Source organism: Alnus glutinosa, chromosome 8 (assembly GCF_958979055.1).
Source record: "Alnus glutinosa chromosome 8, dhAlnGlut1.1, whole genome shotgun sequence".
Lineage (NCBI taxonomy): Eukaryota > Viridiplantae > Streptophyta > Magnoliopsida > Fagales > Betulaceae > Alnus > Alnus glutinosa.
Genome location: NC_084893.1, coordinates 18,838,552 through 18,910,640, shown reverse-complemented (window position 1 = coordinate 18,910,640; position 72,089 = coordinate 18,838,552). Strand labels below are relative to the sequence as shown.

Here is a 72,089-nt window from a genome sequence, read left to right as displayed (position 1 = left end):
AGTGTTTTTGGTTTCTTTAGGAGTTGTTGCCCCTCTTTGGAGCCAGTGTTTTCATGCTTTTGGATGGGTTAAAAACTATGTCGAGGATTATGATCACATGAAATTAATCAACTGGTAGGTAGTGATGTAGGGATATTGGGAAACTAAACGGCCGAGCTGGATGAAATTAAAACGGTCATGCTTGTCAAAGCAAAGGAAAAATATATCGATCCTACTATATATATAATTATAATATATGAAAATTAATTAAACATGTTAATTAACAAGTAGTCATAAAATAGAAGCTAAACGTTTACCACCTAATCCTCCTCGCTTTGGTTGGATGATGACCAAAGTTTCCATTATCTTCCATCATAATTTAAAATCTAAAAGCTGCCTGCAGTTGATCATGTTTAATATTAATGATGAAAAAAATAATGATGACCTTCTGAATATGTTGTTTACTTTATTTTGTTACTATTTTGTATTGTACGTAGAGAAGAAGATGGACAAGACTTGGATGACAAAGTCTAGGGTACGAGGGAATATATGGGTGTAGATTATTTGTTGACTTTGCAGTTAGTAACTGTAGAATCCCCAATAGAAATATACACTGCCCTTGTAAGTCGTGTCAAAATAACCAGTGTCACCCGCCCGATGTCGTACTTGCCCACTTGACAGGGGGTAAAGGAATAATGACTACATACACTACATGGTTTTGGCACGGTGAGAAGCATGTTCGGGGTCCTGCTGCAAGTTCTTACTCGAATCGCTCAGCCGCAGATGTGGCTAGTGGAAGCACAGAACAGGGTGGCAATATGCACTCAATGTTGCGTGATGCATTCGGCATGCACGAAGTTAGAGAAGAAAATTGTGAGCCCGAGGTCGTGGCTCAGGGAGGTGAAGAAATTGGGTGGAATGGAGAATCAGCTGAAGAGAACGCTCAGAAGTACTATGACATGCTCAAAAAGTCAGAGAAGCCACTTCACGGGAGTACTAAACATAGCAAGCTGAGTGCTACTGTACACTTGTACAACTTGAAATGCGTTGGCGGACTTAGCAACAAGATTTTCTCAGATTTCCTTGAGTTCATCATCTAGTTGCTGCCTGCATGTGATGACACTTTGCCAGCTAATACATATGAGGCGAAAAAGTTTCTTAGTGACATAGGGCTTGGTTATGAGAAGATTCTTGCATGTTGTAATGATTGTATATTATTCTAGAAGAAAAATCAAGTATTAGAATCATGCATCGTCTGTGGAGAATCTAAGTGGAGGGATAAAATTCATTTGGACGAGGATGGTCAACCCATATCGTCGAGAAAGAAACGTCCGGTGAAAGAATTACGGTGGTTTCCACTCATCCCCCGGCTACAGAGGCTTTTTATGTCGGAACAATAGCGCCCCACATGAGATGGCATGTAGAAGGCCGCACTAAAGACGACGTGCTGAGGCATCCGGCTGACGGTGAAGCATGGAAATCATTCAATCTCTTACATCCAGAATTTTCGGCAGACAGCAGGAACATCAGACTTGGTCTAACCTCAGATGGATTTAATCCATTTGGGAACATAAGCACTTTCCATAGCACTTGGCCAGTACTGCTTGTTCCATACAACTTGCCTCCTTGGATGTGCATGAAACAAACATCATTCATATTATCTCTGATTATCCCAGGCCCAAGTTCACCTGGAATGGATATAGATGTCTACCTTCAGCCATTGATTGAGGAGTTACAAGAACTATGGAATGTAGGGGTACGTACATTTGGTGTCTCGAAGAAAACTAATTTTGTGATGCGAGTGCAGTTGATGTGGACAATAAATGACTTCCCAGCGTACGCAAATTTGTCCTGATGGCCTAATAAGGGTGAGTATGCATGTCCTTGCTGTATGTATTCAATACGGTCTAAACGGTTAAAACACGGTAAAAAACATTATTATATGGGACATAGACGATACTTGCCCATGGATCATCCGTGGAGGCGAAACAAAAAAACATTTGACGGAACCCAAGAATTAGAATGTGCCCCCCATGTGCAAAGTGGAGAAGAAATTCTGGGACAATTAGAGGGTATGGTATTTGGGGATGAGAGCGTGGGCATGGCAAACAAGGATAAAAAGAAAAAAAGCAAGAAGCGGAAGAAGGGAGAAACATCGACTGAAAATGTAATTTGGAAGAAGAAAAGTATTTTTTTTAGGTTGTCGTACTAGAAAGATAATTTATTGCGGCACAACATTGATGTTATGCACATAGAGAAAAATGTGATGGACAACATACTTGGCACAATTCTTGACATCCCAGGTAAGACAAATGATGACCTTGCAGCCCGCACAGACTTGATGGAAATGGGTTTGAGACATAAACTTCATCCGTTCACGGCCGATAATGGTAGAACCTATATGCCCATAGCATGCCACACGATGTCCAGAGATGATAAATCACATTTTTTGAAAGTGATTCGAAATGTGAGGGTGCCCGACGGATATGCCTCTAACGTTTCTCGTTGTGTAAAACTTAAAGAATGTACAATATCGGGCTTAAAGAGTCATGACAGCCATATACTGATGCAACAACTTCTCCCTATTGCATTGCGCGGATCACTGCCAAATAACGTAGTTAGACCTCTTGTTGAGATGTCTGCATTCTTCAGGGGGATATGCTCTACAAACTTAACACAAGAGGATATGGACCGACTAGAGGGTGACGTCTGTGTCACTTTGTGCAAGCTAGAACAGATATTCCCCCCCGGTTTTTTTACTAGCATGGTTCATGTGGTCGTGCATCTTGTCCGTGAATGTCGACTTGGGGGACCTTTACAGTATAGGTGGATGTATCCAGCAGAGAGGTAAAATTTGTGCATGCTTAATAATTATTTTAATTTTTACGATATTAGAATACAATTGCTAACTAGCACTACTTGAATGATGTTCCTATGTAGGAGCCTTGGGGGGTTTAAATCTAGTGTACGCAATAAAGTAGCTCCTGAGGGCTGCATTGCGGAAGGCTATATAGCGATCGAGTTGATGACGTTTTGCTCAAGGTATCTAGATAACGTACCAACATTTCACAACAAAATCCAAAGAAATCCAGATGGTTCAAAGGGGGCGGGAACACGAGTCATCCTCGACCGTATCACATTGACACAGATTCATCGATATATTACAAAGAACTCTGACGAGTTCCTTCAGCTCCGAGCATAAGTTGTGTTACATAAATATGTATGTTCAATTATGTTATAGCCTTAGGGTGAATAATAATGCAACTAATTTCCAATTGTAGGATGCACATGGATATGCTTAGGCGATCACATAATAGGGGGCGAACTACGGATGATCAGTTAGAAGCCCAACATCATGAACAATTCTGCGATTGGTACCGTGAATATGTACGAATTATCATCATGTTTAATTATTAAATGTTGAACTTATACATCATATAAACTAACCAAACTAACTTTGTGCATTTTACATTGTACGTAATATACTCGTAGGTCGATCGAATGGACGATCGAGGTAGGAAGGAAATAGGTGACAAATTGGTGATGCATTGTAGAGGGCCGAAAGAGACAACTATAAGATATGATAGATATGTTGTAAATGGCAAACTGTTTCGCACTCGAGCACATGATGCGGGAAAGAGGACTCAGAATAGCGGTGTGTGTGTGCCGACCGTTGATGGCGAAATGTACTACGGGAAGTTAACAGAAATAATTGAGGTCGAGTACTACTATAGGATCAAGTACGTTTTGTTCAAATGTGATTGGGCGGATACCACGAGGGACATAGGGTACAAGGTGAATGAGTATGGGCTAGTGCTTGTCAATTTCAAAAAACTTGTACACACGGGAAAGTTGATCACTGATGAGCCATACGTGCTAACTACACAAGTTGACCAAGTTTTTTACGATGAAGATGAACGGGACCCAGGTTGGGCTTGCGCTGTAAGAACTAAACCTAGGAACGTATACGATGTTGGTGATGAAGGGCATGATGATGCATGTGCTAACTACCACGAGTGCGAGTCGCTCCTATTGACCAGTAATAATGACCATGATCTACGAGATGACTTCGATCACATCCGACCTGACTTAGATCCGATCCCAGTGTATGTGTCAAAAAAAAAAAAAAAAAAAAAACCTATTTGAAATTTTAAAATATTTATTTCTACATTGATGGTGATTGTTAAATATGTGACTCATTTAAATACTATGGTGCATATGGTTGATATATAATGTATAAATACGTGATGTATTTTGCAGGGTACAATGAGTTATAGAATCCCAAGTGTTATGAAGCGGAATAAGGGCCAAGGATCGAGATCTAGCGACCCTACGCACATAGAGAGCGACCATACTCACACAGAGAGCGACCCTACGCATACAGAGGTAGGGTATAGACCAGTATTCGCAGATGATCACTCAGGATACCAGTACAACATCCAAGATAATACATTTGATCATCTACCTCATATGCAGCAGACGGTGAGCCAGTTAGAGGCGTGTTCCCCTGGTCACGTGGCGCGACTATTCGACTACAGCATGTCGGGTTCTCATGATACCGAGACACATCTTTCAGACTATAATGAGACACAAGCTTTGGAGGGCCTGCATGATGCACAGCCCGCGGAGGGCCTACATGATGCACAGTCTGAGGATGAGCTTGCTACAAAAGTGCTAGACGTGAATTAGATCCGGACGATAAGTAAGTACATATTTTTATAAATTTAAAGGATATATACGTATTTATTGTTTTGCATTTTATATTCATTTCGAAATAATTAACATCAATCTATTAATATTATAGGTACTAATCTGGATGGCAGCACTTGTTTTGAAGTTATGACCATTACGGACCCGCACAAGGCATGAGAGATCCTCGCGGGAAAAAGGGTCGTGATGGATTATAATCTAGGCTGGCAACCAGTGGGATTTAGCGCCAATAAATTTAGACGGCAAACCGGGAAGCTAATAAGGAGCGGAAACTATGTGCATTTACGGGACGATTGGGCACATGTACCGGCTCGTACAAAGGAGGATATATGGGAAGCCCTGATGGTAAGTGGACTTTTAAGTACCATCAAACTTCTTTTTTTTTTTTTTTTAATTTTTATTTATCAACTTCCAACTTGTGTAGGTGGACTTTTACATCCCACCAAGTTATGATTTACAAAAAGTAAAACGAGATACATTTCGGGATATGGGTGTAAAGCTCAAGAATTGGAGACACAACACAAAAGTTAAATTAGGCATTCAACGGGGCGATACTCCTGAGACGGTACGAGCAAGAGTAGGGGCAAGAAGACTCTCCAACTACCACCCCGAGGACGTGGATGCGTTGTTGAATAAATGGTGTGACGAAGAGTATCAGGTTAGTCATGAATTATATTACTATTTTGTGTAGTTTCATTAATTTCATTTAGTTGTGTTAGTGTTTACATAATAAGAATGTTAATTGTGTAGGAGTATGCTGACCATATGAAGCAATTACGAGCATTGCAAAATACTCCTCGTTGCACGGGGACCAAAAGCTATGCGAGGTTGTCACACGAAGAAGTATGTGCACCAATTTATTCCATACAAATAAATGTAAACATTTTATATATATAAACATGTGTTATAATGTTTTATTCTTTTGGCAGACTGTCAAGGATGGCACTCCTCCTATGCGAGCACAAGCGTACATAAAAACTCACACGAAGAAGGATAGAAGCTATCCAAATGATATAGTAAAAGAGAGATGTGTATGTTATTCATCTTTCATAAATTGTTTTACTTATATGTGTAATTATTTATTTACGATGCACATTAGTTTGACGCACCAACATTTAATACTACATGCAGGAAAGGATGGTGATGCTAATGCCATCCGACTCTGCCGATTCGTTAAGGGTAACACAAGGAACGATACGTTGGAGACATGACAATGTGTATGCCCAAACGCTTGGCAACAAGCCGGAGTACGCCGACAGAGTTAGGCAGGTTGGGCCAAATATTTGGCCTGTGCGAGGGTCCATACGCTCTTACCATACACCATCACAACCGCATTCACAAACTCAAGGGCATGCCGTCTTTTCGCAAGAAATGTTTGCTTCTGAGATGGAGAGAGCACTCGAGGTTGAGAAGGCACAACACGCTTCTGAGATGGAGAGAGCACTCGAGGCTGAGCGGGCAAGACAAGCTTCTGAGATCGAGAGAGTACTTGAGGGTGAGCGGGCACGACACAAGTTACAAATGGATGAGGTGTTGGCAGCACAATCTCAGATTATGTCCCGTTTTAGCCAAATGGAGTCATTGTGGCGCCAATCAGTATCCGTGCCTGGAGTCTCTCATGATAACATAGTGGCAGACAAAAATTCTGCACATCATATGAATGTGTCATCTGTTGATAGCAGATCAGGTAATAATTAATGGGTTTTTTTTTGGTGGTATGATTATGTCTGTTTAAATTCACACTTTGTTAAATGCTTAGGACTTTATATAATTTGATCATATTGTTTGCTAACATACTATATTTGTTTTATCATTCGCAGATCCTACGGAAAATGCTATGCAGTTACCTGATCATGAAAATCTTGCTGACGATTGATATTGGGTAACATTTAGGTTTATTTTAGTTGGCAAATATGTACTTGCCTTTTTTTGTTCCGGTTTTGTTATCAATCTATGACAAAGATTGATTATATATTTTGTTTATTGAAACCTTTGTTTTGATTGTTATGAATTTATGACATATTTTTATTGAAACTTTTGGAATGACTTTTTGGTATTAATTTAGGACAAAGATTGATAATATGATATATTTTGTTTGTTGTAAGTTTTAGTTTGAGTATTATGAATCTATGTCATATATATATGTTTAGTGAAACTTTTGGAATAATTTTTTTTTGTAGTTGTGATTGTTGAAAAAATTCAAATTGTTGCAATTGTGTTGATTATGGATTGATAGAATTGTTGTAAACCAATACAAAATTTCGGATTACAGGTTTTGGATTGCAAGATTTTTATGTTTTTTTTTTTAAAAAAAAATACCATAATTAGTGGCGTGTCAAACGGACACGCCACAAATTTGTGGCGTGTCAACCAATGACACGCCACAAAGTCAGAAATACTGACTGACTGATTTGTGGCCTTCTAAAAAGGCCACTAATCATATGTCACTAATGTTTAGTGGCCTTTCAGGCACCCTGAAAGGCCACTAAACATTGGTCAGAAATTACTTCAATTTTTGTAGTGTATTTTGTTGCCTAAGAACTTCTCCAACTGTAACTGTGCATACATCAGTTTATCTTCCAAGTCTGTGATTTTCTGAAGTAATGTGTCTCTTTCTGTTTTCATTGTGTTCAGCTTTATCATCTTCTTCTGATTGGACTCTCTCAGCTTCAGGATTTCCATGTACAAGATACAATATTCTTCTTTTAGTTTTTCGTCACCATGTTCAGAGTAGTGAAGATCATCCTGGTCTTCATGTGGAGCCACAGAGGCTAGACAATTCTTAGGAGATTCTTTTTCTTTCTCAGACTCATCGCTGAGAGTTACAATGTAGACCTTCTTCTTAGCCTGCTTAAGATTTGCATATTCAGTCTTCATGTGCCCAAAGCCAAAGCACTCACAACATCTCTGACCTCTAGGATCTTCTTCTGGATCGGCTTCACTGGGAGTTTCACTCAGTCCTTCAATGAACTTATCAGTCTTCATCAATTTATTGATCCTATTGGCGATCATGGCTAACTCATCCTCATTGTCTGAGTCTTCATCTGATGAGACTTTGCTTTTAGTTGCTTTGAAGGCCATCCCCTTTGCTTTCTTAACTGGGGGTAGGGAATACTCATAAGTTTGAAGAGATCACACCAGCTCTTCAATCTTCATAGAATCTAAGTCCTTACTTTCTTCAATGGAAGTCACTTTAATCTTGAAACGCTCTGACAAAGACCTTAGTATCTTTTTGATGAGTTTTGCAACAAAAGCCTTCTTCCCGAGACTCACTATCGAGTTTTTCAATTCATTGATCCTGGTGTAAAACTCACTGAATGTCTCATTCTCTAACATCTTAATTTCTTCAAATCTAGAAATCAACATCTGGAGCTTGGCAGATTTAACAAGTTTGGTGCCCTCATATGTTGTTTCTAAGATTTGTCATGATTCTTTAGCGGATTCATAATTGAAATTCTTTTGAATTCAGATGGGGAAAGTGCTTAACATAGAGCATGTAAGGCTTTCTCATTAGAAAGTCGTGCACTATTTTGAGCAACAGATAGTTTGGTAGTTGTAGCCTCTGGTTTAATCCAACCAGTTTCTACAATATGCCAAACATCAATTGATTTTAAAAATAAGCACATACGAGCTTTCCAATACCCATAATTCATGCCATCAAAGGCAGGAATGCAATGAAGAGATTGGGACATTATAAAAAAGAGAAGTCAAAAAGATCACACTCAAGAAATAAATCTTAAACAGAGTGTACCAAGCTCTGATACTAATTAAAAAATAAATATTTTACTTTTAAATAACAAGTGTGTGTTCATGTGCAACAAAATATCTTAAATGTGGAAAATAAAAGAGACAAGATATTTGTTGACGAAGTGGAAACTTTGTGAAGAGAAAAACCACTTCGGGGCAGCCAAACCCAGGATATCCACTATACAAAATACATGGCCTGATGAGGTTTATTTATTTAGTAGATCATATGTTGGAGCTAATTAATATTTAAGTGCTCCATTTATTTAATTACTAGTAAATAACAAATCAAAACGACACAGCCCTTTGTGTTTTGGTAAGTTTAAGCCTTCCTCTCAAACACAACCGGAAGCACACTCCCGTCCAAGGCCAACAACCGCTTCCCATTCTCGACCAAACCACCGGCAGTCCCGCAGTTGAACTTACAAATAGGACACACATCCGTAGGACACCATGAAATGTTGTAGATGTTATCTCCCTCTTCAGCTTTCACTATCCGGAAGTAATTGCCGACGGGTCGCTGGCTTTGGTCTTCTCCGGTGACAATTAATCTCCTTCCACTCTCAGCGTCTGTCTCGCCCAACTTCCATGCCGTTGACTGCACACAGATTGTGGCCGCCGAGAAAACAACCTTAAAGTCCCTGTTCTCCCTAATCACCGTCTCTCCCTCAAGGAAAGGCGTGAAGATGACAGGAAGGCCTTCCAAGCTCGAAACATTTTCCTGGCCGACGTAGAATGGGCACGACCCGTTTCGATCAATCAAGGTGAAACGACCGCCATTGTCGGTAATAGCAGGGTTGATGTAGTATTCTACACCGGCTTCAAGAGGAGCTCCGGCGCTGTCAACCACCGGAGATGGTAATTGGGCTACGATTGCTGATATGGCGCCGAGGACTAGCCAAACGTAGCTAAGGCTTCCAATCAATCTCATGAAGGACTTCATATTAACGGACTCGATCTTGCAAAACAAATATATTATATGCTTTTTTGTAATGAAGGAAAGGATTTGTGTAATTAATTAGTTTGTGAGTTCATGTTGTGGTGTATTTATAGGATTTGGTGGGGGCAACGTGGAAGAGTGGGTGAATAAAAGTCCATGCATCCTTATCTTATTATTACGCGTTACGTGTATGGATCGATCTTACGGCCGGCCGGGGGTGACTTCATGCATGTCGTGGTATTTATAGGATGAGATCATGATTCATGACACGTGGAACGTGGGGGTGAATAAAAGTCCATGCATCATATCTTATTATAACGAGTTACGTGTATTAATTAATTGTATTAATAGGGTAAAAGCCAAAGCGTGTACGGCCAACAGCACGTACGGTTGGATCTTAATTGGTAGCAAAATTGTGTTTTTTTTTTTTTTTTTTTTTTTTTTTTGAAATCAGTAGCAAAATTGTGTTGGTAGAATTGTACATTAATGATTAATGGGAGAAGTCAACAAAATATCAAAAGTCAAACTTTGCGTAAAACGTGCAGCTGGGCCACTTGTTTTGAAGTTTTGGATGCGTCCCAGGCTATCCATTCACACGTAAACACTTTTCTTTCTTTTTTTTCTTTTATTTTTTTTTATTAATTAAATAAGAAAAGAGTTATAGGAGAGGACTCTTCTCACTCCTGATCCGAAAAGAAGTTGACCGGAGAGAATGATCCTAAATTCAAAAATGACGGCCGGGAGTCGCCGACCACCCCAATTTTTTTTTTTTTTTTTAACAATTTTAGATTTCATATTTAGGTTTACTTTTCTCAATTATATTCAATTCCATTCACATTTTCAAACATCTTTTCCAATTTTGTTTCAAATTTTCTAAACCATCCAAACATAATTTCAAGAAACAAATTTCTTTAGTATTTGTAATTTTGAATGGACAGAAATTTCTTACAAACCGGTTTGTTGGAAATTTAATTCATACAAACCATAACTAAGATTAACATATGGCGTCCCTTAACATGTGATGAGAAGCACTATATGTTGTTTTAATAACATGTGTTTTTCACATGCTTTTTTAATAGTATACTAAAAAAAAAAAAATGTGATTCTTACATGCTTAAAGGACACATGTCATTCTTATATGTGAGTTGTAGAAAATTTTCTACAAACCGATTTGTATAAAAGAAATTTCTGTCAATTTTAAATATAATAAAGACTAGTAGATTATAATACAAAAAAAAAAATCGCATACCCAAACAAGCATTTAAGAAGAGAATGAATTTAAAGTAGAGTGAAAAAGAAAGGAAATGGATGAAAAAGAGATATTAAGGAAAAAAACACATAAGAGTAAGATTTCCACGTTACAATACACATTTTAGAAACTTAAGGAATACTAACCTCAGCTTTGTGTTACTGAGGCCACGTTACTAAGTTCCACTAATGTGAAATACGCATTTTCACGTTACTGACCTTAGGTTAGTATTCACAAATTTTTTTTTTTTGTAGTGTTCCCTTGTTAATTTATGATTGACCATTGTTATGAGGTGAATGGTGAAATCAATCCCCTATTATTTTTAAATATAAACAAAATCAAATCAAACATATTTTAAATTAAGTTATATTTAATCTCGAAAAGCTTGATAGCAACACCTACGTAGTCCTTGAGGTTTAACACCTTCAATATACCCCTATCTTATAAGGATTCGTACTATTGCAAGTGATAAATTTATTATTGATATTTTTGTACACAAAACGACCACATCAATAGATAACCAAAGGAAGCGTGATCCAGCTTCTTAATCGGTTCAACGTCCTCAAACACGATCCCAGTCCCAAACCCGTAACATTTTGATATCAAAGCCAAGTTCGACCATTTCTGACCAGAGGTTGGAACGGTTAGAGAAGGAGGTAGGATCTTTGGGTTCGAGTCAACTTGAGTTACGAAAAGGCCAAGAAAAAATGCTACAGCAAATGAAAGAAATGTTTGATACTATTAAGGCTCGGGTGCCTAATGCTGGAGGTAGCAAGGGTGGTTCAGCAGGGGGAGAAGGCGAAGGAGAATCCTCTCATCATGACAAAGGGAAGGGCCCATTCCGACACAAGTCTGGTCAGTCCACAACACCAAAATTGGCCAAACTGCACTTCCCTAAATTTAATGGGGATGACGACCCAATGAGTTGGATTTGTCAGGTGGAGCAGTTTTTCTGTTTTCAAAACATCCCTGAAGAGGAGCAAGTTCATTTGGCAGCGCATCATTTAGAGGGAGAAGCACAACTCTAGTATTAATTGTATCGAGAGGCCAATGACAACCTGATGTGGGATTCCTTGAAGGAAGGATTGCAAGTTTGTTATGGACCAACTCTTTACGATAATTTTTTTGGCAATCTTACCAAGTTGCAGCAGCAGACGTTGGTTAGGGACTATCAAGCACAATATGAAAGATTGTTGAGTAGGGCTGGAAAACTATCAGAAGCACAGCAAATTGGGGAATTTGTAAGCGAATTGAAGGAGAGCATTCGTACTAGCGTATAAGCATCCAGACCATTGTCGCTCACAGCAGCAGTGGGTCTTGCGAGGTTATTCGAGGCCCAACATACCTTTTAGCAACAGCCCTTCGCTGCCGATACTGGAAGAGCTTGGGATTTTCCGAGCTTTCCGCCAATTCCATCATTGTCCCTATCCAGAACTCGAAATCCTGTCATCAAACACTTGAACTCTGACGAGACTTTTCTGACTGTGATGAGAAGTTCGCTCCAGGGCACAAATGTAAGAGACTTTTCTGATTGACGGGTGCTATGAGGAGGAGGATGAGCCACCAGATGAAGAATACTTGGCTGCAATAGAGGAAGAAATTCCAGAAATTTCTCTCCATACAATGGGGGGAATGCTGAAACCTCACTTTGTCCTTGAGGACAAGGTCTCTTTTAAGGGGAATGGAGTGATACAGTCCCGCATTTGCAGGAGGAGCTAAGTGTTTATTATTTGATTAGTTAGCTTATCAGCAAATAAGAGGAATTGTTATCCTCGTGTAGGTAGAGTTGTTGCAGAAGTCTAGTCTATTCTATCTTATTGTTATTTGTTATTGTTATTTGAATTTGAATTTGAGAAGGTTAATCCTATCTTGTTTTAAGATGGGATGATCTTTATCTCTATGTAAGTGTAAGGCTATAAGGCCCAGCAAGTTTAATGAATAAAAGAAAAAGCAATTATTCAGCAAACTCACGTTTGTTTTAGGAGGCCTAAGGAACCTCGAATAGTCTCTAGAAAATTATTACCATAGGTAACCAAAGGAAGCATGATCCAGCTTCTTTATCGGTTCAACGTCCTCAAACACGATCCCAATCCCAGACCCGTAACAACGTCCCTCCCAGATTCTACCCAAATCCTACTTCTTCGTAAATTCAATTACAAACAGTTGATCTCCTACTTCGTGAAAACTCATTGAATCTGTCAAACCCCAAATTGAAGCCATCGTCCTTTTGAAAGCCTCATTATTAATTAGTTTTTCTACGCACAACCCTCCCACAAGACACAGAGAGAGCCCTTTTTCGCTATTGTCTCTATCGTCTTCACATAGAGCGAAACCCCTTGATGTTCCTCCGTTGTGAGAGAAAGGTTCCCACACAACCTAGCCATCTCTTCTGCCATTAAGAAACTTCCTTACAGAACCCACTACGCAGCCGTTCAAAAACTCCAACCTTCGCCCAAGAACAAAGAAGAGACAAATTTATTTATTTTTAATATTATCATTTTAATATTAGGCTTTATCATTGGGTGTTATTTTATCTTATTGTTAGTCTATTTAAAGACAGGCCAAAATGCTAATTAATAAAATCATCACGGAAAATTATGTTTAACAACTTATGTTGTTGAAGAGGCATAGATTCTCTCTAAGAATGTACGTATCCAAAATAATTATGTTACGCGCTTGAAAATCAACCATGTAACAAAATGGTATCAAAGCTGGTTATATCAAGCTCACATTTAGATCGTTGGAGCAATAAATGAACTATATCAACGCTACCATGGAGCAAATGAATAAAAAAATGGAATCTAATGTTCTTAGCAACCACCACCTGTGCCACTGACCAATTAAGCTTCACAGACTTTGTTTTATCTCGCACCTCGTTTGGACAATTCTTGAAGGTTGTCCTAGTAGGATATCTCTCTAGAGGTTTTTGGTTTAGATTTAATATAAGAGAAGGGAGATGTTACACATTCATTTCTTGCACATCTTTTACCATAATGTCATTCAACATTTATCTAACAATGATAACGTGGCACTCCCAAACTACCATTAATTTTTATTTATTTTTTAATATTTAATAAAGATTAATTGAGAGTGTCGCGTCAACATTATTGAATAGAATTATATTATTTAGCATTACTCTTAATATAATCATAGCCCCCTAGAAATGAGTGGCCTATTAACATTGTCAAAAAATTCTACCAGAGGTTTATGACATTCTGCACATTTTAGCCTTTGTTTTGGTCAAATAAAATTTGGTGATAAAAGGACATCTTGGCTGCCAATTTGATCTTGACCTGAGTCTCTCCTTTCCTTCACATGATTCAACAGCTTTGAGCCGTCGGGATTTTAATTAATGGTAGATTACCAACAGGGTGTATATTTTCAACGGAACAATACACATACCCCTCAAATTATTATGCAATTTGCAATGACTCTTCAAACTATTAAAAATAATTGTAATGTACTTTCTCTAGACCTGAAATTGCAATGTACCCCTTCTGTACCAAAAATGACAAAAATACCCTTTTAAATAATTTAGAAAAAAAAAAAAAAAATGGTGAGTTGGTAACCCATAGATATTGCCACGGTCACAGACCCACCCACGACAACGTGATTTTTTTTTTTTTTTTTTTTTTGGTGAATTTATAAGGATATTTTTGTCTTTTTAATGAGTTTTAGGAGTATTTTGTCTTTTTATGATAAAAAAAAAAAAAGGGGGGTACATTGCAATTTTATAGTAGTTCGAAGAAATATTAATTGTTTAAATTGAAAGTTTTGTACATTTATAAATTACTCGGTAGTTTGCTTTTTCCAAATTTCAAACGGTAGGCATGAAAAGTTGAAGGTTAATTTGTTGTGTTAGACTTAAAATTTCGAAATATGAAATTGTTCGAAATCTTTCATCATAATATATATGTAGATACATTAATAGTTTGCAACAGCCAAGTTTGAAAGAAATTAATTCCCTCTCCGAGTAAATAACAAGGTGTCAGGAAAATTGACTTGACTTGGGACTGATCGACAAGATGAAAAATAAAAAAAATTAAAATAAAAAAAAAACTAATTAATCACAATTATCTCACATTGATTAATAAAGTAAACTCCAATCATACATTATATCTAATATTTCTAATCCCTAAATCACCTAAGTTAATTATAGTAAGTAAGGATGCTGCGTTTGATGACAGGAAAGAGTTTGTTGTTTCTAAAAAAAAATTACAAATGTGCATGGTTCCAATTTTGATGATAATGATCCACGAGAAGAACAAAATCAGTACAATATATATCACAAAGATATGGCTATGTACGTAGATTAATTAGTAGCACAAGTATTTACTTGGGCAGAAAATATTAAAGTTTAGAAGCCTAGCTTCCACTTATTCATGAAGCCGTGACAACAACTCATGAGAGAGGGAGATCTAAAACAGAACAATTTATTTTTTTGATCACATACAATGATACAAAATACATGGCCTGATGAGGTTTATTTATTTAGTAGATCATATATTGGAGCTAATTAATATGTAAGTGCTCCATTTATTTAATTACTAGTAAATAACAAATCAAAACAACACAGCCCTTTTGTGTTTTGATAAGTTTAAGCCTTCCTCTCAAACACAACCGGAAGCACACTCCCGTCCAAGGCCAACAACCTCTTCCCATTCTCGACCAAACCACCGGCAGTCCCGCAGATGAACCTACAAGTGGGACACACATCCGTAGGACACCATGAAATGTTGTAGATGTTATCTCCCTCTTCAGCTTTCACTATCCGGAAGTAATTGCTGGTGGGTCGTTGCTGGTTTTGGCTTTCTCCGGTGACAATTAATCTCCTTCCACTCTCAGCGTCTGTCTCGCCCAACTTCCATGCCGTTGACTGCACACAGATTGTGAACGCCGAGAAAACAACCTTAAAGTCCCTGTTCTCCCTAATCACCGTCTCTCCCTCAAGGAAAGGCGTGAAGATGACAGGAAAGCCTTCCAAGCCGGAAACATTTTCCTGGCCGACGTAGAATGGGCACGACCCGTTTCGATCAATCAAGGTGAAACGACCACCATTGTCGGTAATAGCAGGGTTGATGTAGTATTCTACACCGGCTTCAAGAGGAGCTCCGGCGCTGTCAACCACCGGAGATGGTAATTGGGCTACGACTGCTGATATGGCGCTGAGGACTAGCCAAACGTAGCTAAGGCTTCCAATCAATCTCATGAAGGACTTCATGTTAACGGACTCGATCTTGCAAAACAAATATATTATATGCTTTTTTGTGATGAAGGAAAGGATTTGTGTAATTAATTAGTTTGTGAGTTCATGTCGTGGTATTTATAGGATTTGGTGCGGGCAACGTGGAAGATTGGGTGAATAAAAGTCCATGCATCCTTATCTTACTATTAAGAGTTACGTGTACGTATTTGAAGAAAATGTCAAAGTCAAACTTTTTGTGTAAAACGTTCAGGCGGTCTATTCACACATGCATGGAGCATAGGCTTGAAATATGTATTGGCCGGAGTAGCTCATGACCTTCACACAAGAAATTTGAATGATGGAGCATATTGGATTTCTCAAAATAAACGTAATATCAGGAATTTTAACTGGGGAACTGAAAAAAAAATACAAAATTGGAAAGAAAGAAAATTAATTTTTAAAAGTTTGCGTCATAAAAAAGAAATATTTAAATTTTATAATAATTTTTAAGGTTAAATTCCTAATTGGTACCCGTCGTAAAGATTAAAATCAAAGAGTCGCCTCAGTTTCAAAAAGTTTTACAGGTGGTACATGTCGTTAATGCATGCAAAAACCCACTTGGTGCTTCCGTCCATGTTTTGTCTATTTTTTTATTTTTTATTTTTAACGGCCATCCATGTCATCACCCTTAAAATGTTAATACTTGTACCGAAAATCAGATACGGAATCCAACTTAGATTATCATCCTACGTGAAATTAAATGTTTAAGATGAGTATGATTATTTTTTTTTTTGGTTAAACGATCCTGCTAATATATATATATTAGCGTCGTTTACCCGAATATAAATGGCGTCCATCTGCATGCCTAGGCCCTACATTAATCTCACACAAGCACAGCGTTGTATACTCTAATTAATTAAGCTAGGCACGTCTTCCCAAATTCTGATGATATAATTATAGGTCTCTTTCGTTTTATGTAGCACGCGTGTTTCATATCAGATTATTCAATACATTTTTGTCACTTTCGCTTCTTTAATGCTCTAGCTGTTTTAATATGTAAAGAGAGGTGGGGGGGTTGGGTTCACTGCTCACCAAAACCTCTTTTTTTTTTTCTTTTTTTCTTTTTTCTTTTTTCTTTTTAAAAAAATAAAATTAAGAATCTTTACCTTCACATTATTTAATATTAATACAATATTCTATTTTCAAAAGAAACCCAAAGCGTGTGCGAGCTAGCTTCCATTAGAAAATACGTATAATAAGAGATCGAGGATTGTGTTGTCCTCTAATTCGATCTCTATCATTTAATTGGAAGATAAGAAATAGACCTACTTTCTTTCTTTCTTTCTTTCTTTTTTTTGTTTCTCTAACTATTGCATGGGCATAGCCCCTGCTGGCCTATAAGTGGCTCCGCCACTGCCTTTATCATTAGTTAGAGATGGAGATTCATATTCATAATCTACATGTGTAAGAGCACTAGCAGCAGATTCCCTATAATGGTTCCTTTCCCTATATTTAAGAAAAATTTGATAAAAAACACCAAAAATTGACCCACAACAGCTACCCTAAATTTACACATTTTGGTTGGGTAGCTACAGTGCTACCCAATGTATTGGGTAGCACTGTAGCTTCTCAATACCTTATTTTAATAAAAAAAATTCTATCTCTCTCTCTCCTCTCTCCTCTCTGGCTCTCTCCTTCACGCGTCCCTCACTTCACCCGTCCTCCTTCCTTTCCCAACAAGAACGCCATGGCTGAACCAGCCGAACCAGCCCCACTTCTAGCCCTCTATCAACAACCTCCACGGGCAACTGATTTTGTTGGGGCAACCGCTCGCCAACCTTTTTCTCTTCTAGTGACGGCCTGACCCGCTGGGCCTCCTCGCCAGAGAGGGGTCTTAGAGGTACCCGTACCACAATCGGCGCCGGTCTTCAATTGTGGCTTTCTTCGGATGAAACCCCATTTGGGTTCTTGGTATTCACGTCCTCGGACTCCAATCCCTGTAGCAGAACACGAAATCAACCGGATCAGCTGGTTTTTGTGGCTTTCTTCGGATGAAACCCCAATTGTGAGGACTGGGCTGGTTTTTGTTTTGCTTCTGCTCTGTTTGTGGGTTTTGGGAATTTGTTGGCATTCTTCTGCAAGTGGAACCAGATTTGTTGGTTTTCATTTGGTTTTCATCCAGGATTAGCCGGAGAAGACGAGAACAAGAGAGTCTAGAGAGAGAAGACGAGTGGGAGAAGAAAAGAAATTGATAAAAAAATAAAAGTAGGAAAGAGAAAAAATAATAAAATAAGAGTAAAAAAATAATATTTAATTGGTATAGGGAAAATTAAGGGAATCTATTGTGGGGTGTTTTTTTTTAGGGAAACAAAAAGTGGTTTTGTTCCCTAAATATAAGGAAAATGGTTGGAAAGCTGCTGCTAGTGCTCTAAGTAATACTGGTCTCTAGGACATTTCAATGTGTTAAGATATCTAGAGTTTTAACTAGAGACAATATATATTATAAGTTGTAACCTAGCTTATTCTTTTTTTTGATATAGTGGAATTAGTTATTCGTTTACGAGGAAGTAGGCACACTGCTGAATCACGTAAATTCTTTGGATTCTATTTTCTCTCATTTCTCTCTTTACTTTTTACTATATCGCACAATCTTGACAATCCTAACAATATCCAAATGTTGTACCCGAATACTAGTTAAGACTAGGAAATGTTTGGAGGGGTACTACTGTTTTTATTACAAAGTTATTTATACACTGAGATAGCGCATAGTTCATAATTGATGAAATGATTAAGAGTATATATATGGTTAACAACTCAACCGCTAATTAATTAAGTTGAGAAGCCAGATTTTATGCTTGATTATTTCTTCAATCATGAACTATCAGTACGCGACTTTATAAAAAAAACTATAGTACTCTTATAAGTGATTATTATGCTGCATGTGGTCGATAATTTCTTTTATTTTTTCTTTCTTCCTTATTTCTTCTTTTTTTTTTAAAAAAAAAAAAAAAAAAAAAAAAAGTTCAAGTAATTGTTTTTTAATAATTTCTTTGTCCTACGTGGCAATATGTAAAAACATGGGTATCACTTGTGAATTGTGATACACCGCCACGTAGGATGATAATCTGAGTTGACTTCAATATGTGGTAATCGGGACAAGTATCAACATTTTAAGCGTGGTGATGTGTATAATCATAAAAATAAAAAAATAAAAAAAAAATTCAAAAAAATAAAAAAAATAAAAAAAGACGGAACCTAGACGAAAGTACTAAGTATTAAGTTTTTTTCATTAATGACAGGTACTACATATGATACTTTTTGAAATCGAAGTAGCATTTTAATTTCAGCCCTAACCACAAGTACCTGTGAGGTATTTAACCCTAATTTTTAAATTATGAGTAGTTCCACCACTGCACGTACGCTAATAAAAATCAAATATTTTCCCGTCCTAATAGGGTTAGAAATGTAATTCTTACAATAATTTGGGTGCCTGCATCAAAGTTAGTTGAAATTGAATTGAAAAAAAAGGGGGGGGGGGGGGGGGGGGGGGGGGCGGCGCTTTAATTGAATGAAGCCTTCTTTTGAATGCCATAAAGATGATGAGAAAACATTTAAGAAAAAACTTGGAAATCTGTTCATTCGTAATTTTCTACAGCAAGAAAATGAGGAATAACTTAGATCGGATGAAATGAAATGAAAAAAAAAGATAAATTTAAAAATAATGTGCCTTTATGTATTTGTGGTGTTCAACTAAAACTAAAAACTTTATAAAAGCTATAAACTATATCTATAATAAGTATCTAATTATTGGCTATAATTTATACTTATAGCTTAATTTGTAATTATATATATATGAATCGTATCATATCATATTACTTACACTACAAAAAATTCAAGATTTCTGGACAGTTTCAAACCATCCAGAAATGACAAAAAACCGTCTAGAAAAATAGGTCGCAAATTCGGATTCTGGACGGTTTGGGCCAAACCATCCAGAATTAATAATTTCTTTCTCGATTTATTTCTTTCCAAAATTAAAACTGCAGTTTTAATTCTAAAACGATAATTTCTTTTGGGTTTAGGGTCTCGACTAATTTCTTATATATATATATATATATATATATATATATATATATATATATATATATATATATATATATATATATAATTACAAAATGATAAGGGTATTTTCATCCCCCACGAGATTGCTTCCTCATCCTTACCACCGCCGACAGACGCCATATTCGTTAGACAAGTCAAGGAGTTCGTCCACAAAAAAATCGTCAACGCGGCTTCCACACATTCCATTTCCGTTTCAACATGAAAAACACGCACACACAAAACCCAAATGTTTAATTCAAAAATACACAACACATTCTTTGTCAAAACCCCAAAATTTCTTCCACTTTCATAGCCCAAAACCCAAATGAAAAATCAATTCTATGATATTCATAAACATCATAGAAACACAAACATGCCTTACTGACAAGTCTTGGCCCATTGCCTGCTCGATTACTAAATTTCATCCTGATAAGAAATAACAAGTCCAGTAAATTACATTAGCTAAAATCTTCAAATGAATAAAACAAAAATGGTAAAAGAAGCTGAATCAAGAACTTGTCGAATTCCAGAACAGGGGAGAGAAAACAAAGGAGATAGATTAGAGTGGATTACCCCATTTCAAAGATAGGAGAAGGTCCAATGTAAGAACAAGCACCATTGCCACTCGAAGACAAAGGTAAAGAAATCATGGAAGCTTTAGTAGCAGAGCTGGAATCACAGAGAAGTGGATGGAGCATCCCTGATCCTCATTTCTTTGATGAAACTAGTGTGTTCTTGAAGCTCAATGTTGACTTGAACCACTTTCCCGTCCAGATCCCGTCTTCAGTCACCGGCTAGAGAGAGAAGAAGAAGAATGAGAGAGATAGCTTCTTTTTTTTTTCTGAAGGGAATGAGAGGGATAGCTAGAGAGAGAGAGAGGGTCGATGGTTTTAAACTTACAGAGATGGAAAAAAAAAATTGGACGGTTGTAATTTTGGCTGGGAAAAAAATTGGATGAATGTGTTGAAATCTGGGGGCATCACGTAGATTGATGACATGTGTGGGAAAAAAAAAAATCCAGAGGGTTTCTTTTGAAACCGTCTGGAACTGAAATTTTATGGACAGTTTGGTAAAAACCGTCCATAATAAATTTTTTATAGACGGTTTTAGAAAAACCGTCTACAAATTTTGTTTTCTGGATCTGGACGGTTTTAGAAACCGTCTAGAAAAAAACCATCCATAAATGCCTTTTTTTTTTTCTTTTTTTCTTTTTTTTTTTTTTTTTTTTTTTATATAGTGTTAAGCAAATATTTATGACAAGTATAATCATTTTGAGTCATAATTATCCTAACTCTTAAAAATCTAATGATAATACTTAGACCATGTGATCATATGATCTTGTATTTTGGATCGCGTGATCTAACGATTTCTAAGTATTTAATGATAATACTTATATCACATGATCATATTCATATGATGTAATGATTATATGAACATATGCCACAATTTAATCTTATTATACGATTATATGGTCCTATTATATTATATGAATAATATGATTAAGTATTTGAATTGTCATTAGATCATATGATTAAGTATTAATATTATTCGCTTTTACTATTCAATATACATATAACCAATTAGTTATTACTTCTTAGTATATATTAATCATTGTTATTTGTTACTTAATTCATGTTTATATATATATATAAATATTGACTACTGTTATTTGTTACTTAATAAATAATGGGGTTAAGATTTTGATTTCTTGAGAAAACCCTAGCCGCCGAGCTTTCTCTTTAGTTCTTGGCAAGCCCCCTCCGCCCTTTTTTGGTTTTTGTCTTTGTTTTTGTTTTATGCTTTTCTATCGTTGTTGTTTCGGCCCAGCACTGAGCCGTGGGCTACTGGCTTTCTTCTCTCTCAGTGTGAAACCAAGAGGTGAAGATATTTTTCTATAATCCTTCTGAGGATTTGGAGTTTGAGGGTTTCAATCTACTGGTGGATTGATCTAGGTAAGGTGCCAAGCTCGGTTTTCAAGCCATTTTTGGAAGCTAAATCTATGATTCCCTGTCAATCTCTACATGTCACGCGCCCCCCAGGGTGTTCGTCGTCGTCCTCTACCTCTATCGCAACCATGCATGTTTTCCCTAACTGTCCGTACACCAGAGCGTGGTGTTCACGCGCCAGCAAGTTCTCCTTTCTCACTGACTTGTGATGGCTCTTCATCTCCTCCAGTTTGCGGTTGGTGGATCCTAGAGTTTTTGGTGGTTTTCCTGATGGAGATGGGTCTTCTGGTGAGGCGCGTGGTATACACTCGCTGTCTTCGGCGACTCCTTGTGCTCTTTGCCAGCTGGCCAGTGTTGTTTGTTGGTGTTTTGGTTTTTAGTTGTGTTTTGTTGTTTACCCTAGCAACCTGCCATGGTAAATTTTAGATCTAAACTGTAATAGCTGGTTTTAGATTAAAAATTGCACTCTCTTATGTCTTTTAGTGGAACTCATGTGTAAAGAGTGGTCTTATTATTTGTCCATCTGCTAAGGCAACTACTCCCCAAGTCAGGATTTAGTCTTTGACTCTGTTTTTAGCAGTCATTATACTGCTAATTACTGTGACTGGCCCTTTGGGTCTTATATTATAATGAAGGTTTTTCCTTAAAAAATAAAAAATAAAAAATCATAGGATTAAATACAATTCATTCCTCCAAAGTTGTCACCCATTTTCAATTTGGCTACCAAAGTTTAAAAATTTGCAATGTGTCTGCCCCCCCCCCCCCCCCAAAAGTTTTCAAAATTGTCAATGTTGCCACTCTGTCACCCTCACCCATTAAGCCAGACGAAAATGTGAACACGTGCGTGTCACCTGACTTTTTTTTATGCAATTTTATCCGTTTTACCCTCACTCCAAAACAACTTCGTTTTCCTTTCCTTTTCTTCTCAATTTTACCCTTCACAAACGTCGTCGTTTTCCATGTCTTCCTTGCCGGACCTTCACGCGTAGCCCATCTTTTTCAACTGTGAATTTTGCACAGTTAAAGCCCAAGCTACAGAAATCATATTCACGCGTAACCCATATTCAAATTGATAATTAAAATAGAATCCAGTGCTCAAATTTAACCAAAATCACAAAAAGAAAAAGAGGGAATTTGAATTTCTAGGGTTTGAGAACTGACCTAGTAGCGTGAGAATGCTCAATGTTGTAGTAGCCATCATGGTGGCCCAAGTCCTCCACAAACGCCCCCGACCCGACGAATTTAGGAAGGACGAATTGCTTCTTGACGATCTTGTTCTTCGGTGGGGGCAAGGAATATCGATTGTCGATGATGTTGAGGTCATTCTTGGGGAACAAGTTCAGCTCTCTAATCAGCTTCTCGGCCTGAACCGACGACAGATTGGAGCACGCGAATCATTGCACGACGATGCAATTTGGATCTGGGTGATTCACTACAAGACCTTCACGACCAGGATGCGACTCGGCTTTTGCTATAGGCAATTTTTCCATTTAAGTTTAGAAATTTGGCTTTGGATCTTTAGATTTGTTTTCTTTAAAGTTTTTTACATGAAATTTTGCTCTAGCCTCCCTCTTACTTGCATATGCCCATGCTTTGATTCGAAATCCCTAGCCAGTGATGAATCCCTAATAAGATAAGAGTATTGAACTCCTCCTCCCTTCAGTCCAGTTTGAACCCGTCCCAACAACGAACACCTAATTCATGATCTTGATGTGAAGAAAGTCGATTGGGTCCTCTTAAGATCTAGGAGCTTCAATTTTCTAGAACAAGTGGTTGAGGTTTTGGATTTGGTATGGTTTGGTTTGCAGGTGTTGTCTGGTTGTCGTCGGCGTGGTCTGGTGTCTCCGGTGTGCTCTAGTTTGCTGTGATATAAATAAAACAAAGACGTTTTGGGGAAGATGGGTATACCAATGGGGAAGGGAAAACGACGTTGTTTTGGAGTGAGGGTAAAATTGATAAAATTGCATAAAAAAAGTCATGTGACATTCACGTCTTCACATTTATGTCTGGTTTAACAGGTGAGGGTGACGAAATGAAGACATTGACAATTTTGAAAACTTTAGGGTGGCACATTACAAATTTTTAAACTTTGGTAGCCAAATTAAAAATGGGTGACAACTTTGGGGGTGAATTGTATTTAACCCTAATTAATATACTATATAACTAATATATATGAGGCAAGCCTTAATAAGCGAGTCGATCCTTATACGAGCGGGTTCACGAGCTTTAACCGATTCGAGCCGAGTTTATACGATTTTGTATCGTTTAATAATTAAGCCTAGTTTCGTGTTCACAAATGGCTCATTTAATAATCGATTTGAGTACGATTCGTGTTTAATCGAGCCGATCCTGAGTAAGCTCGCGAGTAGCTCAGTTCGTTTACACCCCTATCCAAGAGTCTTTGATATCTCTAAAAAAGTGTAAATATAATATAATGAGAAACTTTAGTAAGTACAAATAATTTATCAATTGAGTGATGTCGAGCCATTTATATACTAGAATCATGCACATAAATTTCATAGAACATTTCTCAACACTTTAAAAACAAGAATATGAAATATTATAATTTTGTATCATTCAATAACCATAAAAATAAATTGTACACATGAGTAACCATTCCTACTATGATCAATAAAAATAATGCAATGATTCAAAATATATTAAAACATCTCCCAATGTCATACACTCATTGTCAAATGTTTTCATCTCGTTTAACTAGGTTTTGCAGTCCTTGCACTACAAAAATTCCTACAATTAGCCACATGGCTACAGTAACCGTTACTGTAGCCACGTGTGCTCAAAGACCATGTCACTGAATGATTCAGGGACGTGGTCCACGTACCACGTGGCCACGTGCTAATGTGGCCACGTCGCCACATGACGACGTGGGATGCGGGCACGTGGCCACATGGCCATGTGTCAAAGAGCCACGTGCCCGCATCCCACATTGCCACGTGTCATGAAGCCACGTGGCTATGTGACCACGTTGCCAAATGGCCACATGTCTTCTATCCATGTGACTAAATGTTATAATTTTTTAAAAATTACAATTTTTTTAGTAACATGGGAGAAAATGTCACGTGGCAAACCAACGACATGCCATAATCCAACACGTGGCATTTTTGGCAACCGATCTATTGCATGCAGCACGTCGCTAATATATTAAATATATAATACATTTGTTTATTGATGCATAGTTATTTAAATAATATATTTGACGTATTAAATAATATAAAGAATGAGATACTTCCCAATGTCTATTTTTTTTTTATCAGAAATTAGTTACCAAATGATGTGTACTTTACATATGAAATAAATAATTTAAAAAATAAATACAACTTTTAATTAATACTACATACATATTTTGGTATATTCTATGGTTTGAACCCTAACCCTAGTTTCGTATTTATATAGCATATATACGTATGGCTAGGGTTTACATTTGTGTACTATATATATACACACATTAAAAATATATACTTGTTTTAATTAATATTATATACATAATTAATAGTATATATACTATTAATTATTAAAGCATTAACCCTAGTTTAGTGCTATATATAGTAATATAAGTAGGGTTAGGGTTGTGTACTACACATATAAAGTATATACTTTAAAAAATATAACAATTTCCTATATATTAATACTATATACATAAACCGCAGTTGTGCTTGTCTGGTACACATAAAAAAGTGAATGCACAAGTTCTTGAGGATCATTTGCCCATCTTATCGTATAGGTTGGATTGGCTTCCACCATAAGCTGCTGCAAAATGCTGATGGTCATCCTCACCAATCTCAGCTTGTAATGCATCACACGAACGGAGGTGATGTGTTGGCCTTGTGGTCCCGATCATTCCAACGTGAGCACAAAGATAAAAATTTGCATGCCTCTATCAGCAGATCCAGTTCAGTGTTCAAAACTTGGTTGAATTGTGACTCACTGACTCCATCCATGAATAATGATCCGATCAGGGTCGATGTTTCCTAATCCGAGCTAAACTCTTATAGAAGTTAATCAAAAGCTCCCTAATTAATAAGAGCCTTCATCTCCTGTTTCAAACACACGTTTAAATAACGAATCTATCATTTCAACCCTTGGAGAATGTGTCCGAACAAATGCCCTATACTTATATTTCAATGGCCACTGCCTTGAGCTGACCACCGCAGTAATTGGTGGTGTAGAATGACTGTCCCGGAGAGTCATGTGGCATCCATCCCAAGTGTGCTACTATGAATTTGGGAAATTTATGAATTTTGGTATTATTGGAAAAAAAAATTATATGTATACCGATTTGCCAACATTTTAGGGTTTCCAAAAATATACATTCCATTATATGAAAAGATTAAACAAATTTGACAAATTTTGAAGAAGATTATAGATTTTTTTAGGGTACTATGAATCTATATAAATTGTGGTATTTTTGAAAAAATAAAAATAAAAACAAAATTTTCACCATCCACCATTTACAATAATATTCGTAATCAACAATTTAAAACAAACATTAAATTTAAACAAGAGTGATGACCACGTTTTTAGTTTTATTTTTAACTTTAACTGTTGATGTGAGGAGATTATAGATTTTTACGGGTGCTATGGATATATACGAGTTTTGGTGTTTTTGAAAAAAAAAAATTTACAAAATTTAAAACGCATTAAATTTACAATAATATTCGTAATCAATAATTTAAAACAAACATTAAAATTAAACGACGACCATGTTCTTACTTTTATTTTTAAGTTTAATTGTTGATCTGAGAAGATTATAAATTTTTTAAGGTGCTATAAATATAGATGAATTTTGGTATCCTCGGAAAAAAAATAAACAAAATTTCCTACATTTTATATTTGAAATAATATACGGAATCAACAGTTTAAAACAAACATTAAATTAGGGTTTAGAGTTTAAAACAAATTAAAACAAACATTACATTTAAACAAGAGTGACACACACGTTTATATTTTTATTTTTTACTTTAAATGTTGATGTAAGGAGATCATAGATTTTTAAGAGTGCTATAGGCATATATGACTTTTGGTGTGTTTGAAAAAAAAAATATACAAAATTTGTCAACATATTAAATTTACAATAATATTCGTAATCAATAATTTAAAACAAACATTAAAGTTAAACAAGTGCAACAATCATGTACAGGAGAATATGACACAGAGTATACCGAACGACCCTACTGCTATGCAGAGCGTGATAGAAGGCACGATGCATTGGGCATCGAATGACGCATACGAACAGACGCTTGGAAAACCTGAATACGCGGGAAGGGTTCAGCAAGTTGGGCCGAACGTTTTGCCTGTATGGGGGACATCATATTCATACTGCACTCCTTCACAGCTACGACCATCCTGGTGCACATCGCAGAGTTGCTTCGTACACGAGGATAGGATTGCCACGATGGAGATCTTGTTATGGGTGTAGACCGATAGAAATGAGGCCTCAGAGCAGCGTATGAGGCAATTCGAGTCCATTCTTGCCTCCATGGGAGCACTACATACGAGCCTTGTTGCTGAGCAGTCTCTAGCTCCAAACGGAGGTAGTACATTGTCTGTACGTAGTGCATCTGCAGGTATGATTACAATTGTGTAAACTCTCTATTTGCTCAATGCTATGGACTTGATATGCATATAGATTAATTTTTTAATGTTATTATTACTTGCAGGTAATGAGAAGACAGTTGGGCCGCTGTCACCCTAGGGTCCAGTGTCACCCCTTGGACGACAGTATTTGCAGTCGCCGCTGGGCCAGCACTCTCCTGTTCGGACACCTTCGCCCACTACACCGTCCCTTGTGCATGAGGCACCCGTTGGCCAGTTGTCGGTTGGTACGGGAAATTGTAATATCCAAAATCGACGAGTGTGAAGAATTGTACAATTTTGGTAGTGCTGTTTTGTTAATAATTATAACAATAACATTTATTTATAAATAATTTATTGTTGTTTTGATTTTGAATTATTGCAATATTGTTTAAATTGTATTTATTGTAAATATTTAAAATATTGTAATAATATTTTGGGGATATTGAAAAAAAAATGTATTTAATGATTTTTTTGTAATATAAAATGACTTGGCAAATTTTAGCCACGTGGCTAATTTTGACCATGTGGCTTCTGCCACATGTTTGACTGTGGCTATGTGGCTGACTGGCGACATAATCCAAAACCACGTAGCCGAAGTTGGCCACATGGATGGGAAGCCACGTGGCTGCATGCCGACGTGGCTTCTAACCACGTCATTGCCACGTTAGTGATGTGGTTAATCCACATCGCCCACATGTTGCGACATGGCTAGGAAGCCACGTGGCACAGTGGCGACATGAACAGCGTGGTCATGTCGCGAAATGTACATTTCGCAACATCTTGATCTCCCACGCCGTGTCCATGTCACTTGTGACACATGGATGACCCCCATTCACGTGACTAACTGCAAGTTTCAAAAATTTTGTTTTTTTTTTTTTGGTAGTGTTGTATTGGGACTGAAACCTCTTATTGGGCAAGAAAAAATGACCTTCTTTAGAGTCCTCTAGCCATGGGTTTGCCTGTATAATTTATGTAAAGGACTTACCCATGACCGATTGCCATGTTGCTTCCCCTTTAAAGCATATATGGTTGCACAATCCCAAAATTTGGGATCCAACTCTCGATATCCTTAAACAATGACTAGCTTTGGTACCAATCTCATAAATCTCAATATGCCACAGGGAGACTCAAATAACAATCAAGATGCTCACATGCAATCAAACTTAATCATTCATAAAATTATACACAAGGTGTCAATTCTCATTTTCTAAAAACTTAGTGTCACATTTTATCATAAAATCATCATCTGTCAAATTAGTAATTAAGTCAATGCCTTTCCAGATCAAACCATGCAATTCGCCATAAAATTCAAATACAAATTTCATAATGGCTCCACTATATCAAATATCAGAGTATGTATCATCGTTATCAAAATATAACTCAACTCACTATTTACATAATTTATTTAAGATTTCACATTTCATTTGAAAATCAATAATAATAAGGCATATGCACTTGTATATACACCAAAGTACATTTTTATTTAAAATTCATATTTTATTTTAAAAATATTTTCATTTGGGCGTATTATTTTTTTTATAAAATATTAATTAATTAGTTCTACTTTCCTTAAGCTCTTTTCCTTAAGCTCTTGCTCCACTACCATGGGGATTTGCCACGCCTAAGTCTGTGTCACCTGTTACTAAATGCAAAATAATTAAATCTCAATACCTGAAATAACAAAATATATATTCTTTAAACAATAAAATTTTTAAAAGTTCATTTTATCTATTAAAAAAAAAAAAAAATTCTTAAAGTCAATTTTTCACTTTTCACTTTTCTCTTTTCTCTATATCTTTTTCTCTCAAATCTTAACCTTTGTTTTTTCCTTAATTTCTCTTTTTCATCCTACGCATCCGTATAGGACCATTTTCTTTCTTTTTCACTTTACATTAAACTCATTCTCTTCTTAAATGTTCTTTCGGGCGTGCCATTTTTTTTTTTTTTTTTTTTTTTTTTTAATTATAATCTACTAGTCTTTATTATATTTAAAATTGACAGAAATTTCTTTTATATAAATTAGTTTGTAAAAAATTTTCTACAATTTACATATAAGAGTAACATGTGTCTTTTAAGCATGTAAGAATCACATTTTTTTTTTAGTAATACTATTAAAAAAGCATGTGAGAAGCACTTGCTATTAAAACAACATACAGTGCTTCTCATCACATGTTAAGGGATGCCACATGTTAATCTTAGTTATGGTTTGTATGAATTAAATTTTCAACAAATCGGTTTGTAGGAAATTTCTGTCAATTCAAAATTACAAATACCAAAGAAATTTATTTCTTGAAATTATGTTTGGATGGTTTAGAAAATTTGAAACAAAATTAGAAAAGATGTTTGAAAATGTGAATGGAATTGAATATAATTGAGAAAAGTATACCTTAAAATGAAATCTAAAATTGTTAAAAAAAACAATAAAAAATAAAAATTGGGGTGGTAGGCGACTCCCGGCCGTCATTTTTGAATTTAGGATCATTCTCTCCAGTCATCTTCTTTTCGGATCAGGAGTGAGAAGAGTCCTCTCATATAACTCTTTTCTTATTTAATTAATAAAAAAAAAAAAGAAAGAAAGAAAGAAAGAAAAGTGTTTACGTGTGAATGGATAGCCTGGGACGCATCCAAAACTTCAAAACAAGTGGCCCAGCTGCACGTTTTACGCAAAGTTTGACTTTTGATATTTTGTTGACTTCTCCCATTAATCATTAATGTACAATTCTACCAACACAATTTTGCTACTGATTTCAAAAAAAAAAAAAAAAAAACACAATTTTGCTACCAATTAAGATCCAACCGTACGTGCTGTTGGCCGTACACGCTTTGGCCTTTACCCTATTAATACAATTAATTAATACACGTAACTCGTTATAATAAGATATGATGCATGGACTTTTATTCACCCCCACCTTCTACGTGTCATGATCTCATCCTATAAATACCACGACATGCATGAAGTCACCCCCGGGCGGCCGTAAGATCGATCCATACACGTAACTCATAATAATAAGATAAGGATGCATGGACTTTTATTCACCCAATCTTCCACGTTGCCCGCACCAAATCCTATAAATACCACAACATGAACTCACAAACTAATTAATTACACAAATCCTTTCCTTCATTACAAAAAAGCATATAATATATTTGTTTTGCAAGATCGAGTCCGTTAATATGAAGTCCTTCATGAGATTGATTGGAAGCCTTAGCTACGTTTGGCTAGTCCTCGGTGCCATATCAGCAGTCGTAGCCCAATTACCATCTCCTGTGGTTGACAGTGCCGGAGCTCCTCTTGAAGCCGGTGTAGAATACTACATCAAGCCTGCTATTACCGATAATGGCGGTCGTTTCACCTTGATTGATCGAAACGGGTCGTGCCCACTCTACGTCGGCCAGGAAAATGTTTCCGGCTTGGAAGGCCTTCCTGTCATCTTCACGCCTTTCCTTGAGGGAGAGACGGTGATTAGGGAGAACAGGGACTTTAAGGTTGTTTTCTCGGCGGCCACAATCTGTGTGCAGTCAACGGCATGGAAGTTGGGCGAGACAGACGCTGAGAGTGGAAGGAGATTAATTGTCACCGGAGAAGACCAAAACCAGCAACGACCCACCGGCAATTACTTCCGGATAGTAAAAGCTGAAGAGGGAGATAACATCTACAACATTTCATGGTGTCCTACGGATGTGTGTCCTATTTGTAAGTTCAACTGCGGGACTGCCGGTGGTTTGGTCGAGAATGGGAAGAGGTTGTTGGCCTTGGACGGGAGTGTGCTTCCGGTTGTGTTTGAGAGGAAGGCTTAAACTTACCAAAACACAAAGGGCTGTGTCGTTTTTGTTAATTATTTACTAGTAATTAATTAAATAAATGGAGCACTTAAATATTAATTAGCTCCTATATATGATCTACTAAATAAATAAAGCTCAGGTACTCGTGTTTAATTTGTAAGTCCCTTGTAAAGTTCGAACGTACGTTGTGACTATTTTTCAGGCCGGCAAATAAAAGAAATTGTTATGTTTTAGATCTCTCTCTCTCTCTCATGAGTTGTTTTATGTACTTGTGAGTCTGTGACAGCATCACAAATTCATCAAACAATGATTTTTTTTTTTTTTCTTTCTAAAATCTCAAAAAAAAAAAAAAAAAAAAAAAAAAATTATGGGATCGACTTGGGTCAGAAATGACTCGTATCATAAGCTATGCTCTTCATCGACATCCATTAGTAAGAACCCACTGGGGACAAGATTTCCCTTGATATTTTCCTTGATCATAGGTGACGCAGCACAAAGCAACAACAACAAAAAATAAAAATACATTTCATGTACGTTGAATGTAATCTTACTGGCCAACAATGAGTTTTGGTAGAATCTCAAAATCAGAAAGAAAAATAAATCAGAACAAGAAAAGAAAAATCTCATTTTGAACAAAAGTATCTTACTTAAGCAAATAGTACTTTAGAAAATATAACTCTTCATGCATGGATGTATTGAATAAAAGGAGTACATGGCTTTATATAATAAGAAATGTGCGCTACTTTGTATTCTTTGAATATACTTAGTTGACGTGGGTGCTTAATTAATCTACCATTGAAATGATTAAGCACTGGTTAAGTAGATTTTATAAGTGGTCTCTCACAATCACTTATTCGAATTCTCTCAAATTCGAGCACATAATTTAAGAGGATTCTAATCCCAAACTATCACCTCATTGCCGATGCCTTCCGGAACTACCAAGTATGCTAATGTCCCCTCTAATGACAAAAATACCCTTCATTAAATTATAAAGTATTTAAAATTATATTAAAAAACTAAAAAAACCAGTTAATTATATTTTTCCCATTTTCTTTAATTTATTTTTAATCTTTTTTTTTTTTTTTTTTTTTTTTTTTTTTCAATTTTAAATTATTTTCGTTTTTTTTCTTAAACTATTTTTAAGCATTTTCATTTTTTTTTTAATTTATAATGACATTTTTATCTTATTAAAAATAATTTCGGATAATTTTTGTCTTTTTTCTTGGTTTCGAGGGGAGAATTGACATATTTTTTTGGTAGTTTAAGGGAGACATTAATATAATTGGTTGTTTATGGAGATATCGACAATTGAGTAGTAGTTTAAGAAAAATATTATTAATCTATGTTTATATATGCCACGTCATAAAGAAATCCTGTGACAGTTTTTTTTCTTTAATGATTAGTAATTAGTTTTAATTCCATTTAACAACTAAAACCAATGTTTACACAGAAACAGCATAAAAGCCGGCAAATGCTTTGATTGGATGATAACAATGTGTGGCCAATCAAGAGTTTTTGGAACTGTAGTCGCACGTTGTGATTGGGACACGTGTTTGTTGTGTTTTTTATTATTTAAACATGTGTGCAAAACCCAAGTTTCAGTTACAACTGAATGAGCCTTATCCACTGTCAAATAATACTCCTACTTTCACTCGATCGGTTGAACTATTTAAGAAACCACTCGATCGATCACTCTCACTCTCTCTCTTCAGGCGATCATGCATTCTCTGATCAACTCGCTGTTCAAGTTCTCGGATGGAAGCCGTCCCAAGAATCCTTACGAACGGCTCGGCAAGGCCGAGAAGGCGAAAGCTGTTCGAGTTCCGAAGGGCCACGTGCCGGTGTATGTGGGCAAAGAGGAAAAGTTGTACGAAGTTCCGGTGAAATATCTTTCGCTCCGATCGTTCCAAGAACTGTTGGCCCAGTCACAGCCGGCGAACGAACTTGATATTAAGAATGATGGCCCAATTGTGCTTACGTGCAATACTGACGTCTTCGATCGGTTACTTATGGAGGCCAAGGCGTACTGTGAAAGTTGATGATCATTTGCTTTTTCATTTTATTCCTTTCTTCTTTGTTTGATTATGTTGTTTATATAATTAAGGGGGGTTTCAACACTGATGTAAATTATTGAATCACGTACAGTTCGAAGAATTGTTGGTTGATAAATATATATCTATTTGTTCACATTGGGTTGAAGAAGATTATTCAATCAAACCCCACTCTTCTTTGCTTTTCTTTCTCGTTTTTTTTTTTTTTTTTTTTTTTTTTTTTTTTTTTTTTCATTTTTTTAGGTTTGAAAAAATTAAACCCTCTAATTCTATTTTGGAAATTTTAACAGGATTTAACGGACGGTTGAAATTGAAAAAAATTGAAGGATGAATACTCTAAATTGACACTTTTTAAAATTTTGGTATTTTTTTTTCTTCAAAAGTAATAAAAGATCAGGTGTTATAAGTTAAGTTCTCTCTAATTTTATTTAACTTTTATTTTTTAAATTGAAAAAAGATTACACTTTTTAATTACGTACCAACACGTGTTTGTAAAAGAGCTATAGATGTAGTATTATTCTATAAAGAATAATAAATGCTAGACCTAATATGAGTTGGATCAATGCATACCAGTCGACACCTTGTATTATTTATAAGCACATCGATCGGTTGGTAATCTACGATTGTTTATAGCACAAGTTCTTTATTTTATATCCCCATACACCTCCCTTACACTCAATTCCTACGTGACGTGCTTTTTTCATTTTAAATCTGTCACTAAATGTTGGTTGATAAAAAAAAAAGATGAAAAAAAATGAGATTTGATATGCACGCAAAATTAAGAACCAAAAAAAAAAATTCATTATATAACTTATCTACGTACATAATTCGATATCATGCATAGTACTGCAAAAAAGTCCAGCCATAAATTTGTTACACGTGTTTGATGGTGCAACAAACCATCAGAGGATTGAGAGAGAAAGGAGATGATTGGCAATGTGGGAAATATTAATACACATCATATCATATCATATATATATATATATATAAAAGTCGAGTTCTTTCTTAGAATGACATAGAATAGTGACACGTGGCATGAACCCATATATAAAAGCCGAGTATTAACTTAGAATTAACATAGAATTACGACACGTAGCGTAAACTCATACTTTTTAAACATTCAACCGGTCTTTTAAATAAAAAAACTGGTGAACTTTAAAGGTTGAACCGATTTTGTCATGATTTTAATAATTTATTATGCTTTAATGAAAAAATCATGGGTGTGAACTGTAAAACATCATAAGACCAAAATAAAGATTTTTTGGCATTATAGCATTAAGTGTCATTATAGCCGCATTAAGTATTGCAATTTTTATTTTTTTATTTTAAAAAAAAAGAATTATAATTAAAAACATCATATCATATAATTTTACACCCATTTTTTAACCTATAATAAAAAAGTACGATGAAGAGGTGTTTAAATTCTAAAGTTAATGAATAATCCCGCACATAGCGGGGGTTATGAGCTAGTTAACATAATAGAGGACTTAATTAGAGAAAGATGTTCACAGCATATATAATGCCTTTATGATAATTTTTGTTCCTCAGAAGACATTTATAAACTATATCATATTCATAGATCGAAATTGATCTGCCATGCAAGGAAAGACAAATTGCTGCATACTATTAAACCACCTTAAAGGGGTTAAAATGTTCTTGAGGTACTTCTTGTGTGAAAGACTACACAGTGAATGCAATGATCATTTAGGCCAGCTAAAATAAGTTGTTGACAACCTAAATTGGAACAGCGGCTGCTATATATGACCGGAGTTCGGACTTTGGGTGACACCGACCCTTATGATCGGACCGGAATTGCGCTAACTATGGGCCAAGCTGGTTATATATCCAAGTCATATTGGGTAAGCACAATTGACCCTTTTGTTAAAAAAAAAAAAAAAAAAGTCATATAACACAAACAGCTAGGGCGCCATGAGATTCTCATCAAGATCTTTCCATTGTGTCATCACCATCCGCTCTAAGAAAAAGCAAATGATTTGCCATTTGCCAATGTTCAGTTAGAATCAGTATGTTTTAAATTAGACAGGGCTTGGTTGTTCCAGCCAACTCAAAAATAACGAAAAATGTTGAGCCACGACTTTTCCTTTGCCAATATTTAGTCAAGAATCAGTAGGTTATAAATGGACACGGCTTGATTATTACAGCCAACACAAAAAGTATGAAAAATGGCACTTCATATATATATATATATATATATATATATATATATATTTTGCAGTTGTAAATGAATGGATGATCCCCTGTTAAAATCACTAGGTTTTTACATTATAGACACTGCAATTCTCAATATACTGATCTACATATATACATAATGGACGCCAAAGAAAAAAAGAAGATACATAAGAATGGTAATGAAGGCACAAGAAAATGGTCACTCTGAACTTAAAGCAGAAGTATATTTTGCTACACAAGCAAAACTAATGACTTCTTATTATCCTGCAAATTGTCAAGCAACAGATGTATTGATCGTTAATATTCATGAATGCAATTTCTGGCATTCAATCTGTAGAGAGAAGAATAATCAATAGAGGTCAAAGAATATCTTGCCTTCCTAATCGAGAGAGCTCAGGCTCTGCCAGCAGCATATCTTGCAGTGGTTTCACATTAGTTTCTCTTTCACTGGAACTACAAAAACAAAGAGCAACATGAATTCTATTTTATCAATTTCAAGCAGGTTTTCTATATTCATATTATCTACTTTAGGCAACACGATATATTCCAAATAAAAATGATTAGCGAATATGCTCCATTTGGTGGAAGAGTGTTGGTGCGGTATGCCGCACATTGAACATGTCATCATCCGATACTGCTACACAGGCTAATTTATTTATTTATTATTATTATTATTTTTTTAATTGGTATGTTACCCACCCGATGGGACTTAAATCCACGACCTCACCCTCCACCCTGCTACAAAGGAAGGAAGTAACATTTGAGCTAAAGCTCATTGACCACAGGCTAAATTAGCAGATCAAAAGCATACATCATATAGAGTTGATTGGCCAATCACAACATTAAACTTCTACAAGAAACTGTTTGGGCTGCGTAACCAAGTAGTATTACACTGTTCCATTCTAAGATCTTATCTTCAAACTACATTATCATCTGAAGAACTGCAATAATTTCACATTTTCCTGCTAAATATGGAAGTCACCTATCCTTGGCAGTTGGCAAATGAGGTTATCTATAATGTAATTGCACCAAACTCAATGATTTCAGCATCTCACTCTGTACAATCCTATGATACTCCAAGCAAAACGGAAATGCAGTCATAGCTATAACTATTTCAACCAGAAAATATGCTGATTGCAAGAGGACAACAGGTTTTCGGTAACACTGCACTTCCCTCCCTCTTTACAGTCTTCAAGAGCAAACACTATGAGGGCCGCTGTCTATGAATCACCATTTGATGAATCTGACTGAAGAGACATCCTACATCAGATACACCCAATAGGATTGTAATAATAAATCTAAAAGTTTCTTCTGTAACTACAACCGCATTTTCACAGGCAAGCCAAGGTAATTGAATAGTAGGCAACATACTGGGGATAAGAAAATTTGAAATGTTTTGCAGCCAATCTTCTCCTGGGAAACTCAATTCGATTGTAGATTTCTACTACACCATATTTGTCTCCGAACTTTGCTATCTAATTTAGTGAGTGCTGGTCCAATAGTCCGAAAAGCATATATAAAAATACTTCCATCCTTTGCCATCCAGAATTCCCAGTTACTACATGTTATTGAAAAAGCATGTGTTTCTCACATACTCAATAGACACATGACAATTTTATAGACTGGGTTGAAAAAAGTTCCTCCAAACTGGGTAATGAGGAAAACTTTGTCCCTAACTATAATAAATAAATAATTAAAATCCACAACCAATAAGGCCCAAACAACTACCATGGACACTTAACCCCAGACCAATAAGAGTTATTTGATAGGCACGGACCTCTCAATTGTCATCACTCCCAAAGCCTTTAGTCATGGGTTTCCAAAGGGGGCAGTTCTTTTCTAAACATTTTTGGGCTACTGCATCATGTTTTTTCACCCTAATAATCAGTTACAAAAGCCTATAGACTTTCTGCGTTTAACTCCTAGTTTTGCAATTCGCCCTTGATTGGGTTTTATTCAAGTTAGTATACGTTCAACAGTTTTCTAGTAAATACGGGCATATAATTTAAAGTAAAAGAAGGAAAAGCGAAAAATGAACTAGATACCGATAAATTGGTTCAAGAGAAAGCAGCCTGTGGTGAAGAGTGCAATCACTGCCAACATAAGTCACAATTAAGCTGCCAGCATCAGGGTGAGGCCAGCTCCTTGAAGTAGGAAACCGGAGTATAAACGTGCCAGGCTCTTGGACACCCCTTGGACCTTGAAGTGAAGATTCTGCTTCTTCTTTTGTTATGAATCCCTCAATCCATTTAGGAGACGTAGAACTCCACATTGCATTAATCCAGTCTCTAGATAATGTGAAAGCTACAGGGAATAACCAACACCACATCTTCTCAAAGTTCTCTTGGGAAAGATACTCTCGACATCCTGCGATTCTCCTCAGAAGCTCAAAGTCCTAAAATAAATAGAAAATCAGCAAATCTATGGAGGTTACGAGCAATCAAGGATTTAATCTAGTAAACCAAAGCTATTTCTGAAGTATGTAAATTGAAATTCACAAATAGAGTGAAAAGAAAAAAATTTTTTGATAAGTAAAAATTCATAAAAAGCGCAAAGGGGCACAACCCTAGTACACAGGAAGTATACAAAAAGAGCCCCTAATTAGAGGAAATGAACGAACAAGAAAGTAAAAAATCAGCAAACGACATACTACCCGGGCTATGCACCGACACCCAAAGATATAACATATGAAGCACATTTCTACAAAGAACCCCCACCGGAACCTCCACATCCTCAAAAAGCCTAGAATTTCTCTCACGCCACAAGCCCCACAAAACACATAAAAGAACCTGCTTCCAAATCCGGTTAACAGTACCACGACCCAACAAAGTACCCCACCCACTCAATAACTCCAAGACACTACTAGGCATAACCCACTCAACCCCAAACAAGCTATAAAAAGAACTCCAAACAACCCGAGCCACTTCACAATGAAGAAGAAGGTGATCAACGGATTCCCCATGCTTCTTACATATAACACACCACTCTACCATCACAATACCACGCCTACGTAAATTGTCATGAGTTAAAATCTTTCCTAAAGCCGCAGTCCAAACAAAGAACGCCACCCGCTTTGGAACTTTAACACGCCATATACCCTTCCACGGAAAAGAAGCCGCCTCGTGACAAACTAAAGCTCTATAGAAAGTCTTCACTTCAAAATTCCTCCTCTTAGAAAGAGTCCACACCACCCTATCAACCTCCCCATGCCAAACCCGAATAGAGTATAAATGTTCATAGAAGGACATCACCATCTCCACCTCCCAATCCTGAGCATAGCGCGTAAAGAGAACATTCCAATGAGTCACACCTCCTACCACCGACAAGTTATCCACCACCCAAGCATCAGGAGAACGCGCGATAGTAAACAAAGCTGGATAATAGAGCTTGAGAGGCCTATCCCCACACCATACATCATGCCAGAAACGAATATGGGACCCATCACCCACCTCAAAACGCAAATACTTCGCAAAATTATCCCACCCCCTTCGAATAAACTTCCAAACACTGACACCATAGGGTCCCGTCACCGGTAGTGAACACCAACCTCCCCTCACACTCCCATACTTCACCTCAATCACCGATCTCCACAACGCATCGCGTTCCTGAGAAAACCTCCAAACCCATTTCCCCAATAAGGCATGATTGAACTTAATAACATTACGAATGCCCAATCCACCAGCCTTGATTGGAGCACAGACACGATGCCAATTTACTAAATGAAATTTAGACTCATCCCCCATACCACTCCACAGAAACTCCCTTTGGAGCCGCTCCAACTTCTTAGCTACACTCACAGGAATAGGGAACAGAGATAAATAATATGTAGGAATGCTAGAGAGAGTACTGTGAATCAACGTCACCCTACCACCCTTGGATAAATAAAGTTTCTTCCAGCCGGCCAACCTTCGTTCCACCTTCTCAATAACCTCATTCCAAATAGAAATAGATTTGAACGGCGCCCCCAACGGCATACCCAAATAGGTCATCGGCAGAGACCCAATTCTACAGCCCAAAATATGTGCCAAAGACTCCACATCTTCCACCTCGCCAATAGGGACCATTTCAGATTTGCCTAAATTGATCCTCAACCCTGACACAGCTTCGAAACAAAGGAAGGTACATCTCAAATTTCGAACATGTTCGGCCTGTGCTCCACAAAAGATTAAGGTATCATCCGCAAACAGCAAATGATTCACCACTAAACCTTCACTATCCCTGATGCCCACCGAGAAACCCGACAACAAACCTTGGATCATAGACGCATTCAACATCTTGCTAAGCGCTTCCATAACCACCACAAACAGCAAAGGAGAAAGAGGATCACCTTGCCTAATCCCCCGCGAGCTCTTAAAGAACCCTGTAGGGGAGCCATTAACCAAAATGGAAAATTTTACAATAGAAACGCAAAAATAAATCCATTCCCTCCACTTCTCCCCAAACCCACGCCTCTGAAGCATGTAAAGTAAGAAATCCCAATTCACGTGATCATATGCTTTTTCCAAATCCAGTTTGCACAATAACCCGACCTCCCCTGACCGCATTTGGCTATCCAGGCATTCATTAGCAATAAGAACAGAATCCAAAATTTGCCGTCCACCAATGAAAGCATTCTGAGAGCTCGAAATAATTTTCCCCAACACTGATTTGAGCCTGTTAGCAAGAACCTTAGAAATAATTTTGTAGACCCCTCCCACCAAACTGATAGGCCTAAAGTCCTTAACCTCCACCGCATCTGTCTTCTTAGGAATAAGAGAAACAAAAGTTGCATTCAAACTCCTCTCAAACTGGCTACTATTATGAAATTCTGAAAAAACCGCCATAATATCTTTTTTGAGAATCCCCCAACATTTCTGAAAGAAGGCCATAGAAAAACCATCTGGACCCGGTGCCTTATCCCCGTTCATGTCCCTCACCACCTCCCACACCTCCTGCTCCTCAAAGGCTCGTTCTAACCAGAGACACTCATCTGCGTCAATGGAAGAGAAAGAAATCTCATCCACCCTAGGCCGCCACAAACTCTGCTCAGTATATAATGTGTCATAATAATTCACAATATGACCCTTAATTTCCACCGGATCGGTAGACAAAGCCCCATTGATCCTCAAAGCTCCCACATAATTGTACCTTCGATGCGAATTAGCCACCCGATGAAAAAATTTTGTGTTATTATCCCCTTCCTTCAGCCACAGAGCCCGAGATTTTTTCCTCCAATTAACCTCCTCAAACAGTAATGTTTTTTCCAACTCCCTAATCATGTCTGACTTCCGTATCCGCTCCTCCTACACTAGCCCTCGAACTTCTTCAATGCACTCCAACTCTTTAATACCTTCCAATAACTCTTTCTTCTTCTTCCCCACATCACCGAAAACCTCTGCATTCAATTTCTTCAAGTCTACCTTTAAAGCTTTCAACTTGTTTGCCAGCACATAACTCGGTAAACCATGAAAATCATAAGACTCCCACCAACGTTGCATATGTTCCACAAAGCCATCGGATTTGAGCCACATGTTTTCAAATTTGAAGTATCTTTTCCCTTCTCTTTGCGTACCACAATCCAACATCAAGGGGAAATGGTCCGATAAAAGTCTAGGCAAACGACTTTGTGACACATCAGGGTAATGTTCTTCCCACTCTGGAGACAATAGAAACCTATCAATTTTAGACCATGCCTGATTATTGGACCAAGTGTACTGCCCACCTTGGAGAGGAATATCCACCAAACTCTGCCCATGAATGAAATCCGAGAAATCTTCCATAGCAGCAGAAAAACCAACAACTCCCGATCGCTCACTCGGAAACCGCACCACATTGAAATCTCCCCCAAAGCACCACGGCCTATCCCACCAATTCATCAATCCAGCCATCTCATCCCACAACACCCTCCTCTCCCCATCATCATTAGGCCCATACACACCCCCAAATGCCCACATAAAACTATCATCGGCGTTACGCAACGAAACAGCTAAAGTATACCGTCCCACACATTCATCCACCTTCTCCATAGCCCTCCTATCCCACATAATCAGAATCCCACCTGACGCCCCACTAGCCCCCATATAACACCAATCCACATGTTGACAGCCCCATAAACTTCGAACCACCTCTCTAGTAATGACTTCCATTTTTGTCTCCATCAAACACACCAAGTCAACCTTCCACTCTCGAATGAGCCCTTTAATACGCAATCTTTTATCCAGCTCATTCATCCCCCTTACATTCCAGGATAGTATTTTAGGCTTCATTAACACATGACAAACCCCTACCCTTTCCTCTCCTTCTATTAGATTGCTCCCCCTTCTTATCATAGTTAATGGAACAATCCAGCTGCTTAATCTCCCTCTGGCCTTTTACCCCTGAAACTGTGGTAACCATAGAGAATGTTGTGACTCGCATTTTTGAGTTCCTATGGGGCAAGTGCATGAATTCTGAAACTCTGAAACCATCGCATCCTACAATAAGAATAGTCTACAAAGCATCTTCAACGTGTAAACTACAAAGGTAGGACACTGCAAGTGCATGTAGAAACTAGAACATTATTATCACATTCTCCTGTTTTTCAGCAATTGGAACTGCTCGCTAAAATTCAATTTGTTAGTTACCATTTGAGGTCCTGGCATCGTCATGACTAGTAGGACATATTTGTGTTTTTATTCTTTTAACCCAATCTAATAATGAGGTTGATACACGTCTATACGCAACTTTATAAGTTCCATTGCCACCAAATAAAGTAATGGAATTCAACATATTACATGAGTACAAACAATGAAACCCATAAGGACATACATGGCAATAGATTCATGCTTCATCATTTATGATGATGCTTCCCTAAACTGAAAAATGACGAGCAAAGGCTGCTTGCGACAAACCAGAACCAGGTTGCCTAATAGTAACAGGATCTTGAGGTGTGTTCAATTTAGATGAGCTTGCAAACTCAAATATCATAGAGCTTTCTAGTCATAAACCAATCCATTTAAGATTAGCACATGAACTGCCAAAGCCTGCCTATATCTATCTTCACTAAAAACGGAAATATTAATTCAATCATCTATTATCCCATTTACGATTAGCACATGAACTGCCAAAGCCTGACAGATTTCTTCCATCCATTTTTCTTCTTTTTGCCCTTTTTTTTCATCTTCATCTTCATGTTCTTCTTCTTCTTCTTCTTCTTCTTCTTCTTTTTTCCTAGTTCTCTGCTTCACGTTTCTGTTGCAAGTTGCCTTGAGTGATTACTTCCAGTATTCGAATGTTGTTGTGAGGTGTATGAAGATGACGTGGTGTATTGTTGTCTTTATCACCTGCTTTTTGCAACTAGAGCTTCCACAAAAAGACACTAATTTTTGCAATTCTGGATGTTTGCAATTCTGCAGCATTCCTAATCCTAATTTAGAGTGTGGTGGAAATATTTTGTTGACAGTGTACCTTTCAATTGGAAGAAGTTTGCTTTTGACTTTAGCAAGTATGTAAACTTACTTTGTCCCGGCTTAAATTCCAGTTTATACAAGGAAACAAGGTGATTCAGTTGATAATGTAAAGAAAAAAAAAATTATAATCAGTTATCCAGTGCGAAAAGAGGGTCATTCAAAAGAAAAAGAGGTGAAAAAGGGATAAAGCTCTGCTATGAGGAATTGCTGGAAAAAATGAACCTAGAGGAAGTCATGGTGTACGTCTTTCAAAAGTTATATAAATGGCCTAAGTACCTTTTTTTTTTTTTTTTTTGAATCCATTTCACTAGAAAGCATAGAGAGGCACAATGTGTAGTATAATAATAATAGAAAGTCCCAAAATTCCGTACAACAAGAAAAAGTACTTAGTTTTTCAAAAAGACAATCATTTTATTAAGGACAAGTTGCAAATAATGTCAATATAAAGTATCAACAAGGTGGTAACAGGAACATGTGAGTTGTAATAGCAACCACTAGAATGTAACAGACCCCCTAAAAAAGACAGCACAAAAGAAAGGAAGTGATAAAGTAAATGTCTTAATAGTTTGGAGAACATCTGTCCAATTGAAGTCCCTAGAATTTACCTTAAAAAATCATTAGAAAATAGGGTGTGATATAAAATAAAAAAGTTGCAGAAATTCTCATAAAAGCTCAACCAAGCATGTAATTGAAATACTTTCCACTTTTCTATGATAGGTTTGTTTCCATTATCTTCATTTCTTGATTCTCCTGTTCTTCCAAAATAATTAACATTGATAGGACAATAAAGGGCAAATTGCATGTATACACAGGAATTGGTTAAAATAGATTATACACCTTAACTGAATGAGGGGACAAAAAAAAACCCAGGAGACATGCATCAAACATATCTTAACCTAACATAGCCCAGAAAAAACAAAATCTAATCGAATCATGACAATCAAAATAGCATAGCATCATTCACCATAAACTCCATACAACCACCATTTATAATTTCTGTCTTCGACAATCCCAAAAAAAAAAAAAAAACACACACACACACAGAGGAAGATGAAAGGATCAGACTGAATGGCAGAAAGTGAATTAGGAATTAACTAGGCAAACAACAAGCGACCATAGATAGATTAGATACTAGAAAACACAATGATAATACAAATCCTGAAGCCCAATGACAGCACATCACTAAGCTATGCAATATAACACATATTAAGAGAAGTAATACTTAAACGGAACGGAAAGCAAATAGAAAATAATCAGGATTTCAAAACTTAGAGACTAACAGATACATGAAGGATGCAGACCATATTGCTTACATGTTATATGAAACAGAGACAACAGAAGAAGCAAAGAAAGCGGCTGCACTGACACCATCTAACAAAATAGCAAAAACTGATTTTATTTTATTTTTTTTCTTACTTCTTTTTTCCCCTCTGGGACACAACATCCTAACAACTGATAAATCTTTTCGACACAAAAATAAAATAAAATAAAATCTCCCAATCCATTCTCATCTGTATGCAACACTTTCAAGTGTAAATCCATTATCTACACACACATATACATATATGTACATGTATCATATCTTGTAAAATTCATAATGCATATCTTCAGAATTGAAAGGCAAAATTAATTATAGAAAAGATGATATATGCCTCATCAATATCACCATAATGTCTCAAACACTTACATGTTTCGACGAGTACTCAAATAAATTGCTAGCTACCAATGTTTAATAGTTAAAAATTCATGACAATACATTGTGAGGAAAGAGAGGGTGGGAGAAGGGAAGAAAAGGAAGAAGAAGAAGAAGAAGAAGAAAAAGAAACCTGTTGTGTTAGAGATCTAGAACTGCAACAAGCAATCTTCATAAAGTGCTCTTCAATCTCAAAAACCACGTCCTCCCAACGAATTTGATCGTTGTTTTGTGAAATCGAATTCCAGGCTTTTATTCCTTCCTCTATCAATCTCTTTGCAATACTTATTTGGTGCCTAAGAAAAGAATGTTGTTACAAAAGAGCAAAGGTAAAGGGATGGCGGTGACCATTTAGTTTATCCAATAATAATCCCTTGGTAGGGAAGAAATCTGCCCTATTATATTTTAACAATTAGAAATGAAGACATAGGAAAGGGTGCAACGAACAATAAAAAAGTATATATGTATCCCAAGGCCAATTTGGACTTTGGCATAAGCGAGCTTCCTTGACTGGAAATAAGTTCTAGTTTCAAGCTCTCGATGTAAATTGTTTGCATTATGGTCATGCATGATGCTTTCTTTCAATCCAGCAGATACATAACATATGGTAAAAGGTGGACATAACACTGTCATTGTGATTTGAAACTTAAATAGGAAAACCCTGGGGCAAAACCAGTGAGGTATTGGTCAAACGAGTAATGATAGGCAGGAGCATTTTGCCCGGCTCCTGCCCGACTTTTTTAATAAAAAATTAATTTTTTTAATAAAAACAATTTTTGATGTGATATTAAAAATTATTTTTGATTAAAAAAATATCTTTTTAATAAAAAGGGGTGGGCAGGAGCCGGGCAAAATGCTCCTGCCTATCATTACTCTGGTCAAACTTATAGAGAATTTCTTAATGAAGATGCCAGCCAGATATTTTTGTCATTACAAACATCAACGGCAAATCATCGTGCCAAATGAGATATTATCATATGGCTACTTAAACTCAGTTTGGCTAGAGTCACTAATTAAGCAATGCTTTTTCTAGATTACCTACCGGTGGTGTGAACATCCCGAATAGAGAGACACCTGATGCGCAAATTCTGAAAGTTCATTGTCAGAAGCAGACAAAGCAATCTCCTTGAGAATAAAAGACCTCTCATTTAAGCCTGAGAGGGAGTATTTGAAAATGGTCATGTCTGATATTGGACTTCTTGTACTTGACATACTCTTAAAAGATGAATTTCCGTCTCCAGTACTCTCTGAATCAGATGGCGAGTCATCTACTTCTTCGAGTTTTTCAAGTCTTCCCTCCAAACTTGTCCCAAACTCATTTTCAACCTAATTAAGAGTAGTATTCAAATGAGACTAGTTTTTACTACATATATAAAGTCCCATCTATCTAAGAGAAACTTTAAGGTCATCATCCCAGAAAATGTTTCCAAAGGTATGTGTAGCATATAAGAATGGGAAAAAGACCATGGGATCCAGCACTTGCTAAAAGAGACAAAGAAATCAAAACCCAAAAGAAAGTAAAAGTAATATGAGTATACTTTGTTAACTACAGAATTCAAATTAATAATCAGGAAGATTCACAATTCCGAAATCGCAACCTGGATTGCAAGAAGAGGTACTGTAATATGCGGTAAAATAGGTTTAAGCTAATGATTCATGGTTGCAATCATACATACATAGATAGGGGAAAAGGCCAGAAGCCCCTGAAAATGACTGGCTATGATTATTCAGTACTCACATAGACTTGGGCACACCAATCTGGTTTGTATCTAATCCGTTTTCCACTTTTTTTCCCTCCCCCCCCCTCCCCTTTTTTTGTTCTTTTTGGCTTAACTATCCAATCATCAAGAGTATTGGACACATATCTCATATACAAACCCTTGTCGTGTCAAGTCTTGCATGAGTACATTGCATACAACAAGGTGTCCATTTGTTTGGAAAAAAAATTTAAAACTATTTTTGCTTCTCAAAACGCCAAAAATTATTCCCAAATATTAGTTATCCAAACAAATTTTCAAATGTAGCTTGCACGCCCGGCACACATGTTTTGGCCTTGTGTGTCCCCCAAAACTAACTCAATTTTCAAAACAATCCACAAAACTCTTTTCAAAAACCAAAACAATTCTCAAAAAATAACTAAACAAGTACTCATTTTTTCAGGTGTGGATGTTGCTTGTAATATATTTTTAAAAAAAAAATAATAAAAAAAAAAAAAGTTTGGCGGCCTGCTTAGTGGTGGGTGGCCACTGATCTGTCTTGCAGTCCTGTAGTGGCCACCAGATCACCACCACGGTGGTTGCCGCCAAGCGCCACAACCCGTGGAGACTAGCTCCAGTAGCTCTGTTTTCACTTTTTGTTTCTTTTATTTTTTCAAAACACTTGTCATTTTTTGTTTTTTAGAAACACTTCTCAAAACTTTACCAAACAAATTCTCTTTTACAGACTCTATATATAAACACTAAAAAATGTGGCCCCTACAAAAACAATTCTCAAAATTTTACCAAACTAACCTAACCACTTTTGCATCTCACATACAATTTTCAGTTCAATTGGCCTTTGATGGTCTATCAGTAGATGTTCTGATAAAAAAAAAAAAAAAAAAAAAAAAAAAACCTTTAATACCTGATTAGCTGTCCAGGCATGAGAGTTGCATTCCTCATCAGGTTGCTCCACGGTAGGGTCAATCTTAAAGGCTGCAGATATTTTATCATGTCCTGATCTAACCCGCTTTGATGATGGACAGGGTCTTGCATCATGTACAGAGTTGTGCTGAATTTCTAATGACCCCTCATCCATTCCAGATGATTGAGATAAATTGGGAGGATGGATTGCAGAAGTTGATCTTTTCCATGTCAAAGAGGATACTCGAGTATTACGGCCCCGTGATATACAACGAATTGGAGGGGAAAATGCCTCAAAGAAAGGATAACTTCCACTTTTCATCATGTGAAATCTGATTCGGAAAAGCCTATTATCACACTTTGACGAAAGCTGGAATTAAAAAAAAAAAAAGAGAAGTCATCGATGAATTCCAGTGGTACATAACCAACTGACCTGCACGTAAACCTTAGACTAAATTTGACCTCTGAGCAAAACGAAAAATTTGGAATGCTATTTCTATGCGTGCTTCACAAGATAGGGACCTTTTCCGTCATAACACACTTAAAGATGCTAATTCAGGGGAAGATTATCACCAAAGTCATTTGATCATATGAAAGACCACTTACTTTCCTGATAGACAAAATAGTTCTCAACGAATAGATATCAGTACTTTTTAAGGACAACCATACAGGGGATCTTGCATGGGCACCACATGCAAATGTGACTTTATCTCCTTACAATTAGGTAATATTTAAACCAGTTACGTGTGGACCATGCATAAGCAGATGATGACTAAAAGCAAGGTCAGCTACTTTGCCTTTAGAGTTATGACGATTTTGCCTTCATGAGCACAGCAATATATCCAATAAAAAGGAAACCTAAGATCCTACCAACAAAAAGGGTCTTAACAAAAGCTACAGATATTAATTAGATTTACCAGTCAAATATTCACACTAAACAGTGGATAGGCATTTAACATGAGAAACATTTTAAGATCCTAAACAAAATGATGTCACAATGCAAAGCAGACCAGAAACCAAAATATTCACTAAAAAAGAAACAAGATAAATACCATGAGTCACAATCACCCAAACACAAGTACATCCATTTTTGTCCTCTCCTTTCTCTCAGTGGTAAAGATGCATGCCCAAAATTTAAGCACCTTAATGAAAACAATTTTCTACGGCGTGTAGGAAATCCATTTTACCTCATATAAAGTGTTTCTTGTGATGACATAGTAACTTTTGTAAGTACGACAGTATGTGAACAGGGGTAATTTATCTGGGAATTGCCCACAATCAAATGTAAAACTTGCAGACTTGTAAATGATCGTATCATCATTATCTAAACTTTGTATTCTCACTGATCCCCTTGTCCTGCCCTATATAGTGGGCATATTTTAATTGACGTTACCACAACTTTTCCTCACTTGAGAAAAAAGATTCCATAAGATATGCCCATGCAATGTTCAAAAGGAAGACTAACCAATTGCATCATGTGACAAGTTGCACCATTAGATGGGCCCATTGAAAATGTCTACCTTGAAGATCGATTCTAATTTATCAACTCTTAACAGCCATAACCTTATAAAACATTGTATTGCTTGCGGCCCATCAAAAACGTATACCTTGAATATGGAAAGTGAAACTCATGGTTTGAGTTTCATGGTGCAACTGAATTAGTAAAAGAAAGAGAGCGTGAGTGGAGTTTTGAGTTTTGACACTTAACAAAGCATCAGGGATTAATGCATGAGGTGGAACTATTTTACCCTATGTCCATGCTGGACTTTCTATTTGAAGAACCAGCTGAGAACAAGGAACCATAAGCATAAGTGTTTTTTTCTTTTTCTTTTTTGGGATAAGGTGTCTAAACATAAAAGTTTAAAGTACTCGTTTTTTTAATTGCTTTATTCATTTCTTTACTGATTTTCTAATTGTTTTCTGGCTAGTGTCACTTTGATTCTTCATACTTATTTTAATATGTGAATAATATAAAACTAGTGAAGAATGTTTAATCCTTATAGTTGGAAATAATTTGTTTTATCTCATTTAGTTGCTACATATATGCAGTGATATGTTTTGACAGTACATATTTTTCATGCCATGAAACTTAAAAACCAGAACACCTGTATTAACCAAGACTACATTCATTCGAATGGATTCAACCAAAACACTAACTGAAACATTATTAAAAACCTTGTTTACCATGCATACAAGCAAGATGCTTATAAATCTTTCTACCAATTCTAGGGAAGAGAATTCCATATATGTTCACATAGGAAATGTCAAAAGTAACATTTTACATATATAATATTAGCACCTGAGATATCTTGAGCTTAAAGGATGCACGCCCCTGCAACAGTTTACTTGGTCTTTGACAAGAAGCATATTCAATTCCATCATAGCTAGCCAAAAGAGGAGCTTCCCCATCAGTTGTCTTCTCCACAAGTGCCCCATTGTCAGCATACAAAAGTGAAGCACCAACCTGTCAAAACAATCAATGTGTAAATTTGAGAACTAAAATTATTGCCAAAACCAATAAGTAAACATTATGGTGAATTGTATAATATGCAAATCCAGATAGATAAACCTCAATATCCTTGTTTACAGTCTGGCCCAAGGCATCTAATAAAACGACATCCAAAGCAAAGTTCCGGCGACAGGATGCCTGTGAACAGAGGCAATAATACACATTAGAGAAATCTTAGCATAGAAAAATTGGACAATTATAAGAGAGTAGACAATAACTTGTACAAAATTGTGCTGAAAAGGCATTTAACATGAGACAGAATGCAACTTTTTTGAGGTTGAGGTTGTAAATAGGTCTAAGATCAAGTTTTGGCATGACTTATGGTGTGGGGATCATCTATTGAAGGCAACTTTTCCGAAATTGTTTAGAATTGCTCGCTGTAAGGAGCTTTGGTGGTAGATTATATGCAGTTTTCTAACGAAAATCTTCAGTGGAATATTTCTTTAATCAGATTAGTGCATGATTGGAAGGTGGACTTGGTCATCTCGTTCTTTGATCTCTTGTATTCTCTCAGGTTGAGGCAAGGAGGCGGAGATAGAATCTATTGGATCCCTTCTAAAACGCAGACTTTCAAGGTCAGATCCTTTTATCATTGGTTTGCACTCCCGCTAGCTCCCCATTTTCATGGAAGAGCATTTGGAGAACTAAGGCTCCTTCTAGAGAAAAGTTCTTGTGTGGGCGGCTTTCTTGGCACTCTAAATTATGGAAATTTTTTAATGGCTTTTTCGACTTGAAATAAAAGTAACAAAGTAATCTTATTTTAGTAGGCATGTTTACCAAGATATCTTAGGCAGCATTTGACTATCACCTGAAAAGTACTTTTCTACCTTTAAAGACCAAAATGCAGAGAAAAAATATGTGTGTATATATATATATTCTGAAAGCAAAAGACAAAGAAATTGCTTTTAATTCATTCAAAAAAAAAAATTCTTTTAAAAGAAAAAAATTTATACTTTCAAAAGCTTGATGGAAACATGTTAATTTTCAACTTCATCCTTCAGGAAGTTCCCTATCTTGACAATTTTGTTGTGACCCATGAGAGTTCCACACTATATTTGTCAGAGTTACCAAACATACACTTCACTTTTATTAATTTCACTTCAGCAGAGAGTAATGAAATTCTTAAAAGTTTCCTTCTTGAAACAAAAGCAACAAATCAAACCAAATGGGGCCTAAGATCTGAAAAGCCTGCATTTTTTTCTTTTTTGAAAATGAGAAGGCCGAAGCAAAAAGTCAAACCAGAAGGACCTTTAGTAAATCATGTTCACAAAGGCCAAACTTTTAGGCAAATGAATCAGTTATTTAAACAATATTTCCTCCTTATTCTACATGATGCTTCTCACAATCAGATTGCAAATGCACAAAGTTCTTTCATCAGATTGCAAACTTGAACAGGAGATACAATTTCATAGAGTCATTGTCTGTAAATGGCTCAGTTTCTTCAGATCAACCTGTTATTAGAGATCATATTGTTCAGTTTTATGAGACCTTATTTTCAGAACAATATAATTGGCGGCCTAGACTGGATGATCTTGCTTTCAACTCCTTAGATGCAGAGGAGACCTCTCGGTTAGAGCTTCCGTTTGAGGAAAGGGAGGTTGTAGAGGTGGTGAAAGGTATGAATAGAGATAAGGCTCTAGGTCCTGATGACTTTTCCATGGCTTTCTTCCAAGACTGTTGGGATGTGATCAAGACCAATATCATGGGGGTTTTCTCTGATTTTCATGCTCCTGGCAAATTTGAGAAAAGCCTCAATGCCTCCTTCATTGCCTTAATCCGGAAGAAGTTTGGGGACGATCAATCTCAAGGACTTCTGGCCTAGTACCTTGTGAGTGGTGTTTACAAGATCACTGCCAAAGTCCTTGCTAACAGAATGAGTCATGTTATGGAGAAGATCATCTCAAAGCCTCAGAATGCTTTTGTTAAAGGTAGACAAATTCTGGACTCGGTCCTCATTGTTAGCGAATGCTTGGATAGCTGTATCAAGTCTGGTGTGTTTGGGGTGCTTTGTAAGCTAAATATTTAGAAGGCTTTTGACCACATCAACTGTAAGTTTTTATTGTACATGTTAAGTAGATGTGGCTTTGGGGAGAAATGGGTCTCATGGATGGCACATTGCATTTCCTCGGTGTGCTTCTCCGTTTTGCTCAATGGCTCGCCGACTCGCCGTCCCGTTTCTTCAGTAGTTCATGTGGGCTGAGACAGGGCAATTCTCTATCCCCCCTTCTGTTTGTAGTGGTCATGGAAGCTTTGAGCAAAATGTTTACTGCTACTGTAGACAGGGTATCTCAGGCTTCTCTGTGGGTTCTAGGCTCCATGTGGTTAATATCTCTCATTTGTTATTCGCGGATGATACTTTGGTTTTTTGTGGGGCCAACATCGATCATCCTCACTATCTACGTGCCCTCTTACTTTGTTTTGAAGCTGTTTCTGGCTAAAAAATTAATATGGCCAAATCTGTCTTGGTTCCTGTGGGAAATGTGGATAATGTAGTTGAGTTGGCTAACATCTTGGGTTGTGGGACTTTCTCTCTGCCCCTGAAGTATCTTGGTATGCCCCTAAGGGCTTCTTTCAAGGCCAAGTCTATTTGGGATGGCATTGTGAAAAAGATGGAGTACTGATTGGCCAGCTGGAAAATGATGTATTTGTCTAAAGGCGGCAAGGTCACCCTTATGAAAAGCACTCATTCCAATCTACCTACGTACTACTTGTCTTTTTTCCCAATTCCTGTTTGTGTGGCCAATCGTATTGAGAAGCTTCAACAAGACTTTTTATGGGGAGGGATAGGCAAAGAATTTAAATATCATCTAGTTAACTGGGCCAAGGTTTGTTCTCCAACCTCTGAGGGAGGGTTGGGGATCAAAAATTTGAGGATGTTTGGTGGACTCCAAATACGGCAGTTCTTGGGGTGGGTGGCGTTCTTTTGAGTCAACAAAAGGCTTTGGGGTGGGGGTGAGGAAGTTCATCAGCAAAGGTTGGGATTCTGACGGGGGACAGAAACTAAGATTGTTCTGACACCGCATGATTGCAACAGAAACTATGAATTGAAGATAGAAAAGAGAATTCAGGAAAAGAGAAAATAACAAATAGGGAAGAGAAAACCCCTAACTGACCCAAATAAGTAAACAAAGAAATAATTCTGAAAGACTTAAAATTTAATTGATACTTCAAAACTTTTTTTTTTTTTTAATAAGTAACTGATACTTCAAAACTTGATTCCAAAATAATACAAACATGCCTTTATATAGGCAAAGTTTGAGTATTTTCCAAGCATAATACTTGGAGAAAAAGAAAGAAATGAAAATACAAAACATAACCGAAAAGTTAGAGACAAAGTAAGATTCTTGTACAGAAAGTAAAATATATTATTTTAAAAATAATCTTCAAATATTCTATATAATTCTTAATATTTTTGGGCTGATCTTATTCAATAAATAATTTTTAAATCTTATATCTGATTTTCTCCTGCATCAGTCTCACCGGGTTGTAAAGAATTCGCCCTTGAATTCGAATCATCTTTGCCTCGATCTTTTGGATGTCCAATCAATTCATTTCATGAAATAATCTTCACAAGCTCTTGATTGCTTGTCATAAACTCACTCTCTGTAAAAATTTCCAAAAATTTTCATTTCTTTCTTGACCACGAAAAATTCAAATTTCTTCTAAACATACTATAAAACAAACGTCAAGATTTTCTTTAGGAAAGTTTGACAGAAAATTTTCAATCCCAAGAAAATCAACATAATTAATTTTCTAAAGACCCCATTGAGATATTTCACTCTTTGGGCTTTCATTAAACATAAGATTATCCACTTTTTGTTCAACATCTTGACCATATGACAAAAAACTTACCTCTATAAGATCTTCATCATTGATATATGTATCATAAGTTGGTGGAGAACTCTAATCTACAAAACATTAAGAAGAATCTTCAACATCTTCTTCATGTTGAAACTCTTCATCCCAACAACGTTCTTCCCGAACTAGAACAGGATTGTGATACGTGTTCTCGAAATTGCGACCGTCAATATCGCGATACATCTCCATGTTTTGCACTACTAGGCGCTGGGTTAACTCCGGAACCTACCTCTGCAAGTCTTCCATCATTACGTCTTGTACACTGTGTTCATGGTAGGAGACTTCCTCATTCGAAACCTGTCTACGCCAACCACGACCACCAATCATGAAAACTGATGAAAATTCACCCCAAGAAGACGCTTAAGCTCTGATACCAACTAACGCGGGACAGAACTAAGATTGTTCTGACAACGTATGATAGCAGTAGAAACTATGAATTGAAGATAGTAAAGGGAATTCAGGCAGAGAGAAAATAACAAATAAGGAAGAGAAAACCCTTAATTGCCCCAGATAAGCAAACAGAGAAATAACTCTGAAAGACTTTTTTTTTTTATAAGTAAAAAGACTTTATTAATGAAAGTGTAAGACGCCCCTAGGTACACAGGCAGTATACACAGGAAAAACCAAAGCTAACCCACAAAAACCCAATAGTACCAACAAGAACAAAACAACCCACCACCCACCAAGGCGCACAAACCTAAAACAAGTGTGCCTTGCCTTTCCTACTCCTAGAGGGATCTTTCGCATCACCATAATTGATGGAGCTATGCAGGTTTAGAAGCTCCCATTTTCCTTTAGACTTTTGGCGCGCAATCATTTTCTCCCGCTGAAACTCTTCTTCCATGGCATCCCTAATTGCCAAGGCCTCCTCCCCAAAAGCCCCTTCCAATGCCCAATCCAAGGGCAAACCATCCCAATAATCATCTTCCTCCTCTCAAACTACGATCTCCCCATTATGATCAAAACCAACAGGCCAACTCTGAGATTGGGAGAATCCATTTCCCTCAACGGAAAAAGGAAAGATGCCGCCACTCGGAGGAGAGGAAGGACTAACCACCCCAACGTCCTTGACCTCCCGCGGCAAAACGGGAGGGACAGAAACAATTGGGGGAAGATTGAGAAAACCTTTCCTAAAAAGCCCCTGTTTAGCTGGAGTTTGAGCCTTCTTTTTCGCATGAAACTCTCCAACCGTTTCCTTAAAAAGAACAAGTTCTGCGGACAGCTTTGAGCCTATCAAAGAGTCAGATAACAACCCATCATTCCATACCACAGTCTGCCTTACCCTGATCTCCCTAGCCCTCCTGTAGTATTGCTTAAATAAGCGACTTTGCAGCAAGGGCGGGGAAGAACAAAGCTTCTTCCCCAACTCAAAGGCCCCTGAGAGAGAATGAGAAGAAGAGACGGAGAGCTCTTCACCACACAAAAGCCCAGACAACGCCGGAGGAGCAGCCAAAGTAGCCGGCGACAGCATTTCCGCAATCGGCAAAGGTGGGCAGACGAACGGAGGAGCCGACTCAACCATAGACGACCCACCCCCAGATCTGTCTCCGCAAAACTTGATTCCAAAATAATACAGACATGCCTTTATATAGGCAAAGTTTGAGTATTTTCCAAGCAGAATACTTGAAGAAAAATAAAGAAATAAAAATATAAAACATAACCGTAAAGTTGGAGACAAAGTAAGATTCTTATACAGAAAGTAAAATATATTATTCTAAAAATAATCTTCAAATATTTTGTATGATTCTTTATATTTTTGGGCTAATCTTATTCAAGAAATAATCTTCAAATCTTATGTCTGATTTTCTCATGCATCAGATTCTTTCTCTAGCTTTACTAGATTTGTTGTGGAGGACGGATCTAGGATCAGCTTTTAGCACGATTTGTAGTTTGGGGGCACGGCTCTTAAGGTATCTTTCCCAACCCTATTTGGTATCGCTCGAGTGCAATACGCCTCTGTTGCGGACAACTTAGAGTTTTTGGGTAGTGCCAACCAGTGGAACGTGAACTTTACTAGAGAGGCACAGGATTGGGAGGTGGATGATTTTGCTTCTTTTTTCTAGGCACTACATTCAGTTAGAGTGGGAAGAGACAGAGAAGACAAGTTGTGGTGGGTCCCCTCTGAAAAATTTTTGTTCAAGGTCAAGTTCTTCTTTTGCTCATTGGCCTGTTTTGGAGGTAGCCGTTTCCCTTGGAAAAGTGTGTGGCTCACTCAGGCCCCTTCAAGGGCGGCATTTTTTTTTTTTGTGGTCAGCGGCTCTTTGCAAGATTCTTACCCTGGATAATCTCGGGAATCGGCATTTTATCACGATAGACAGATGCTACATGTGTAAGAAGACTGGTAAGTCCGTGGATCATCTTCTTCTTCACTGCGACATGGCTTCTGCTTTGTGGAGTTCTCTCTTCAGTCGTTTTGGGTTGTCCTGGGTTATGCCAAGACAGGTTATCGACTTGCTGCTTGTTGGTAGTCCTTTGGAAGGCTGAGTACAACGGTGTGGAAAATGGCGCTTATTTACCTCTTTTGGTGCCTTTGGAGAGAAAGGAACAATAGAAACTTTGAGGATTTGGGAAGGCCCTTGGAGGAGATTTATCCTCTTTCTACCATACGCTGTACCTTTGGACTACAGCCTATGTGTACCCTGTCTTTTATCTATGATGTCTTTTTTGCTCGTTTTTCTCTTTCTATTTAGATGTTTCCTTTGTGTACTCCCAGTGTACTAAGAAGCGTCCTACGCTTTCAATAAGATTGATTTATTACTTACAAAAAAAATCAACTGCGTATAGTACATGGACTAAACACTAGTTCTCAAAAACAGCGTCCAGAATCCAAGTTGAAGTTCAGCTTCCCAAGACTAGAGCTCCTAAGATCAATTGCATTCTGAGGATGGAGGCAAATAAGATAAATAGAGCCATATGTAAAATATCTCCAAAACCCATTCACATTCCCGTTATCCATAAATTCAAGCAAACACACCCAATAAACCCCTTTTACCCATAAACACCATCCATCTAATTGATATGGTGCAATGAGAAACCAATGTGATTAATTTACAACCAGTCAACCGTAGTCATGAACAATTTCTATTCTCAAAGCTACTAGCTACACAGTAGAAATTCCAAAAAGATTAATGTTTTATGAGGATTAGTGATTCACATTTTATTAGCCAATTATTGTTTAGAATTCAGTTTGATACATGAAATAGATGTATCAAAAGGACTAGAACAATGTGGTGCAATGAGAAACCAATGTGAGAAAATGGAAGAGTTAGAAGCTAGAATCTCATGAGGAAATAAAGATGAAACAAAAACTAAAAACAATTACTTGAATAAGTTTGCAAGAAAATTCTATAACATTCAATGAGCCCAAGCACACTACAGGTCGAGACGTGGTTTATCAATACATTTTCCTTAGCATCAGAACCATGCAATGCTCTCTCACCAATTCCTAAATTGACAAGATTGGGTGTTTTTCTTTTCAATAGATGTAAGTCAAAGATTTCCTTTTAATGCACAGGGACTACACAAAAACGTCAATGTAAGTAATGGACCTAGATATTGATTGTAATATGATGAAAATGGCTAACATATTAAAGCTACAACATTTAACAAATCAATTTGAAAAATATCACGATGACATACATAGAAGTTGATGTAGGGATGAATATTAGATGCATCTCAAAAGATACACAAGTTTATATACCATAAAAAATAATGTGAAAGGAAAACATAAGGAATCGCTCCAAATATGATTCCATTTCAAAAAAAAAAAAAAATTGATGCATACAAAACATGACAAACCAGGAAACATGCCACATAAAATATCTCTCTGACCTTGCCACCAATAATACTCCAAACACCATCGCTGCCTACTTCAATTTCAGAGGCAGATGAATTATCAATAGATAATTTTAGAGGCACATCCTGCCATCAGACATTGTATTTGTCATAAAAAAAAAAAAAAAAAAAAAAAAAAAAAAAAAAAAAACAATTGGGGATTCAAGAACTAAACTGCACAAACCTTTTCATGGTGATCCTTAATAGATAAAGTTGGAGGCAAAACTTCTACATTGTGAACATAACCCTGCAGACTGTCACCATCTACACCATTATTGGCCAAATTTATCTTCCTTAAACTACTTGAAGTCGAATCTTTGTTAACTAAGGAATACAGACGCTTCTCTTCCACAACCTCTCCATCAATATGAAGCTGAACAAAATCTGTAGAAACCTGAAGTGAACACATCAATAATAAGCATCTCATTGACTCTGAAAAGAACACAGAATATCACATTCACTAATATTAGTGAGGTACACCTGAACTGCTTACTCTACACACAGGGCATTTGCTCAGTAACAGCTTTCGGCGAAATGTGTAATTCTTTTGTGTGGCTTCAATAATTGAAAAACATGCTCTCTCAACACTTTTGTTATAGCCCTGTTCCTGCTCTCTCTCTCTCTCTCTCTCTCTCTCTTCTCCATCTTGTTTTGTCTTCAATTTCATGTTCCCTCTTTTTTATCTAGAGCTTCTACTTTTCTTTTTTCTGGTTTTTTCTTTTTTTTTTCTTTTTTGTGCGGGTGGGGGTTCCGCATACCTATCAAAACTTTTTCTGTATCCTCAATATTGAGTATCATCTATTCATGTTACCTTTTAAAATTCCAAATCATCCAATATAGAATTATCAGGATTCCCATGAATTTTAGGTTCCATAACATCTCTTGCTAGAAATGGCGTTCTACCTTTATTTTATTTTCTTTTACCTTTTTCAACAGAATGCTAAGCTAACAGGCCAAAATATTCAACACTTTGGCTTTGTAGCAGTTTGAACTTGGTCATGACTGTCCTTGCAGATATATGTAAGATGTATATATACCACTGAAACATGCGCCAAACTTCACAAAGTTCGTTTGTTCTTGGACAAGTATATGACATGTTAATGCACATCCTAAGGTAGTTCTTTTTCCTTTGACCGCTTGTTGGGAAAGATCCTATTTGTGAAGAACCTTGTAAAAAAGAAACGTGTATTTGTTGACTGGTGGGGTATGTACAAATAAAATAGGAGGGTGGCGGATCATCTTCTTCTAGATTATGGTTTCCTGTTCTTGTAATGCCTTCCACCAGTATTTAAATTTATTTCACTAAACCATTCTTTTACACCCCAAATTATTAACGCACATGACACATTGTCAAAGGACTCAACCACTCAAGATAATTCTCATCCTATCCATGAGTCTAGTGATAAAGAGATAAGGGATAAGAGCATGAAGAGATAGGGATAGGAAGACATTGTAATCTAATATAACTCAAACTCAATGTATAGATGAGGTAGAGTTCTACTTCAATATGAAGACATAGAAGAGGTAGAGGTATAGCTAATCTTATATATTGTAAATGCTATATATATCAATCAAAGCTCACTTAGATGAGCACAGTAAATCAGATTATACAGCAAGGGTTCTTGTGTTCTTTTACCAATCAAGGGAAAAAATGTTAAGATTTTCCACAAAAATATAAAAAATTAGAAAAACTTCAAAAAACATATTTGCAGCTCTAGAACATAATGAAAATAATCCAGCATATCGAGCTTATCCGCATAAAATCTTATTCCAAATTTTTAAATCATGTATTCTTCTGCATTTCCGTTCACTTTTGTCTAAACAGTGACTCATGAAAATTTCCAGAAACCATTGCTCTTAAGTATTATGCATCAAAGATGAAAATTCATAAACTCCAATATGTAGACAAGCTTAAGATGCAAATAAGAGAATAATACTTTTTCTCAACTCCGGTTTGGGTTGTCTTTGGTTATGTCTAGACAAGTAGTTGACTTGTATGCTTGTCAGTGGACTGCTAGCAACACTCGGAGTGCTGTTGTGTGGAAGATGGTGCATTCGTGCCTTTTAGGTGCCTATGGAGGAAAATGATGACAGAAGTTTTGAAGACCATGAGAGGACTTTGAAGGAGATTAAGTCTTTATTTTTCAACACCCTGTATCTTTGGAAAGCTTACTTTTATTTCTCTTTTTTTTTTTTTTTTTTTTTTTTCCTTTTTTATTATTATAAGTAAGCAAAGAAGTTTATAAAAAGTGTAAAGACACCCCTAAGCATACAAAAAGTACATAAAAAGACACCAAAACAGGAAAAAAGAGGGAAGAAAGGAAAAACACCGGCAAAACCCAAAAACAGGAGGAAACCCAAACACCTCAACATAACCAGTCCACAAAACCCAAAGACTATTACGTCACATTAGTAGCCCTCTTGCCTTGCCCCAGCTAAAACCAAAATCCCTGGCATCATAATTAATCCTGCACTCTAAGTTCTTCACTTCATGACTTCCTTTAAACTTAGAAGTGGAGACTGGAGCCTCTTGACACTGCTCCACATCAACTTGAGCCATAAAGTCTAAAAAGTCCTTCACATTCCCCTCGTGAGAGACCCCCAAAGTTTGAAAAAAGAAGCTAAGATCAATCACTGCCTCGGGAGGACCACCAATCTCTTCAAAACCACCTCCCCTCGAAGATTCACCCACCTCTGAGAAAGACAACAGAGGAGGACACCCAAGCACAAACTGGATCGAAGAGAGAGGAGACCCACCCACTTTTGATGGAGGAAGGACCAGGCCGCTTGGGAGAAGGAAGCCACGCCTAAGAAGAGGCTGACAGACCCCGTCTCGAAAAGGTGCAGGTGTAGACACAACCCCATCCCTCGCTGGTGCTGACAAGGGCTTGGCAGCAACCCCAAATAATGGCATAGAAGGAGCCATGGGAGCACATAAAGCCTCCGCAAGTAGATGCTCATCCAATCTGCCAACCTTATGCTTCCGAGAGTATCTAAGCATCGACTTGGATTCCAATAGATAAATAGGCGCTCCAAACTTCGACATCATTGGGAGAGAATAATGCAACCTTTCACCTAACGCATCCGCACCTGGAGCAGTTGCTGTGAACATCCAGGAACGTTGGACCAAACCCAACTAGAGCCAGAGACGGAGCCAGCTCTGGCAAGGCAAATTGGTCATGCTGACCAACTCTAGTGGACTTCCAGACAGCACCCAGCTCCAGCAACTTGGAAGTGGCCTCAGACGAAGACGATAAAAGAGGATCCCCACCGACAAGCCTCACCGAGACAGAGGCAGCCGTCACAAGCCCACCAATGCCAAGATCTAAACACATCAACAAAACAACGAGATCCAGGCCCACCGTAGAGGACATTTTTGAACCCACAACGAGATCCAGAACTAGAGCAGAGGACACCGTCAAACCCGAAGTAGACCCACTGCCGGCCAAAGTCATAAAGGTCGAAGCTGCCGGCACTCCTTCTCCAACACGTGAAAAGCGCCAGACCCAGATCTCCAACTAACCCGGAAGCAGGGTCAGAAGTCTTGGAAGAGGCCTTGGAGCCCAAACACCTGGACCCAACCCGAAAATGAGCCCTTCTTAAAACTGCCTTAGCCCTTTTAAACATCCAGCCCACCACTAAACAACTCGCCTTGTGTTTAAGACCAAAATGCTTGAGGCCCAACCTTAGCAGGAGCCTACTTGCCCAAACGAACCACTCCCCAAAAAGCTCGAGAAGGTTCCTGAAAACACTTCCCTTCTCTTTCTTTGAAAGGTCACCATCACCCTCTGAAACATTGCAACACGCCAGAGCACTCCTGGAGCCATCAATAGCACAAGGGGTATTGCTTAGAGGATAAAGCGAATGCTTCTCCGAAGCATAACAATCCACTGGCTGCCGTTCCACCGCCAAGCAGTCCATCCCCACCGGAAAATGCTTCTCCGAATCACCCCAAGCCACCGCCTGCCGCGCTTCTACCAGCTCTGACACAACATATGCAGCATTGCGCTGCTTCCTGACGCCCTTGACAAAGACAGGAGCCGCCATACACACTACTTCCGCGAGCAACAAAGACCCAGATGCCTTACCCATCGTCTTCCCGGCCTCTTCAAAAAAAGCCGAGACTTTAGACAACTTGCCAGAGACACGACTCCAACCCCACTCACCACAACCTTCGGGAAACAGAACCAGACCTTTCCGGCCACCCACATCATAGACCGCCACCTCCAAGAAACGGCCGACACTATTCTCACCTCTTCGCATGATGGTCACCTTAGACCCCTCCCCTCCCTATAAGACTTCGATCTACAAGTGCCAGGATTACGCAAAGCCTCTTCAAGCATCAACAACAGCCACACGATGCAACAAGATCCCAAAAGGATCAGCCCTACGAAAGCTTTCTGCTTTTCCACTACTCTGAGCTTTGCAGTCCCAAGCCCCGCCGAGAACAAAAACAACTTAGCCTCCACATAGAACCGGTTCTCCATATCCCCATGACCAAAATACTTATGCCAATTCATGGCTCTGCCATGATAATTATGGTTGATTGAAGACTATTCATGCTGGTTTGTCGTGATCATTTCATGGATAAAAGGGTCTAAGATGCTTGAGAGAGAGAGATAGAGAGTCAAATCCTTTTTTATTTCTTCTTTGGTGATTAGTTATCATGATTTTCTTGTTCTTTTTGCTCCTACTAGTTAGGTGGTTTCTCTTCTATACTACTTGTATACATGAGGGCACCTTACGCTTTCAATGATATCTCAATAACTTAAATTATCAAACACGGGTAAAAGAGAACAATACATGTCAAAAAAAGAAAATAACCACAGAAATTAAGAGCATGGATGAAGTAACACCAATACAGTTCAGCTCCCTTATCCCTAACAATAGATAATCATTTAGAGAAAATTATTGCACAGATCATCTCACAATGTTAGATAAACCCGCACCAAAAAACCAAAACAACAACAACACCAACCATATGTTGACAAAGGGGAATCTCTAACTATTCAATATCACAAACCTCACATCCAACATGAATCCATTTTTCAAAAGGAAACTCAATCTTCATGGATGCATGTGGAACTTTGGTCCAGGAAGTGGAATTTGCAGGATCAGGAGCTTCTTTGTGCAAGAGAAGCAATGGCAGAAGCATCATTCTCTTCTTTTCATCTAGAACGATAAAAGGAGCACCGCCAATGCCAGCTGAGTGCACCTGTATACTCAAGTGCACGTTATCCACCAATTTATTGTCAGAGTTTAAAAAATAAATAATGAAAAATAAAATCTACTAGAGTAACAATAATTGGGCATTAAAAATGTACTGTCATATGTGAATGATAACAACCAGAAACCTTAACCCTTTGAGACGAAAACATCTTACAACATTGGAAATATAGATAAATTCTTTAATTTTGCAGACTGAAATAGTTTGTAGAGAACTCTTAGTCCTGATCCTCACTCATATGTTCCATTCCTTATAAAAGTGATAATCCTAAAATTTATGAGGGTTATTCAACTGCTTAATATATGGTTTGCGCTGGTGAATTTGGAAAATTCTTGTAGTTCTATACAGTGATAATCATATAAAACCATAAGAAACAGTCTTTACTACAGTGATTTGCTTGTTGTCTAATTACAGAAAAACATCCAAATCTAAAAAATACCCTGAATGGTAAACAACAGATGTGATAGGATTAAAGTAAGGATGGATAAACACCAATTGAGTGCATTTGGAGGAACTAAAAGAACACTTTCAAGTGCTTACCAAGTACTAATATTCCTCAATACAGAATAAAATGCAGTACTACCAAAACAGAATACGCACAAATTTTCCCAGTGGCAAATCAAAAGAACAAGAAAGAGGAAATGAGAATTTAAAAGACATAAAGTAGTCTTCATATGGGCATAACAAATGTGAATCCACTCCATTGTCGATTTTGATTCATTAATGGGACCAATGCAGCACAGAAACTGACAGGCAAGAAGCATAGGCACATGAGTTGGAAAGAAGCAGCAATGAGTCAGACCTGATCTAGCACTTAAAGAGTTAAAGTATATATGAACTCACTCTTCCATACAGAAGTAATTCCTAACAAAAAACACAAACGGTTTACCTAGACACAACTAAATTCAACAATAGACAGGCATCTAAGAATCAGGTAAATGTTGCTTGTCAATTAATGACTGTTTTTAAAAGGAAAAAAGATAGATAATATGGATGAAAAAAGTTGAGGGGGGGGGGGGGGCAACAGTACTAAAAGTGGAGGATATACAAGAGCCATAGAGGCTTAAATATGAAACATGCGCCTTTTTGCACTGACAGGAGAATAGAGCATTAATTTCAGTAATGTGCTTTGGGTGAAGTCAGGCCCAAAGAATTGGACATATTGACATATTCAAAACTGAAGATTTTGATACGGAAACATGAAAGAAAAACAGAGGGAAATCTGGAACCTAATCAAAACTGGAATTTTCATGATATTTTCTGAATAGATTGAAATGTACAAATAAATTACAATTTAATCCCATGGAATATGATGCAATAAAAGCTAGTACTTTAATTAACCAGGAAACTTATGGAGTTTTACACAAGAGTCAAGTGATAATTGAGCACTACAAACTGCAATGGACATTTATTTGCACTTTACTAACCAAAAAGATCTAAATATCTGATGTTCCTGACTGATCCACAAAAGTGCAAAAGAAGGACATGAATGCATTGGTGAAAAAAAAAAATAGAGAGAAGACCTATCTAAAACACAAACTACGAAAATTAAATTTTGATCAGATAACTGAGTTCAGATGCATCTGATACGTGCAAAACAGCTAAATATCCCTTATTCCTAAAACTAAATCAAGGAAAACACGAATGCACAACAAATTATAAATGGCATGGTAACAAACTGAGAACTCATAAATAAGAAATGGGTTTGTTCCTAAGGAAGAACAAGGAGAATTGGATGCCACAATGAACTTCAAAATGCAGTTGAATACCTCAGGAGAAACGAAAGTTTTTTCCTAAATAAGGAAGAACACAGCAGATTAAAGCCAAAATGGATTTCAAAATGCAGTTGAATAACTCAGGAGAAACGGAAATTTGCTGTTTTCCTACAACTAATCCACACAAATAAAAAACATTGAACAAGCTTATAGCATAGCTGACCAATAAAATATCACGAACCATAAAGTACGGAGACACATAAATAGGGTTGGCAATTTTGACACGACCCGCGAATCCGACACGAACACCACGCGAATATATAGGGTTTGGGTTTAGGCAATAGCCTGTTTATGACCCGTCAGCCCGTTTATGACCCGCCAACCTATTTATGACACGTTCATAACCCGTCAACCAGTTTATGACATGTTTACGACACGTTTATGACACATTTTTTTTACGAGATTAGCTAAATGGGTTGACCCACCAACCCGTTTTGCCAAGCCTACACATAAACACATGCATCAAACCATAAATTACAGACACAAACACAAGATGTTGATATTGTTCCACTCCAGCACTGGTAAGAGAGGTTACACTGCAATAAACTTGAAAATTCCAGTTGGGTATCTAAAAATTCTGGTACTATTTGCCGTAACCATGTAGCAAATTCACAAAAATGAAGAAAAGACAAGTGATCATTAGAAAGAACCCACAAAATAACATAAAACCCAACAATTGCACAAAAATGAGAAAACGGGTATTTTCCAAGCAGTAAACTGGATTAAAGAATTAAAAGAAAAAGAAGCAAAGTAAGAAAATGGGCAGATAGAGTAAAGACCTGTTGAACGATTGTAGCAGGGAATGCAGTGGAGTTCACAAGGTAAACCCAAAAGCAAAGAGAGAAAGTCCCTTCTCCTTCAATTTCCACTCTAAAATCCTTCAAAAGCGAGTACTCTCCACACTCTACCACCTCATTACCCATGATTTTCGTCCCTCTGAATTCTGATCAAACAGGCTCAAGAGGGCTTCTTTACTCTTTGCCAACGTTTTCAAAGAAAAACCTTAAACCCCCCACCAACTCTTGTGGATGTTTGTTGACGGCTGTTACTTGACGGTTGGTATATTGGGTTCCGGTTCTACTTTGAAAAGTGCGTTACCGAGTGAGCAAGAAAAGGTTAACCGCCTGTTTGGATTGAAACTTTAAAAAGTTTTTTTTTTTTTTTTTTTTTTTTTTTTTTTTTTTTTTTTTTTTTTTTTTTTTTTTTTAATGTGACTCTTCATATTTAGTTTTTTTTTTTAAAAAAAATAATAATAATAATTTTTTTTTTATAAGTAATTACAATTTATAAAAAATAATTGCAGAGGGGCGCAACCTTTATACACGGAAAGAATACAAGAGAACCTCTAAAATAGACAAACAGAGAATAATTTCAAAAAGTCTACATAAGTTAAAACATTCAAGCTATGATGGGACGCTATCCAAATATATAATGTATTAAGCAACCGCTTCTGTAGCTCCATCATAGATGTCTCTACATCTTCAAAGAGCCGTGCATTCCGCTCCCTCCAAATACACCACAATAATCACAAATGAGTTAACCGCCAAGCTTCTTTAGCACAACCATACCCAATCGCCACCCCCCAACTATTCAACAACTCCAACACTGTTCGTGGCATAACCCACTCTACCCCAAATAAAATAAGAATGTAGTTCCAAAGATCGGGGGCGATTTTGCAGTGAAGTAACAAATGATCAATAGACTCCCCACTCTTCTTACACAAACAACACCACTCAATCACTATAACATTCCTCTTACGCAAGTTATCATGCGTCAATATTTTGCTCAAAGCTGCTGACCATACGAAGAAAGCCACCCTTGTTGGAGCCTTAACACGACATATATTTTTCCATGGAAAAGATGGGCCATCTTTCCTAATAAGCTCTTCATAGAAGGATTTCACCTCAAATAAACATTTTTTAGAGGGATTCCACACTAACCTATCACCCTCTCCATGTTGAGCCGAAATGGAGTACAGTCGATCGAAGAAAGAAAGGACCATATCCATCTCCCAATCCTGGATTTGTCGCGTAAAAAGAACATTCCACTGAATAACACCATTATGAACAGCCAAATTATCCACCACCATCGCATCTTTGTTCCTCACTTTACTAAAAAGAGCTGGAAGCATTGCTTCAAGGATCTATCCCCAAACCACCAATCATGTCAAAAACTAATATGTGATCCATTCCCCACCTCAAAATGAACAAAGTTGCAAAACTTCTCCCACCCCCTCCTAATATGTTTCCACACATCGACTCCAAAGGAACCTGACACCTCTTTCGAACGCCAACCACCCTTGAGGCTCTCAAATTTTGTATCAATCACCAATCGCCATAAAGCCTCTCTCTCCCTACCATATCTCCACAACCATTTGCCCGAAAGTGCTCGATTAAACTGGATGAAATTGTGAACTCCCAACCCACCTAAGTGCAATGGAGTACAAATCCTATTCCATTTCACTAAATGAAATTTGACCTCATCCCCAATGCCACCCCAAAGAAAAGCCTTTTGAATATTATCAAGTCGATTAGCTACCCTCATTGGAATAGGAAACAACGACAAGAGATAAGTAGGAAGGTTGGAAAGCGTACTTTTAAGAAGAGTCAGCCACCCACCCTTTGACAAATACATACTCTTCCATCCAGCCAACCTCCTTTCCATTTTCTCAAAATAACACCATTCCAAATAGACACGTACTTGTAAGAAACACCCAATGGCAAACCCAAGTATGTCATAGGCAAAGAAGCAACCCGACATCCAAGTAAGTGAGCCAATCCTTCAACATCCTCTACCGCACCAATAGGAACAATTTCTGATTTTCCTAAGTTAATCCTTAAACCCGAAACTACCTCAAAGCAAAGGAAGATACACCTCAGATGGCGAATTTGTTCTTCTTGTGCCCCACAAAAAATCAATGTGTCATCAGCAAACATTAAATGGTTCACAACTAAGGCCTCAGGCTCCCTGGAGCCCATTGAAAACCCAGTCAAGTTGCCTTGATCCAATGCGGCACTCAGCATCCGGCTCAAAGCCTCCATAACCACCACAAACAAAAGAGGAGAAAGATGATCTCCTTGTTGCAAACCCCAAGAGCTGTTAAAGAAACCCGACGGGGATCCATTCACAAGAACAGAAAATCTCACCGTGGAAATATAAAACTGAATCCAAGCCCTCTATTTTTCCCCAAAACCACAATGATGCAACAAATATAGCAAGAAATCCCAATTTACATGATCATAAGCCTTCTCCAAATCCAACTTACACAGCAGCCATGGTCCCCTGATCGAATTTGACTATCCAGACATTCATTGGCAATAAGCACTGAATCCAAGATTTATCAACCACCTATAAACGCATTCTGAGTGTTGGAGATAATCTTGCCTAAAACTAATTTAAACCTGTTCGCGAGGACCTTGGAAATAATCTTGTAAATCCCCCCTACCAAACTAATAGGGCGAAAAGTCTCTCACATCCATGGCACCAGTCTTCTTTGGAATCAAAGAGACGAAAGTAGCATTAAAGCTCTTCTCAAACTTGCCTTGAGTGTGAAATTCTGCAAAAACATCCATAATGTCAGTTTTTAAAATATCTCAACACTTCTGAAAGAAAGCCATAGTGAAGCCATTAGGACTCGGCGCCTTATCTCCATTCAAATCCCTGATCACATCTCACACCTCCTTCTCCTCAAACTCTCTTTCTAGCCAAATGCTCTCCTCCGCATCAATGGATAAGAAAGATAGGCCCTCCACCCTAGGCCGCCAAGGACAATTCTCAAAATACAGATTGTTGTAATATTGGATTATATGCTCCTTCATCTCCACATAATTCCTAGAAATTGCACCATTTATAGTCAAAGAGCCTATTTGATTGAATTTACGATGCGAGTTGGCCACCCTGTGAAAAAGCTTTGTGTTCTTATCCCCCTCCCTCAACCACAAAGCTCTAGATTTTTGTCTCCAACTCATTTCCTCAAAAAGAAGAGTCTTCTCCAATTCTCTCGACATATCAATCTTTCAAACCTTTTCGTCCTCTTTTAGGCAACAACATTTTTCAACTAAATCCAGCTCTCGAATACCCTCCAATAATTCTTTCTAACAAAAACCATAAAAATGTCAAAATAACAGACTCTTTAACAAATATTAAACTTAACATTTGTCAAATTTTCTCTTTAAATTTAAAGAGCCAAAAAGAAAATATTATAATTTTCTTAATATTACTTTTTGCAAACCGTGCCAATGTTCTCCCTTTTTCTAATAAATAAAAACTGCTCCATGTGACAATGCTATTATGAACTAGTAAAAAATAGCATTTATTTAAAGTAAAGAAATATTTAGAGAGTTTGTTGTTTGATAGTTTAAAAAAGTGACTAGCTAAAACCCTTAAAGTTTTAAGAGTCAAATTTAGATAAATTATGCAAAGGTCATTGTGAATGTTCAAGAGAACTCACAATGGCCTCTTTAAATTTAGTTTTTCTTTATATTTTTAATAAAATCACAAATAGGCTCATATAACAGACTCTTTAGCAAATGTTAAATTTAACATTTGTCAGATTTTCTCTCTAGATTCAAAGAGCCAAAAAGACAAAGCTATAAGTTTTTTAATAATATTGTTTGCAACCCGTGCCAAAATAGAGAAACATAGTATTTATTTAACGACAATGGTATTCATGATAGTTATTGTGAACGATTAAAAAATAGTATTTTTTTTTTTTTAAAAAAAAAAAGAGAAACATTTAGTGATTTTATTGTTTGATGGTTTAAAAAGTGACTAGCTAAAACCCTAAAAGTAGATTTTTAGAGTTAAATTTAGAAAAATTATGAAGAAGTCATTATAACATATTGTGTCAAATAAAAAGTTTGCATGTTTGATAAAAAATTATAAAAGTACTTTTTTAACCTTTTTTAGTTTAAAAAGACTCAAAACGTACTTTCAAAAAAAAAAATTTAAATGATTTTTTTTTCTTTGAAACTCTTTTTTCCACCTCAATTCCAAAGATGCTTTAAGATATCCAATGACGGACAAGCACACCAGAATTGAAAGTACAAAAAGACAAGGAAATAGTATGAAGTGTAGAGAAATAAATTGACACTTATTAAAGTGCAATGTTGAGTAAAAGGGTGTCGCTTGTATCTTCTCATAGCATGTTTTATATTACATTGAAAAATAAAACTTTGGTCTACAAAAAAGCTTTGGAAAAACATTTTTAAAAAAGTTTTATTTTCAGGCTTTCTCTAAAATGCAATATTGGACTTTTTTAGAATAATTTTTTTTAAAAAAAAATTCTTTTAAATTTTTTACCAAATAGACTTACTTTTGCTTGGCACAACTTCTTTATCTACTAAAATCACTTTTTAAACTCCTTAACGCAATTCCAAACAGGCTCTTAGTGTCTTTTGGTATAGTTTCTTGCTTGGTGACGTGTCAACTTGTGATTGGATTCCTTCGAGATCTGCAAAATAATAAAGACTTGTTGGGTGTGCCGACGGGGTCTCACTCTAATGCTTAAGTCAGTTGATAGTTTTAGGGAGTATTGAGCATAAATCAGATAAATTTAGTGCGTCGTGATACCTGGGGTCGTAATCTATTTATAGGCACATAGATGCGATTGTAGTGTTCAGAGGATCCCGGATCTCTTGGGATCCATGATCTCTTTACGTAGATAGTGACCCACAATCTCAGAAGGTGCTAATCTTTCAGGAGCACTATCTCTTCAGGGAGATAGTGCTCTGTAGATCCACGGTCTTCCGAAATCCACGACCTCTTTAGGATGATTGAGTATCCTGAAAAACCATTCTGAGGATCGATTGGGTATGAAAACTGTGCATGTTCTTCTCGTATCCCCGGGTGCAGACCTTTCCAAGCTAAAGCACATCCTTGGATCTGGTGGACGAGTATGTATACAAGATTCTTCAATAATCTTTCGAGATCCTTATGACTAACTAGGCCTCCTCGGGTCGATCGAACTTACTGGGCCTAGAATTCGATCATGGGCTCACTTGGGCTTTGGGGATGATAATTTTCCCAACAACTACCCCCTAATTCTCTTATTTGAAATTTGAATGTAAGATTATTAATTCCAGCTATTTTTTAAATTCTCAGGTTTTGCGTTTTGACAGCTGCCTCCATCTTTTTCAAAAGTAATCATGACAAGTGGCACCTCAAATCTCAAATTTTGGAACTCAAGGCCCCGCTTTGATGACAAATCTCGGGTTTTGGGGTGGCAGCTAACTTGATGGGCATCGATTCCATTCTCGGGCAAGCATGCTGAAAGCCGATCGACTTGATGGTTGTCGCTTCGTTTCTCGGGCACGCATGATTGGCTAGAACATTCAATGCACCTCCGCTATATATATATCTTCTTTTTTCACTCTCATTTTTCACTTCTTATCATTCTCTCGCTCAAGCTCTCTTAATTTCCTTTCTGCTTGCTCTCAAATCCTCTCTTAAGCTTCCAAACCTTTAACTCAAGTTCTTCCGACATGTCTACCGAAAATGAAGTTGCTCACCTTGAGCCCTAACAAGGACAAATTCCGGCCGGGGGAGCTCAAGCATCGATTCCTCTGGAGAACCGCAAGCGACGATTCTGTCAGCGGAGAACGAGCGTGTTCTCCGCCACAACTACGAGATCAGCCCGTCTGTCCGGCTACAATTTCAAGATCCGACTACAAGGACAATCAACAACGGGGACATCACTCTCTTCGAGAGGATGTTCATGGCTGGACTTCTGCTTCCGTTCTTGGAGATCGCTCTGGAACTATTACAATTCCTGATGATAGCCCCTAGCTAGCTTGTCTCAAACAATTGGAGGTATCTCTTCGCCTCTTATATTTTGTGGAAGACTGTGCTCAGAACCCAGATGAGTATCCTGCAGTTTTTCAAAATCTACCGGGCGAAGATGGGGCGTTCCAGGGTAGTGGAGATCCAGGTTCGCCAGAACCCCTTCTTTATTTGGTTGAAAAGTAATTATTCCAATAAAAAGCACTGGGAGTAGCAGGTCTTCCGAGTCTTGGGGGAATGGAGTGCTTTTGTTCCAAGGAGCTTCCCGAAGAATAGAGGATCCCTCGGGATTGGAGACCCTTAGACGACAACCTTCAAGATCTACACCTAAACATTGCCGACCAGGACGAAGTTACCAGAATAATTTCCTACTCCCGGCAAGGGTTGAATCAGACCGACGACATTAACTTTGATAAGATCATCATGGATGCAGCTCTGCGGGAGCATTTCGGGTATCCTATGTTGGTTTTTTGGTTGCATTCTGTTGGACAAAATCATTTCTATGTAATGATGCTTTTAAACAGGGATTTAGTCTTTTTTAGAAGTCTTCTCCTTCTGAGCTATGCTTCTAGAAGATTCTGCACAAATTCCAAGACAGAAAAATTGGATCCTTTGCATCCATCCAAACAACATGATATTTCGTCTGGATGCTCAATTGTCCAAGCATCATTCGTCCGAACGACGAGAACTTTCCGTTCGAACCTTCCTCTGTGTCAAGAAGCTTTTAACTGTTCCAAGTTGCATCTTTCCGGAAGTCTCAGCAACATGTCCGAACGTCGTTCAGTGTTCGACTAGCTATGGGATTTCTTTCCAAAACACAAATATGGGAAGACAGTTGCAACTGTCCGGACGTCATTCTTCATAGTCCAGACACTTAAGCTTCATATATGGA

The 72,089-nt window shown here is 37.3% G+C and overlaps 5 protein-coding genes across 7 annotated transcripts; 2 read left to right on the top strand and 3 right to left on the bottom strand.

Moving 5' to 3' along the window:
* Nucleotides 1-8,615: 8,615 nt before the first annotated feature.
* On the bottom strand, nt 8,616-9,465 carry LOC133875258 (kunitz type trypsin inhibitor 104-like). The gene has a single exon (XM_062313322.1). It carries the CDS (start codon nt 9,374-9,376, stop codon nt 8,756-8,758), a length of 621 nt encoding a protein of 206 aa, XP_062169306.1. The 5' UTR covers nt 9,377-9,465; the 3' UTR covers nt 8,616-8,755.
* A 5,576-nt stretch (nt 9,466-15,041) lies between these two features.
* On the bottom strand, nt 15,042-15,914 carry LOC133875863 (kunitz type trypsin inhibitor 104-like). The gene has a single exon (XM_062314117.1). The coding sequence runs from the start codon at nt 15,841-15,843 to the stop codon at nt 15,220-15,222; it is 624 nt and encodes a 207-aa protein (XP_062170101.1). The 5' UTR covers nt 15,844-15,914; the 3' UTR covers nt 15,042-15,219.
* Nucleotides 15,915-30,539: 14,625 nt separating this feature from the next.
* Nucleotides 30,540-31,465, top strand: LOC133875361 (kunitz type trypsin inhibitor 104-like). Its single transcript, XM_062313474.1, has one exon. The coding sequence runs from the start codon at nt 30,624-30,626 to the stop codon at nt 31,245-31,247; it is 624 nt and encodes a 207-aa protein (XP_062169458.1). The 5' UTR covers nt 30,540-30,623; the 3' UTR covers nt 31,248-31,465.
* Nucleotides 31,466-32,950: 1,485 nt separating this feature from the next.
* On the top strand, nt 32,951-33,271 carry LOC133876180 (auxin-induced protein 15A-like). Its single transcript, XM_062314465.1, has one exon. The coding sequence runs from the start codon at nt 32,951-32,953 to the stop codon at nt 33,269-33,271; it is 321 nt and encodes a 106-aa protein (XP_062170449.1).
* A 2,263-nt stretch (nt 33,272-35,534) lies between these two features.
* On the bottom strand, nt 35,535-65,481 carry LOC133876014 (SH2 domain-containing protein B). Of its 3 annotated transcripts, XM_062314309.1 has the most exons (13): nt 65,197-65,481; nt 62,439-62,630; nt 57,600-57,809; nt 57,413-57,502; nt 49,784-49,861; nt 49,514-49,678; nt 47,216-47,584; nt 45,636-45,919; nt 44,727-44,889; nt 37,519-37,868; nt 36,173-36,208; nt 35,849-35,920; nt 35,535-35,737 (listed from the first exon to the last, which is right to left on the bottom strand). In XM_062314309.1, exons 1-13 carry the CDS (start codon nt 65,338-65,340, stop codon nt 35,719-35,721), a joined length of 2,172 nt encoding a protein of 723 aa, XP_062170293.1. In that variant the 5' UTR covers nt 65,341-65,481; the 3' UTR covers nt 35,535-35,718. The 3 variants fall into 3 exon arrangements, with proteins under 3 accessions (XP_062170293.1, XP_062170294.1, XP_062170295.1); XM_062314310.1 differs by lacking the exon at nt 36,173-36,208 and having other exon boundaries at nt 35,849-35,926; nt 65,197-65,480; XM_062314311.1 differs by lacking the exon at nt 36,173-36,208 and having other exon boundaries at nt 65,197-65,480.
* Nucleotides 65,482-72,089: the final 6,608 nt, after the last annotated feature.

Coding starts and splice junctions, on each gene's coding strand:
- LOC133876180 (XM_062314465.1), top strand. CDS start 32,951: ATGCATTCTCTGATCAACTCGCTGTTCAAGTTCTCGGATGGAAGCCGT.
- LOC133875258 (XM_062313322.1), bottom strand. CDS start 9,376: ATGAAGTCCTTCATGAGATTGATTGGAAGCCTTAGCTACGTTTGGCTA.
- LOC133875361 (XM_062313474.1), top strand. CDS start 30,624: ATGAAGTCCTTCATGAGATTGATTGGAAGCCTTAGCTACGTTTGGCTA.
- LOC133876014 (XM_062314309.1), bottom strand. CDS start 65,340: ATGGGTAATGAGGTGGTAGAGTGTGGAGAGTACTCGCTTTTGAAGGAT. Junction 57,810..62,438: donor GGATTCATGTTGGATGTGAG/GTTTGTGATATT, acceptor TGTTCACTTCAG/GTTTCTACAGATTTTGTTCA. Junction 45,920..47,215: donor ATGCCTGGACAGCTAATCAG/GTATTAAAGGTT, acceptor ACTCTTAATTAG/GTTGAAAATGAGTTTGGGAC.
- LOC133875863 (XM_062314117.1), bottom strand. CDS start 15,843: ATGAAGTCCTTCATGAGATTGATTGGAAGCCTTAGCTACGTTTGGCTA.